This window comes from Oncorhynchus clarkii, chromosome 32 (assembly GCF_045791955.1).
Source record: "Oncorhynchus clarkii lewisi isolate Uvic-CL-2024 chromosome 32, UVic_Ocla_1.0, whole genome shotgun sequence".
Classification (NCBI taxonomy): domain Eukaryota; kingdom Metazoa; phylum Chordata; class Actinopteri; order Salmoniformes; family Salmonidae; genus Oncorhynchus; species Oncorhynchus clarkii.
The window spans coordinates 28,821,564-28,876,363 of NC_092178.1; the positions used below are offsets into that span (position 1 = coordinate 28,821,564).

Consider the following 54,800-nt stretch of genomic DNA (forward strand, 5'->3'; position numbering starts at 1 on the left):
CTGGTCCGTGAGTTTTGGTGGGCGGCCCTCTCTTGGCAGATTTGTTGTTGTGCCATATTCTTTAACATGGGATGTTCAAAGTTTCTGATATTTTTTTATAACCCAACCCTGATCTGATCTGTACTTCTCCACAACTTTGTCCCTGACCTGTTTGGAGAGCTCCTTGTTATTCATGGTGTCACTTGCTTGGTGGTGCCGCTTGCTTGGTGGTGCCGCTTGCTTGGTGGTGCCCCTTGCTTAGTGGTGTTGCAGACTCTGGGGTCTTTCAGAACAGGTGTACATATACTGAGATCATGTGACAGATCATGTGACAATTAGGTTGCACATAGGTGACTTTATTGAACTAAATATGTGACTTCTAAAGGTCATTGTTTGCACCAGATCTTATTTAGGGGCTTCATAGCAAAGAGGTGAATAAATATGCACCCACCAATTTTCCGTTTTTTTTTTTTTGAATTTTATGAAACAAATAATTTTTATTTATTTCACTCCACCAATTTGGACTCTTTTGTGTATGTCAATTACACTACATCCAAATAAAATCCATTTAAATTACAGGTTGTAATGCAAGAAAATAGAAAAAATGCCAAGGGGGATGAATACTTCTGCAAGGCACTGTATCAAGCTTTTTTTGAAATACTATTCGCGCCATTGTTAGATTGTTTTAACTATTCCTATAGAAATGGTAGTCTGTCAGGTACTCAGAAGGAAGGTCTGATGTCACTATTATTAAAACAAGACCCAGGTGGCATATATAAAGATCCAGTCTATCTAGAAAACTGGAGGCCCCTTTCACTTTAATCTGGTGATGCTAAAATACTATCGAAATGCAAAGCACTTAGAATTAAAAAGGTTTTACCAGCTATTGTTCATCCTGATCAGACAGGTTTTTTTACATGGACGATACACAGGTGCTAATATATGACAACTACTAGAAATAATAGAACATCATAAAACATCTAAGAAGCCAGGCCTGATATTTATAGCAGATTTTGAAAAGTTCTTTGATAAAGTAAGACTGGATTTTATTTATAAATGCCCAGATTTTTTTCAATTTCGGTGATTCTCTTATAAAATGGCTAAAACTAATATACAGCTACCCCAGATGTAAAATAGTAAATAGCGGCTACTTCTCAGAGAGTTTTGAATTGTCAAGAGCAGTTAAACAAGGTTGTCCGTTGTCACCATATCTATTTATTATGGCCATTGAAATGCTAGCTATTAATATCAGAACCATTAACATCAGAGGATTAGAAATCCAAGGCTTAAAAACAAAGGTGTCCATGTATGCCGATGACTCAAGTTTTAAATAAGTCCGCATGCTAGACTAAAACCAAATTATAAGTGTACAATATTGCGTATTGGATCTTTAAAAAATACAACTTTTACATTACATTACATTAGTAGACATTCTTGGTATTCATATCACAAAATATATAAATGGGCTCTCCACAATGAATTTCAATAGAAAACTAGATCCTGCAACAATGGACATGTAAAAATATATGTCTATTTATGAAAAAATTGCCCTGATTAACTCTTTGGTCATAGCTTAAATTCCTGTTAATATAACTGCACTGTCCAATTGACAGGAGCTATTTCTGCGAACAAAATGTCATGCTATTGTTTGGGGAGAGCTCCTAACAACAAAACACTTTTTTCACCGGGATAGGTTTGATAAATTCACCTCTGAAGGCAAATTGCGTACTTACGTTCGGAAATCTTGCTCTGATTTATCATCCAAAGCGTCCCAGAGATAACATGAAGCGTCGTTTTGTTAGATAAAATCCAAGAAAGGAAAGCAAAGAGATTCCTTTGCAAAGAAAGGAATCTGTGAAAATCTCACCCGTTGTTTCAAAGAGTCAAATCACATTCGTATGTATTCCTCAGAGATCCTAGAAGGTAACAAGACTTCACTATATCATTAAGGGTGTAGTATATCCTATAGGACACCATATTTGGTTTGAGAGCAACGCCTTCATGGCACGCCGATGACGTGGGCGGCCATTACTTGAACGACTGTATCTTTGTCAAACAAGCAATGAGCTGGGCTTTACGGGAGTATCCGGAAACCACGTACAGTTGAAGTCACGCTTTTTCAGTTCTGCCCACAAATGTTCAATAGGTTTGAGGTCAGGGCTTTGTGATGGCCACTCCAATACCTTGACTTTGTTGTCCTTAATCCATTTTGCCACAACTTTGGAAGTATGCTTGGGGTCATTGTTCATTTGGAAGACCCATTTGCGACCAAGGTTTAACTTCCTGAATGATGTCTGATGTTGCTTCAATATATCCACATAATTTTTTCCCCTCATGATACCATCTATTTTGTGAAGTGCACCAGTCCCTCCTGCAGCAAAGCACACCCACAACATGATGCTGCCACCCCTGTGCTTCACGGTTGGGATGCTATTCTTCGGCTTGCAAGCCTCACCCTTTTTCCTCCAAACATAACGATGGTCATTATGGCCAAACAGCTCTATTTTTGTTTCATCAGACAAGAGGACATTTCTCCAAAAAGTATGATCTTTGTCCCCATGTGCAGTTGCAAACCGTAGTCTGCCGTTTTTATGGCAGTTTTGGAGCAGTGGCATCTTCCTTGCTGAGCAGCCTTTCAGGTTATGTCGATATAGGACTCGTTTTACTGTGGATATAGATAATTTTGTACCTTCAGCATCTTCACAAGATCCTTTGCTGTTGTTCTGGGATTGATTTGCTCTTTTCGCACCAAAGTACGTTTATCTCTAGGAGACAGAATGCGTCTCCTTCCTGAGTGGTGTGACGGCTGCGTGGTCCCATGGTGTTTATACTTGCGTACTATTGTTTGTACAGATGAACATGGTACCTTCAGGCTTTTTGGAAACTGCTCCCAAGGATGAACCAGACTTCTGGGGGTCTACAATTTATTTCTGAGGTCTTGGCTGATTTCTTTAGATTTTCCTGTGATGTCAAGATAAGAGGCAATGAGTTTGAAGGTAGGCCTTGAAATCATCCACAGGTACACCTCCAATTGACTCAAATGATGTCAATTAGCCTATCAGAAGCTTCTAAAGCCAGGACATCATTTTCAGAAAATGTCCAAGCTGTTTAAAGGCACAGTCAACTTAGTGTATGTAAACTTCTGATCCACTGGAATTGTGATACGTTGAATTATAAGTGAAATAATCTGTCTGTAAACAATTGTTGGAAAACTGACTTGTGTCATGCATGTAGATGTACTAACCGACTTGCCAAAACTATAGTTTGTTAACAAGACATTTGTGGAGTGGTTGAAAAACACGTTTTAATGACTCCAACCTAAGTGTATCTAAACTTCCGACTTCAACTGTATACAATGAATATGAATTGGGTGGGTTGAGATTATTAAATATAAAAGCACTAAACCTCACCCTAAAAGCTTCACTTATTCCAAAGTTTTACTTGAACCCTAAATGGTTCTCAGGTAGATTACTAAGAAAAGCGCATTCATTGTCTAAAAATTGCCTTTTTACCTTTGTGAAGATTGCCATGTCTGATTTTCGCTGAATTGAAAATGATGCTTTTCTCAAAGTATCTCTCTTTCAAACAAGCATTGCAGAGCTGACTACAATTTAAATTTAATTTCCCTGAAAAGATATAACTATTATTACAACAAATATTATGGCTGAACTCAAATGTGCTGGTTGATAAAATACCTGTATTTATGGGAAAGATGTTTGAAAAGGGTATTTTGTTCTTAAATGATATTGTAAATTGGAATGGTAGAGTTACATATTTCATGGAGTTATCAGAATTGTATGGGAAGGTCTGCTCAATCCAAGAGTACAACCAATTGATTACACCATTACCCCAAACATGGAGGAAGCAGGAGGCAGCAGGATGAGATTGGGAACTGGTCTGTCTGTCCAATATAAAGGATCAAAACTGGCTGAGGAATAAAAATAGCATAAATAGGGAAGTATACCATTTTAATTTGAGGACCAGGATGTTGACAACTGTGCCATACAGATTGAAAAATAGTTTGGAAGAGATTTTTGATGTACCGATTCCATGGTAGGGTTTAAGAATTGATATATAAAACGACGCAGGATTCAAGAATTCGTGCTTTCAGATAAAATTATTATATAGAATTATTGAAACCAACAAAATGTTGAATATTTGGGGCATAAAATTATCGAAGCTCTGCAGATTTGGTTGTGAGGATACAGACTCAATAAACCATTTGTTTTGTTATTGCCCTCAGGTAGCCCGTTTCTGGTCTCAGGTTCAGGAATGTCTGAAAATGCATAAAATTGACCCTAGAAATAGTACTGACGGGAGATCTGGAGAGACCGGGTCAGTCAATTACTAATACACTAATACTCTTAGTAAAAGTATTTATCTTCAACTCGCAATCTGTGGATTCTATTTGATTAGATAGATTGAAACTGTGGGTTAAACATCACTGCATATTTGAATGATATACCCTACCGTTCAAAAGTTTGGGGTCACTCCAGGATGTTGGCCTTCTAGGCAGAGTTGCAAAGAAAAAGCCATATTTCTGTCCAGTGTCTGTGTTCTTTGGCCCATATTAATCTTTTCTTTTCATTGGCCAGTCTGAAATATGGCTTTTTCTTTGCAACTCTGCCTATAAGGCCAGCATGCCGGGGGTCACCTCTTCACTGTTGACATTGAGACTGGTGTTTTGCGGGTACTATTTAATGAAGCTGCCAGTTGAGGACTTGTGAGGCGTCTGTTTCTCAAACTAGACACTCTAATGTACTTGTCCTCTTGCTCAGTTGTGCACCGGGGCCTCCCACTGCGATTTCTATTCTGGTTAAAGCCAGTTTGCGCTGTTCTGTGTAGGGAGTAGTACACAGTGTTGTACGAGATCTTCAGTTTCTTGGCAATTTCTCACATGGAATAGCCTTTATTTTTCAATACAAGTATGGACTGACGAGTTTCAGGAGGCCAGTTTTATTGCTTCATTAATCAAAACAACAGTTTTCAGCTGTGCTAACATAATTGAAAAGGGTTTTCTAATAATCAATTAGCCTTTTAAAATGATAAACTTGGATTAGCTAACACAACGCGCCATTGGAACACAGGAGTGATGGTTGCTGATAATGGGCCTCTGTACGCCTATGTGCAATGATTCCTCCTTTAAAAGTTGCGAGCTTGCACCGCGGGATTTAGAGGTACCCAGCGTCACGGCTTCATTGCTCCAGACCACCACAAGGGGAAGTTAGAGCAATCATTATGCATTTGGTCCCAAGGATTTTATATGACCAATCATATCGAGTGCCAATGACGAATTTTGACGTGAGCCACTCGTGCCTGGTGGCGTTCTTCAACAAAGATGGCTGACAAGACATTACGGAGGAACCAAATGTAAGTTGTTTTAATGTCATAACGAGTCAAGCAAAAAAATTACAATTGAGAGGAATATTTTAGTTAATGTAGAGACAAATGTTTGTGCATATTTTTTTTGTCATCAAGTTAATTTACGAAAATCGCTATTTAGCTAGTTATCTGACTAGCTAACATTAGCCAGCTAGCTAGTGTTAGGAGAATGAATTTGTAATTAGTGTTGTTTAATGTTTTAGGGACTCCTGAGAAAACCAGCCAATCAGGCTGTCGTCTTGTGAAACAGTGGATGTAAAGAATCTAGCTAGCTAAAGCATTTACTGCAAATTGAATGTACAATTATGTAAGCTTGCCTTGCAATGCAGCTGAAGTAACATAGCTAACTATTTACTTGCTTATTGTGTAGTGGAGAATAAAAATAACTGTTGTGTATGGACCCTGAAACGTTTGGTATGAATATTAGTTCAGAACCTAGCTATGAACCTCAGCTATCATAGTTGTTGTATCAACTTCAAGTCTGAATGGCGTTAAATGAAGCCTATGTGTAACCGGTGTGAAATGGCTAGCTAGTTAGAGGGGTGTGAGCTAATAGCGTTTCAATTGGTGACGTCACTCGCTCTGAGACCTTGAGGTAGTTGTAACGATGCTTCGAGGGTGGCTGTTGTCGATGTGTGCAGAGGGTCCCTGGTTCGAGGCCAGGAGAGGGACGGAAGCAAAATGTTTACACAGTAGAATATAATAACTTTATTGTGTCAAGGATGCAAGTCCTATATACACATGTACTGTAGTTATTACCACGCATGAGATTCCCACATTGTAGCTTGTACATTGAATATATTCACTGATCATGTACTCTTCCTTGGCAAATAAAGGTGTGGTTCAGGTATGAATCTCTGAGACATTTTTCAGTCATATCCAATATCAGTCATATCAAACTCCATTATTTGAATGATGCTGTGTCTGCATGTATGTATTACAATTATACACTTCAACAGTGTTTACCACTACTGCTCCTGGGACATCAATAAGTACACATTGTAACTATGCAATAGACTAGAAACATGATTGATATGTAATTCATATATACAGAAAAAAAACTATATATATCTAACTCCCTTCATCTGCATTAATCTGAGGACAGAGGATAGTATTTCAATAAAATACTTAATTTCAACCAGTGGAGAATGTGAAATGCTTTAATGAAAGAAGTTCATTATCCAGGTGTTATAAATACATAAATGCATTATAATTACGATAATTGTAATATTATATTATGAATACAAGTTCAAACTGTACTTCAATGCACATATGGTGTGCATTATAAAACGAGGAAGAAAGACAAGGTGGGGAGAGAGGTGTAGAAGACAAAAAGGGAAAGAGGTAAGAACAGTGGCCGACAGCATATGATTCATGAATTACAGTGCTACCCTAATATTCTCTCAGTTCACCATAATTGCGGTGTCTCCTAACCAGCTTCGGGCCCCCAGTTGACCTGAGGGTTATCTTAAGAGCGGGTGAGGGATCGATGACGGGACTGGCTTCCTCTCTCACATGAAAACATACCTGCAGACGAGGGACAGATGAATAGAGAGAGCATGGTTAAGCATGATTATTTTTATAATTTATTATTATTTCAATGTAAAGCATCTCTTTAATAATACTTCCTGTTGACCCAACCAAGTGACATCTCACCTATGATCATGCTGTGCCCTCTGTGTCAGCCAGTTCAGATGCGGGAGGGGTTCACCAAAACAGCTGATATAACCTAGAGGATTTAGGGAGAAGGGGGAGAGGGATGAAGTGAAGAAGAGAGACTGTTATTGTGTGTGTGTGGTCTCACCTGGTGTCCGCACTTAGTGGCTACAGAGTACTTTATGCTGAAAAACAGACACATGAGGACAAACAATAGAAGATAATGTCAATAGAAGATAATGTCAATAGAAGATACTGTATGTGACACAGACTAATGGAGTGTACCTGAAACATGTAAATATAGAGGGCTATGTGTCTCACCACCACACCACCACACCACCAGGGAAATCATGACTTGGCAGCAAAAGATAGTAACATATAGTCCAGTGAAAATGGCTGTGTTAATGGGGTGAAAATGTGAAAATTAGCAGCTGACATCTTAAGTTTTTTTTAAATTAATGCATGTGAGACAGGTTCCATATACAACAAGACAGGCCGAGATGAAGAAAAATAACACAGAAAAGTTTAATTACCTCTGGTTATGGACACTTTTTCCAGCAATAAAGCTTCTACGGCCTTTTCCTCTGACAGTGAACATCTGGCAATATCTACATTTTCGACCCCTTGATCTGTTCGGTCTCTGAAAGTAAAGAAAACAGCTTATTTTTTTATAGATATGAAACAATAACTGAGATATAACCGTTCAATCTAAAGTAGCAGATGTCATTTTTAGGATACTTCAATACAGCCCAGTGCTGCTTACCTGAGATGCCATCTTCGTAGGTGTCCGCTTTGACTTTCTTTGTGTCAGAAAAAGTTTATTTCAGAACAATTATTTTTGATGAAAAATAAAAAAGGTTTTGCTCTCGACAAAAAGACACAAATGTACCTCCATAGCATATAACAATTTGCCTGTGAATAACCACACCTTCATACAAACGTGCTACTGTATGCAGAATTCGTGACGCACACCGAATATGCCGCCATATCCTGCCAGCACGTCCCCAAAGGCAAGCCACTCGGTGGAAGAGGGAAAGGAATGAGATTGGAACAACAATTTGTTGCAGGTTGGGGAGGGGGGCTAATAGCTGAACAATAGACTATTCAACCTTTACTAAAGAATAGTCTAATAGCTGAGCTAAGTGTGGGAAAAAACCCTCCTATCGTAGACCAGATTTGCCCTAACGACCAAGGGGTAGCTTCCTACTCAATGTAAGAAAGTAATGACTTTTCAAATAAGTTACCTTACAAGTTATGTTGGCTGACAATTTGTTAGCTACGCTGTCCTTACGACAATAGAACGAGTCAAAATTCACCCAAGGTTGAAAAAACGGCTTAAGAACGTTGGCTAAACTGGAACGCTAGCGCGAGCCCATGGCAAAGTAATGGAATCGAACGTTCGCAGAGCCTGTTTTGACTGGAGTTATGGTTAGAAAAAAAAATGATCCCTTTTTATTTTACCACTACAATCTGATCGTCGGACGAAACTGGAAAAAAACAACTTGTGTAGAAAGTAAACATCCGCACCTCGATGGTGTCAACTGTGCTTATGTCTGCGTGATCAAAACGTAGGGAAAAAATAAAAACTTCTGACTATTTCTGGTCTAGTGATTGATGACAAACGAGCTCCCTGCCCAGACTTATATAATTACAACGAGGAGATTCTCCTGATTAAAATGTTCTGTTGATCTGTTGATGTAACCTTGAGCAAGGCATTGACCCTTGATGCTTCTGTGTGTCGCTCTGAATGGGAGTCTGTTGGATGACTGGTATGGTGTAATTGTTGAGCGGCTTCACTGCAAGTATACTGTATGTTTTGGATATTCAATCAAATTAAATACATATACAAAAAATATTTAAAAAAAGAAATACCACAAATTAACTTTTAACAAGGCACACATGTTAATTGAAATGCATTCCAGGTGACTACCTCATGAAGCTGGTTGAGAGAATGCCAAGACTGTGCAGAAGAATCTCAAATATTAAATATATTTTGATTTGTTTAACACTTTTGTTTTTACCACATGATTCCATATGTGTTATTTCATATTTTTATGTCTTCACTATTATCTTACAATGTAGAAAATAGTACAAATAAAGAAAGACCATTGAAAGAGTAGCTTTGTCCAAACTTTAGACTGGTACTCTACTATGAGAACCTCAACCTTGTTTGTCATTTTATTTTACATTCAGCATCACTCCGTCAAGGGAAATATCATATTCTTTCTAATAAAGATATCTACATATACTGTATTTCAGGATGTTATGTATCCCTGGAAATAATCTGCATTTCTGTAAACATTTTGAAAACATAGCTTGTCCAAAAAAAGTGGTATTGAACCACGGGAGAGGGTAAGTTAAGCCGTCTGCAAATGTGTGTACTGAATGAAATATTACCACTACCCTTTTAAAACCATGTCTATTTTTATTTCCAAAACACAATTCAACACAATCACTCTTTTAACTCAGTCTTAACAACTAAAAAACACTTTGTACTTAAGAAAAATGCTTTTAACAACGGCCAGGCCCTGTTGTTACCTTATATTCCAGCTATAATGCCTTGCATTATGCCTAGGAAGTAAACACTTCAATTTCCTCAACTTGCCATTGGCTCAATCATTGGCTCAACTTACCCCAACATTTTGACTATGTTAGCACACAGATACAAGGATGCACTTTCACGCTAGGTTTAGAACCCCATATTGAAGCTTATAGAGACCACAACTGTTGTCCCAAAAAATCTTTAAATTATTTACTTTGGTTTAGAAATAAGCATCATGAAACCTCAAACACAATAAATTCATTTGACTTTGTGAAAATCTGTTTTTTTGACCTTTTTTGGACAACTTTTTCCATGTGGTTTCTTCCTTCACAGACTCCATGAAATGATGGCCTCTTCCTAAATATTTGGTGAAATTATATATATTTTTTGGTGGCTCACTCGCGGGATGGAGTTTTGGCCTGCCTGGTAACATCACCAAGTGATAAATTAGTTAATAGACCAATAAGAAATAGAGTTCCAAACCTCTCTGCTAATGTAATGTAACCTTTATTTTACAGGAAAATGCCCAACACAACTCCAGGCTGTGTAAGGGCTATTTGACCAAGAAGGAGAGTGATGGAGTGCTGCATCAGATGACCTGGCCTCCACAATCACCCGAACTCAACCCAATTGAGATGGTTTGGGATGAATTGGACCGCAGAGTGAAGGAAAATGAGCCAACAAATTCTCAGCATATGTGGGAACTCCTTCAGGACTGTCAAAGCATTCCAGGTGAAGCTGTTTGAGAGAATACCAAGAGTGTGCAAAGCTGTCATCAAGGCAAAGGGTGGCTACTTTGAAGAATCTAAAATATATGTTGATTTGTTTAACACTGTTTTGGTTACTACATGATTCCACATGTTTTATTTCATAGTTTGGATGTCTTCACTAGTATTATACAATGCAGAAAATAGTATAAAAAAAGAAAAACCCTTGAATGAGTAGGTGTTTCCAAACTTCTGACTGGTATTTTATATAAAGCTAAGTACTTCCATGTCTAAGGGCTCTTTAAGTGTCACTATGAATAGGACATTTTTACAGCTTGCTTCTCTATTACAGATATAAATCAAAGATGGATTAACAATATCTCCCCCTCAATGCTTAAAGGAGAGCAAGAGATTCCAGTTTGGGTGTTTTCTTTCCGAGGTAGGTCGTTACAGAAATGTGAAAAGGTTTGTCCTATTAAAGTGATAGCTCTACTGGATAATAAGGCCTTACATGCTTTATAAACCCGTGAGAAAGAACTTAGGTCAACATTCTCAGCGACATACTGACATTTAAAATAACATTTAATTAGATACAGTATGCACAAACTGTGTAAACAAAGATTTAATCTCGATCAAACTTTCAATCCAAGACTTTAATATATTTTTTCACACATGATAATGACATTGTCAAGTGACATTGTTGTGTTTCTCTTCAGAGCGGAATGTCTTCAGATTGTTTCCCTGTAAGGGCTACAGAGTTTTTACCTCACAGTTTTTTACATCACATGAATGCTTATGGGTTTAATCAATTTAATACATTTTCCTTATCACTTATCTATACTCATTTAACGGAGACAATATCCAAACATAGATTTATGCTCGACATTGAAGATATCGAAAGCTAGATAAAAATTCTGGAGATGGGAGGATTTATGGGGCATTCACATGCTCGTGGGAAGTGGGAAACTGGGTAGTGGGATGTTGTAAAGCCGACATGATTGTGTTCAAGTGCTTTTAAGGTTGGAACAAATCTTCAACAAATAAGATTTTAGATTGCTTGATAAGCTAACTAATAATGAAGTTAGCTAGCTTGCTTAACATTGACAACATGGTCAAACTAGCTACACTATCCATATTGATTGAAGTTAGTAATGGTCAAATATTGATTTGTTGTCATCTTTTGGTTTAAAAGGTAACAGTTCAGTGGTGAAAACGAACATTCCCGGTTTCCACTTGTAATTACAAATTGGAGTGTCGATCAAGTGAAACTTCCCAGGCGGAACTACGAACTTCCGATAATTCCAATTGCATGTGAACGCCCCAAAAGTATCGTTGCTGTCACGCCCTGACCTTAGTTTACTTTGTTTTCTTTATTATTTTGGTTAGGTCAGGATGTGACAAGGGTCATATATGTGTTTTAGTATTGTCTAGGGGTTTTTGTAAGTCTATGGTTTTACTAGTCTAGGTATTTATATGTCTATGGTTGCCTAGATTGTTTCTCAATTAAAGGCACCTGTTTATTGTTGTCTCTGATTTGGAACCATATTTAGGCAGCCATATTCCTTGGGTTATTTTGTGGGTCATTGTCTATGTGTTAGTTGCATGTGTCTGCACTTATCATATACAGTGGGGCAAAAAAAGTATTTAGTCAGGCACCAATTGTGCAAGTTCTCCCTCTTAAAAAGATGAGAGAGGCCTGTAATTTTCATCATAGGTACACTTCAACTATGACAGACAAAATTAGAAAAAACAATCCAGAAAATCACATTGTAGGATTTTTAATTAATTTATTTGCAAATTATGGTGGAAAATAAGTATTTGGTCACCTACAAACAAGCAAGATTTCTGTCTCTCACAGACCTATAACTTCTTTAAGAGGATCCTCTGTCCTCCACTCGTTACCTGTATTAATGGCACCTGTTTGAACTTGTTATCAGTATAAAAGACACCTGTCCACAACCTCAAACAGTCACACTCCAAACTCCACTATGGCCAAGACCAAAGAGCTGTCAAAGGACACCAGAACAAAATTGTAGACCTGCACCAGGCTGGGAAGACTGAATCTGCAATAGGTAAGCAGCTTGGTTTGAAGAAATCAACTGTAGGAGCAATTATTAGGAAATGGAAGACATACAAGACCACTGATAATCTCACTCGATCTGGGGCTCCACGCAAGATCTCACCCCATGGGGTCAAAATTATCACAAGAACCACACGGGGGGACCTAGTGAATGACCTGCAGAGAGCTGGGATCAAAGTAGCAAAGCCTACCATCAGTAACACACTACGCCGACAGGGACTCAAATCCTGCAGTGCCCCCTGCTTTATCCAGTACATGTCCAGGCCCGTCTGAAGTTTGCTAGAGAGCATTTGGATGATCCAGAAGAAGATTGGGAGAATGTCATATGGTCAGATGAAACCAAAATATAACTTTTTGGTAAAAACTTAACTTGTCGTGTTTGGAGGACAAAGAATGCTGAGTTGCATCCAAAGAACACACTACCTACTGTGAAGCATGGGGGTGGAAACATCATGCTTTGGGGCTGTTTTTCTGCAAAGGGACCAGGACGACTGATCCGTGTAAAGGAAAGAATGAATGGGGCCATGTATCGTGAGATTTTGAGTGAAAACCTCCTTCCATCAGCAAGGGCATTGAAGATGAAACATGGCTGGGTCTTTCAGCATGACAATGATCCCAAACACACCACCCGGGCAAGGAAGGAGTGGCTTCGTAAGAAGCATTTCAAGGTCCTGGAGTGGCCTAGCCAGTCTCCAGATCTCAACGAACGTGATAGTTGCATTCAGACCCCTTGACTTCTTTCCACATTTTGTTACGTTACAGACTTATTCTGAAATTGATTAAATCGTTTTCCCCCCCTCATCAATCTACACACAATACCCCTTAACGACAAAGCAAAAACAAGTTTTTCAAAAATGTTGCAAAAAATCCAATAAAATGTACTGAAATATCCCCTTTACATAAGTATTCAGAACCTTTACTCAGTACTTTGCTGAAGCACCTTTGGCATCGATTACAGCCTTGAGTCGTCTTGGTTATGATACTACAAGCTTGGCACACCTGTATTTGGGGAGTTTCTCCCATTCTTCTCTGCAGATCTTCTCAAGTGTACAAATATTTGGGGGTGTGGTTGGATGACAAGCCGAGCTTCACTGTTCATATGGAGAACTTGATAAGGAAGCTCAAGCTGAGAATAGGTTTTTATTACCGACATAAGGCTTATTTTTCTCTGGAGGCCAGGAAGGAGCTGGTACGATGTACATTACTGGCGGTTTTAGATTTTAGTGATGTTATGTATATGCAGGCCTCAACCACTACCCTGAGAGCACTTGATTCAGTATATCATGCGGCCCTCCGGTAATGAACCTATCAAAAACATCTAACACATCATTGTGATCTCTACAGTGCCATTGGCTTGTTGTCATTGACCTAGCGTAGGCTTAAACACTGGAATACACTGATTTACACTGTTCTTTTTTAATCTGGTCAGTGAATAAATATAAATTACGTTCTCATTCTCATTTGCTTTTAACAGTACCAAGAATTAGAACAGGTCATGGTAGGAATAGTTTTAGTTACTCAGCTCTGTGGTCCTGGAATTCTCTCCTGAACATTTAAAAATGTGATGATTTGGTCACGTTGGTGGAGTTTAAACAGCTGGTTAATGTAAATATCATGGAAGAGTGTAATTGTCTTTAGTTCAGCTGTTTTTTAGTTATGACATTCGTGTTTTCTTTAAGTAATATGTAATTGTTGTACTGTATGAGTCTATAGTTTTGTTCAATGTTGTGTCAGTGTATGTAAGTTGTTTTATCTGAAACGTTGTTCCCCCTGCTGCTGTTGGACCAGGTCTCTCTTGAAAAATAGATTTTATCTCAATGAGAAAAACCTGTATGAATAAGGAACTCTGGAGCTCTGTCAGAGTAACCATTGGGTTCTTGGTCACCTCCCTGACCAAGGCCCCTCTCTCCCGATTGCTCATTTTGGCCTGGCGGCCAGCTCAAGGAAGAGTCTTGGTGGTTCCAAACTTCTTCCATTTAAGAATGATGCAGGCCACTGTGTTCTTGGGGACATTCAAATCTGCAGACATTTTTGGTACCCTTCCCCATATCTGTGCCTCGATCTTACTTAGACAGGTGTGTGCCTTTCCAAATCATGTCCAATCAATTGAATTTACCACAGGTGGACTCATGCCAAAACATGTCAAAGATTATCAATGGAAACAGGATGCACCTGAGCTCAATTTGCACAGGCTTCCTCATTTAAACTCAGTCATTTAGGTTAGTATTGTTAGGGATTTTCTCCTATCATCACACCCATTAAACTCGGTAACTATTTTAAAATCACCATTGACCTCATGGTGAAATTCCTGAGAGATTTCCTTCTTCTCTGACAACTGAGTTAGGAATGATGCCTGTATCTTTGTGGTGCCTGTGCTCAAATTAATATATATGTTTTTACCCATTTACCAATAGGTGCCTTTCTTTGTGAGGCATTGGAAAACCCCCCTGTTTTTTGTCGTTGAATCAGTGTTTGGAATTCATTGCTCGACTGAGGAACCTTTCAGATAATTGTGTGTGGGGTACAGAGATGAGGTAGTCATTGCACACAAAGTGAGTCCATGCAACTTATTATGTGATTTGTACCCCTGAACATTTGTACCCCTGAACTTATTTTGGCTTGCCATAACGAAGGGGTTGAATACTTATTGACTCAAGAGATTTCAGCTTTTCATTTCAAATGAATTTTTAACATTTTCTAAATCATAATTCCACTTTGACATTATGGGGTGTGGTGTGTAGGCCAGTGACACAAAAAACAAATGTATACATTTTTAATCCAGGGTACAACACAACAAAATGTGGATCAAGTAAAGGGGTGTGAACTTTCTGAAGGAACTGTATGTTGTTTAATAGCCTGTTGAAATGTTCAAGTCAGTTGATATTGACAGAATAACAAATGTTTTGTCTCCATAGCTATAGAAAGTTGTAGCGCAGCTTCTGCATGTCATAGAGACAAACCAAATATGTCCCATATGCACCTGAGTCACGTCTTTTCCCAGTATTTTGCATTGTTTCTAGCATAAAGCATTGCAGACTAACACTTCATTATAGATCAGGGCAATTTAATAAAAATACAAATAAGATCTTATGCGAACAAGGGGTAGGCCTATTCTTTTAGCCATTTAGTTTAACAAAAGCCACAATGTCCTCACATACCCCTTCAATCTGAGGCCCTGAAACAGGTAGGCCTACCTCTTATTTCTAGAATAGGAAGAAATGGGCTCCAACACAAAGTCGTCTTGTTGTTAAAGGGGCCTAAGGTCAAATTAAAATGAAGACTGATTAAATGTATGAGGCCTTCTTGAATTAGCCTACTATCAGCACCCATGCACTGTCCATATCTAGGGCTGCCGTTTCATAGTAATGTAATTTATGTAAATTACTCAAAAATTGCTAATGGACTAGGAATTAAAAAAATGTAAAAAAATAAATTATGGCCCAATCACGAGAATTTCCTATACACGCCTTTCCTAAGATCTTCTCAGTATTTTGGGTATAAAAATAATCTTTATGGAACAAAAGGATTATTTGCTGTGTAACTGGAAGTCTCGTGAGTGAAAACATCCGAAGATCATCAAAGGTAAACGGTTAATTTGATTGCTTTTCTGATTTTCGTGACCAAGCTTCCTAATGCTAAGTGTACATAACGCTATGCTAGGCTATCGATAAACTTACACAAACGCTTGGATTGCTTTCACTGTAAAGCATAATTTCAAAATCTGAGATGACAGGGTGATTAACAAAAGGCTAAGCTGTGTTTCAAAGTATTGCACTTGTGATTTCATGAATATGAATATTTTCTAGTAATATTATTTGACTGTTGCGCTATGCTATTCAATGGTTGCAGACAGAAATGATCCCGCTACAGTGATTGGTAGGGTCAAGAAGTTAACCCATAAAAATATACAATCTTTTAATTTCATGCACACCGTGTGGTCTCCTGTCCTTCACCACATGAGGAGCAAAGCCCATTTTGAGCCAAAAAACTCAACCCCGTCACACTCAACCCCATCACATTTCATTGTAACGGGGTTGTAAACCTATGACAGGGTTGAGTTATTTACTTAATTTATGAATATTGAATCTAAACAAATTAATTATTCAATATATTATACATTGTATATTGTTTATATTCACTTATGAAACATGCTGTAAGTGTTCCATGTGAGCAAAACATATATTTTAAGGCAGGTAGCCTAGTGGTTCTTAACTTCAGTTGTTCCTTTAAGTCACTCTAGATCCTAAATTACTCAATAGTGTATACTTTAATATATTCTAAGAATATTTAATTTAACGTTATCCATTGAAACATCTAGGAAATGATGGCACCCACATCAGCAGCAGAAAAACAAAGACAGTGTCAAGCATGTCGAAATGCTGAACCAGAAAAAAGAGAACAATACCTTGAGAGAGAGCGTCAGAGATGAAATGTTGAGGCAGGGAAAAAGAAAAACATCAGGGATTTAAGTAAGAGAGACCAGCGTCAGAAGCGTAAACAGTGGAGAACAGTATACAAAAGAAGCAAGGAGATGAAAGGAGCACTGAGGAACTTGATCACTCCTCCACAAAGTCAAGATCAGCTCACCCTGGCTCCTGGTGAGCTGATGTCTCGTGATGTCAGCTGCCTTTGTTCAACAAAGAAGGACCTAAACTGTACATGCTTTAACACACAGCACTTCAGTTTCAGGCAGAAGGTCCTGGCTGCTACAGAACAGCCAGCCAATGAGGAAAATCCACAACCTGTGGACAGAATCCATGTTTTCTTGGGCAGTGTGTAGTGGAATACGAGGATTACCTTTATCCAAGCATCATCCTCAGCACGGATAACAATTAGTGTACAAGTGAAATGTATGCATCATGAAGGACCAAACATATTTTTCTGGCCTTCTCGAGACGACATCCACAGGTATCAGTTTGATTAAGTCCTTGAGATGATTCCACCCCCACAGCGTTTGATATCCCGCCACATAGAGTTTGAGAGAGATGTGTGGGCCAGACTCTCAGCAAGAAAACCATGAATGAACGAATATGGTGCTCCTGAGATGAAGGATAGTCATGCTGACACTAGTGCTGTTCTAGCATTCTAAATGCCCTTGGAAAATGTTCCTACAGTTTGATGACACATTGAACTTTTCTGATGAAACCTGTTTAATGTTTTTAATTCCCCTAATGCCTGATTTGTTTCCATATTTACTGCAGTTTGGTTAATAAATCTTGGATGGATTTTGATAGCAAACTAAACTAGTTTATATGTAAAGTGATGTGTCTCTTCAACCCCGTTACAGTATTCAACCCTGTCACCCTAGTCTCAACCCCGTCACATGACAATATTTTTTAAATAAAATAGCAAAGATGAAAAAATATGAATTTAATGTTTTCTGAGCTCAGTGTGAATTGTTAAGGACAATCCCAAGAAGATTATATTTGTTAAAATTCTGAATTGAAAGCATTTTTTTATTTAAATGAGCCCGCTGACACATAATGTGTCTATTTCAGGGTTTAATATAGCATTATTTTATATTTATAATAATAAAATTGGTTTGGGGGACACATGAGCATTAGGAAGCATTATCTTTTATAATCATGTTCAGAGAACTTCCATATCGCCTGTGACGGGGTTGAAGATAAATGTTGTCCATATCAGACAAAAATGGACAATAATAAAAGGGATTTGATGCCTGGAAGTGGGAAAATATGTTTTCTTGAAAGTTTAATATTTACTTAATGTTGTGGGGCACCATCTCGGCGCCACCATGGATCACGTCGTCCAGACGATGGACCGCTGGGAGAGACAGAGTCCCTCCAGCGCCCCCACCAGCACAACAGGGGTCTCCACTACTCCCTCCTTCAGCACCCAGTTCCAGTGGGATTTGTCTCGCACTTCCCAGGGAGTACGATGGGACGGCCGCACGCTGCCAGGGTTTCCTGCTGCAGCTGGATTTACTGTATACCTGGCGACCGTTCATCCGGCTCTCTCGGGCAGTGAGAGGGTGTGCGCCCTCGTCTCGTGCCTCTCGGGGAAACTCTGGAGTGGGCCAACGCTGTGTAGAGAGGAAATACGGCGCTGGACCACTTCAAGGATTTCACCCGCCGCTTCCGGGCCGTCTTCGACCATGCGACCGACGGTAGAGCGGTGAATGTCTCTTCCACCTGAGGCAGGGGACAGGGAGCACCCAGGTGTTCGCAATGGACTGTCAGACCCTGGCCGCCGGGATGGAACGACAGGTCCATCGTCTGATCGACCACTATCGCTGCAGTTTGCGCGAGGACATCCTTCAGGAGTTGGCCTTCAGGGACACCACCCTCACCTTTGACCAGCTGGTGGACCTGTCCATTCGGCTGGATAACCCGCTGGCTATCCGCGGACATCCAGATAGAGATCTGTCGGTTCCATCCCCCAGCACCACTGCTCCAATATCCATGGAGCTGGGAGGTGCTGTGCTCAGGGAGACCGGAGGAGGTTCCTTCACGTGCACCATCTGTGGCAGCAGAGGTCACACTGCCAGTCGGTGTCGGGGAGGTTCCTCTGGGGGTTGAGGCAGCAGGCAGGGCACTCTGGCATCACCCAAAGTGAGCCGGCAGCATTCTCATCCAGAGCCCTCTGTTGCACACCTGTTTTTGCATGTTACTTTTCCCAGCATAAGGCGTTTGTCGATTCAGGCGCGGCTGGGAATTTCATAGACAGATCATTCGCCCATAGTTTAGGGATCTCCATTGTTCCAGTGGCTATGCCCTTCCCAGTTTACGCCTTAGACAGTCGACCAATAGGGTCAGGGCTAATTAGGGAGGCCACCTCTCCTGGGCATGGTGAAGCAGGGGGGTCACAACGAGACATTCAGTCTCTTCCTCATTGACTCTTCTGCGTTTCCCGCAGTGCTAGGCCTACCCTGGGTAGCTTGTCATGACCCCACTGTTTCATGGCAACGGATGGCTCTCATGGGGTGGTCGCGAGAGTGCTCGGGGAGGTGCTTAGGAGTTTCCGTTGGTGCTACTATGGTGGAATGTCCAGACCAGATCTCCACCGTGCATTCCCCCCGAATATTCCGATTTGGCTCTCGCCTTCTCCAAGAGGAAGGCGACTCAATTACCACCCCATCGTTGGGGGGATTGTGCGATAAACCTCCAGGTAGATGCCGCACTTCCTAGTAGTCAAGTGTATCCGCTGTCACAGGCAAAGACGGCGGCTACGGAGACATGTCTCCGAATCTCTGCGTCAGGGGTACATTCGGTCCTTCACTTCACCCGCCTCCTCAAGTTTCTTTTTGTGGAGAAGGAGGGAGGTCAGCGCCCGTGTATTGACTATCGAGCCCTAAACCAGATCACTGTGAAGTACAGTTACCCTCTGCCTATCATAGCCACAGCGATTGAGTCAATGCACAGGGCGCGCTTCATCACAAAACTAGATCTCAGGAGCGCTTACAACCTGGTGGGTATCCGGGAGGGAGACGAGTGGAAGACAGCGTTCAGTACCACCTCAGGGCATTATGAGTACCTCGTCATGCCGTATGGGTTGATGAATGCTCCATCAGTCTTCCAAGCCCTTGTGGATGAGATTTTTCACGGGCAGGGTGTTTGTGGACCAGCATGGGCAGGGTGTAGTGGTGTATATCGATGACATTCTGATATACTCCGTCCGCTACACGCGCCGAGCATGTGTCCTTGTTGCGCAAGGTGCTTGGTCGACTGTTGGAGTATGACCTGTATGTCAAGGCTGAGAAATGCCTGTTCTTCCAGCAGTCCATCTCCTTCCTGGGATACCGCATTTCCACCTCAGGGGTGGAGATGGAGAGTAACCGCGTAATTGGCCGACTACCACCACGGTAAAGGAGCTGCAGCGGTTTCTAGGGTTTGCCAATTACTACAGTAGGTTTATCCAGGGTTTTGGTCAGATAGCGGCTCCCATTACTTCACTGCAAAGGGAGGACCGGTTTGGTTGCAGTGGTCGGCTGAGGCGGATATGGCTTTTGGTCACCTAAGGGTTCTGTTTTCCTAAGGCACCCGTGCTGGCCAATCCGGATCCCTCTTTGGGGTTCACGGGGGAGGTTGATGCGTCCAAGGCTGGGATAGGAGCCGTGCTCTCTCAGCGCTCGGGCACGCCGCCGAAGCTCCGCTCGTGTGCCTTCTTCTCAAAGAAGCTCAGCCCTGCGGCGCAAAACTATGATTTGGGGGACTGGGAGCTGTTGACTGTCGTCAAAGTGCTGAAGACGTGGAGACATTGGCTTGAGGGGGCTAAACACCCTTTTCTCTTCTGGACTGACCATTCAACCTGGAGTACATCCGGACAGCGAGGAGACTGAATCTTTGTCAGGCAAGGTGGGCCATGTTTTTCAGCCGTTTTGTTTTCACCATTTCTTACAGACCAGGTTCCCAGAATGTGAAGGCAGACGCACTGTCTCGGCTGTATGACACAGAGGAGCGTCCATGGATCCTACCTCCATACTCCCGGCCTGGTGGCGCCAGTAGTGTGGGAGCTGGACGCGGACATTGAGCAGGCGTTACGTGCAGAGCCCGCTCCCCTCCAGTGTCCCGCTAGGTATCTGTACGTTCCGTCTGCTGTCCGTGACCAGCTGATCTATTGGGCTCACACGTCACCCTCCTCTGGTCATCCAGGGATCGGTCGGACAGTGCGCTGTTTGAGTGGGAAGTACTGGTGGTCCATCTTGGCTAAGGACGTGAGGGTTTATGTTTCCTCCTGCTAGAGGTGTGCGCCCAGTGTCAGGCCCCTAGGCACCTGCCCAGAGGTAAGCTACACCCCTTACCTATTCCACAATGGCCTTGGTCGCACCTTTTTATAAATGTTCTTACCAATCTCCCCCCATCACAGGGTAACACCACGATCCTGGTCGTTGTAGACCATTTCTCTAAGTCCTGCCGTCTCCTCCCTCTGCCCGGTCTCCCTACGGCCCTACAGCCTTACTTCAGGGATTCACCCCAAGATTAATGGGCAGGCGGAGAGAGTGAACCAGGATGTGGGTAGGTATATGCAGTCTTATTGTCGGGACTGGCTCTGTCAGAGTCGGTCTCTGCTTCCCTGCCCGCAGTTTGTGGGGCCATTTAAAGTCCTAAGGAGACTGAACAAGGTTAGTTACAGGTTACAGCCTCCCCCCTAATTACCGTATTTACCCCTCGTTCCATGTGTCTCTCCTCAGGCGGGTGGTGGCTGGCCCGCTCCAGAAGTCTGAGGTGCGGGAGGTTCCTCCGCCCCCTCTGGACATCGAGGGGATGCGGGTGAGGGGCCTTCAGTACGTCGTGGAGTGGGAGGGGTATGGTCCGGAGCAGAGGTGCTGGGTGCCAGTGGAGGACGTGTTGGACCCTTCAATGCTGTGGGAGTTCCACCGTTTCCGGCCAGATCGCCCTGCGCCTCACCCCCCGGGGCGTCCCAGAGGCCGGTGTCGGCCTCGGGTACGCCCCAGCATTTTCCATTTGTTTTGTCTTGTTTTCCCGCACACCTGGCTTGCATTCCCTCATTACTCATCTTGCATATAACCCTCTGTTTTCCTGCATGTCTGTGTGTGGAATTGTTATATGTAAATGTATGTGTACTCCAGGTTGGTTTGTGCCGGGTTATTGTAACCCCTGTGTGTTTAGTTTTCTGAGTGCTGTGTCTTGTTCGCCTCAATAAAGGGCTCCGTTTGCCACTAATTTCTGCTCTCCTGTGCCTGACTTCCCTGCATCCAGTTACGCACTCCATTACACTGATTCCTTCCAAACCACTCATTGTTGAACTTGCAATTTCCAACTTGTGTTTGTGGCCAGTGAGCACCAATACGTTTTATCTATAATTTCTCTTCATTATTTTTCTTCACATGACAAGGATTAAAAAGGATTTTCCAGTAGATTGTCGACTTGATTCATGATCATGACTGTAGGTAAGATTTTGAAAGCATGATGTTGACATGATCAGTCCAATCAAAGCTACTGTACATTTAACATGATTTGATGTAATTTTTTCTGTGGCCAATGACCTTGAGCCTTCTTGGATGGGCACTTCTAAGGTAATTAACTCTATGGCAGCACCCAGGGGGATAGAATTTTCTAGCTCTACCCTTAAACTTGGTGGTGACATAGTGTCCCCATGAGTGACAGAGCACTGAACCAATCGCGGCGCATTGCTCCATATTTTCTGCTGGCTTGCCCCACCACCACAGAAAGCACTGAGCTAGTCTGAAACACCTGCATTTTGGAGCTGCCTTACTCAAGAAAACAAAAAAGAGACCATGCTTGTATGTGGCTTTATTAACTAAATGATATATATATATTTACATTGTTTGCAAACTGATATGTGCCACGTATTGATGCCAAAATAACATGCAAAACTGACAAGATTAGATTTTTTTTTTGCCCTGAATGACAGGTCGCCACAACCCCTACCTATACATTGCTTTTGGAAAGTATTCAAACCCCTTGTCCTTTTCCACATATTGTTACATATGTTACAGCTTTATTCTAAATCTGATTAAATAATGTTTTTCTTTATCAATTTACACACAATACCCCATATAATGACAAAGTGAAAACAGGTTTTTAGACATTTTTGCACATTTATTAAAAATGTATATAAGTATTCAGACCCTTTGCTATGAGACTCGAAATTGAGATCAGGTGCATCCTGTTTCCATTGATCATCGTTGAGATGTTTCTACAACTTGACTGGAGTCCACCTGTGATTATTTAAATTGATTGGGCATGATTTGGAAAGGTACACACCTGTCCATATAAGGTCCCACAGCTGACAGTGCATGTCAGAGCAAAAATCAAGCCATGAGGTTGAAGCAATTGTCTGTTGAGCTCCAAGACATGATTGTGTCTTGGCACAGATTTAGGGAAAGGTATCAAAAAATGTCTGCAGCATTGAAGGTCCCCAAGAACACAGTGGCCTCCATCATTCTTAAATGGAAGAAGTTTGGAAGCACCAATACTCTTCCTAGACCTGGCCGCCTGGCCAAACTGAGCAATTGGGGAGAAGGGCCTTGGTCAGGGAGATGGCCAAGATCCTGAAGGTCACTCTGACAGAGCTCCAGAGTTCCTCTGTGGAGATGTGAGAACCTTCCAGGAGCACAAGCATCTCTACAGCACTCCATCAATCAGCCCAACCATCAATTCCATTTATGGTAGAGTGGTCAGACGGATGCCACTCCTCAGTAAAAGGCACATGACAGCCCACTTGGAGTTTGCCAAAAGGCACTTAAAGACTCTCAGGCCATGAGAAACAAGATTATCTGGTCTGATTAAACCAAGATTGAACTCTTTGGCCTGAATGCCAAGTGTCACATCTGGAGGAAACCTGGCACCATCCCTACGGTGAAGCATGCTGGTGGCAGCATCATGCTGGTGGCAGCATCATGCTGTGGGGATGTTTTTCAGGAGCTGGGAATGGGGGACTAGTCAGGATCAAGGGAAAGAGGAATGGAGAAAAGTACAGAGGGATCATTGATGAAAACTTGCTCCAGATGTGTGCCAAGCATGTAGCTTCATACCCAAGCTGTTATCGCTGCCAAAGGTGCTTCAACAAAGTACTGAGTAAAGGGTCTGAATACTTATGTAAATGTGATATTAGTTTTTTATTTCTAATACAATACAATACATGCAAAATATTCTATACACCTGTTTTTGCTTGGGGTATTCTGTGTAGGTTGATGAGGAAAAAACGATTTAATACATTTGACGTAACAAAATGTGGAAAAAATCTAGTGGTCTGAACACTTTGAGTACAATGTACGTATTCACATCCGAGTCAATACTTTGAAGAAGCACCTTTTGCATTGATTATCGCTTTGAGTCGCCTTGGGTGTGTCTGTATCAGCTTTGCACATCTGTATTTGGGGATTTTCTCCCATTCTTCTTTGCTCTGTTGAGTTAGATGGGGAGCAGCAATCTGGTATTTGGATGTAAAAAATATCTTTATGGAACAAAAGGAACATTTGTTGTCTAACTGGGAGTCTTGTGAGTGAAAACTTCCGAAGATCATCAAAGGTAAACGATTAATTTGATTGCTTTTCTGATTTCCGTGACCAAGTTACCTGATGCTAAGTGTACTTATTGTTTTGTCGTGCGATTGATAAACTCACACAAACGCTTACATTGCTTTCGCAGTAAAGCATAATTTCAAAATCTGAGACGACAGGTTGATTACCTCTTAGAACTACCCATCCCGGATCCGGGAGAATTGTCATCAACTACACTAATTAGCATAGCGCAACGGTGAAAAAATATTACTAGAAAATATTCATATTCATGAAATCACAAGTGAAATATAGTGAAACACTGTTTAGCCTTTTGTTAATCACTCTTTCATCTCAGATTATGAAATTATGCTTTACAGCCAAAGCAAGACAAGCATTTGTGTAAGTTTATCAATAGCCTAGCATAGCATTATGTCCAGCTAGCAGCAGGAAGCTTGGTCACGAAAATCAGAAAAGCAATCAAATTAACCTTTACCTTTGATGATCTTTGGATGTTTTCACTCACAAGACTCCCAGTTAGACAGCAACTGTTCCTTTTGTTCCATAAAGATTATTTTTATACCCAAAATACCTCCTTTTGTTGGTCACATTGTGTTGAGAAATCCACCGGAAATTGCGGTCACGACAACGGCGAAAAAAAATCCAAATTATGTCCATAATATCGACAGAAACATGGCAAACGTTTTTTGTAATCAATCCTCAAGGTGTTTTTCAAATATCTATTCGATAATATATCAACCCGGGACAATTGGCTTTTCAGTAGGAGCGAGAGGAAAAATGACTGCCTCTGTCTTTTACGCAAGAATCACTCTGAGAGCCCTCAGCTGGCCACTGACGCAATGTAGTCGTTTACGATCATTCTTCAAAATAAAGGCCTGAAACTACGTCTAAAGGCTGTAGACACCTTAGCGAAGCCACAGAAAAAGGAATCTGGTTGATATCCCTTTCAATGGGCAATAGGGATGCATAGAAAGACAGGGGTTTCAAAATAAGAGTCACTTCCTGATTGGATTTTTCTCAGGATTCCACCTGCAATATCAGTTCTGTTATACCCACAGACAATATTTTTACAGTTTTGGAAACTTTAGAGTGTTTTCTATCCTAATCTGTCAATTATATGCATTTCTAGCATCTGATCCTGAGAAATAGGCGGTTTACTTTGGGACGTTATTTTTCCAAAATTAAAAATAGTGCCCCCTAATTTCAAGAGGTTAACTTCTTGACCATACTTGAGACGCAGACGTCTCAAGTATGCCCCTGGAAATGCAAATGCGCTACGCTAAATGCTAAATGTACTCGTTACAACTCAATCTTTGATCAAAATTCACAAGCAGGGTATTGAATTAAAGCTACACTCGTTGTGAACCTAGCCAGCAAGTCAGATTTTTAAAATGCTTTTCGGCGAAAGCATGAGAAGCTATTATCTGATAGCATGCACCCCCCAAAATGCCAGCACGACACGTAAACAACAGATTTTGCGGTAGCCGGCGCTACCCAAAACGCAGAAATAAAATATAAAACATTCATTACCTTTGACGAGCTTCTTTCTTGGCACTCCTATATGCCCCATAAACATCACTATTGGGTATTTTTTTCGTTTAAATCGGTCCATATATACCCAAAATAGCTTTGTATGGAAGCTGTGTCATTCAGAAAAAAACATCGTTTTTAAACGCTGCGTAATTTTTTAAAATTAAAAAAGTCGACGATAAACTTTCACAAAACACTTCGAAATCCTTTTGTAATCCAACTTTAGGTATTAGTAAACGTTTATAATCTATCAAAATGATTACAGGGCGATGTATTTTCAATAGGTCTTCGCTTGCAAATCAATGGCTGCTAATGTCTTCATCAACTACATCCGGGTGAAGACTGGGAAAATGGATGCCAGATAGATGGATTTTCCAACAATTAATTCAATTGAAAATGACGACAATGGCGACATCGTGTGGAATTTGTATGAATTGCAGGCAGGTCGATATTAAATTCTGTTCTCTTTTAACAACTCGTGGAAGTGACTTATGGAAATTATTTTTAGCTTTCAGAGAGCAGTTTTTCTTGCGTTTTTCAATGAAACACACGATCTGTTATAGTCACAGCCGTGATTTAACCAGTTTTATAAACTTCAGAGTGTTTTCTATTCACACATACTAATCATATGCATATACTATATTCCTGGCATGAGTAGCAGGACGCTGAAAAGTTGCGCGATTTTTAACAGAATTTTCGAAAAGGGAGGGGGTAGAAGTAAGAGGTTCAAAAGGCTAAACTGTGTTTTCCTAAATTGCACTTGTGATTTCATGAATATGAATATTTTCTAGTAATATTATTTGACTGTGGCACTATGCTATTCAGTGTTGCTGTTGACAATTATACCGGATCCAGGATGGGTGGTTCAGAGAGTTTAACTTCAGATCTAGACCTAGGTATGTTTAACTTCAGATCTAGACCTAGGTATGTTTAACTTCAGATCTAGACCTAGGTAGGTTTAACTTCAGATCGTGGCCTAGGTATGTTTAACTTCAGATTAATGCACGGTGTCAGTGCAAATGGAGATTTCTGGCTTTCCCTGAAGCAACCTCAGGCCATAACCACCTGCACATAGCTCATCTAATTAGTCAGGGGCTCCACAGTCTAGAAGTCAATAATCTGAAATGTTTTAGAAATCCACTTTTAATTGTGGATTAATTATGCTTCCAAGCACAACGGTGCAGGAACCCTACTGTTTTGGTATTGGTTAGTCTTATTATTCTAGTAGATTGGTAAAACATAAATGGTAGAACCCATCAAGAGTTACTGAGAATGTTCATGGGAGACAGACACAAATGTGTGTTCAGAAATAATTTGAAGTAGCTGTGTCATAAACAGGATAATCAACTCTGGCCTGTGAAATTCTACAGTAATAATCAACTGTATGGAGGTATAATGGTGTTGTGTCAGGTCGGCATCTCAGCCCTGCGTCGCTGATTATTTCCTTAGAACGCAACAGCCCAAAGTTGACTAAATTCCTTATAAACCTGTCTATCAAACCTATGTTTTCTTTCTATCCAGAGAACACCCACATCAGCTGTCAAAATGAACACACAGACTTTGAGAGCAAATTTTCATCTTGGGTATGTTCTGTTTGTTTTTACAATAAAAAGAGTAATTAAGGACTATTTTTGTAGTGTAATTGAAAACATATCATAACATTTTGGACAATGTAATAGTGAGACATTATGCAAAAACGCATTTGTGTCAAAGTAAATGGCAGGCAAATTCTTTAAACGACTCTTAAAGAATAAAGAGATCCAAACTAGGCTGATCGGGTACGGGTGTTGTTATCACATTTATACAACGGGGTACCAACATATTCAAATAAATATTGACATATTTTTATTAAAACGTTATTTTTAATTAATTTATTCATACAATTTCTTCCATCCTCAAGATATAGTCCCGACACAAATCTAGGGTTGCTAGAGATTACAACCCAGTCATTCCGTGTTTTGGGTTGCGTCCATAGATACAGAACAAAAATAATTAACAACTTTGTTCTGTATCTATGGACGTGACCCAGTTGTTCGTTCTAAATGTTCCATTGCCACACTGGCTGGCAACGTTCTTATCCCTTGCTTGCTAGCTAGCCAACTATGGCTTACCTACAGTCATGTCAAAAATAACAGCCAGAATAACAGCAAAGTAGCTGCATTTGTTATGGGTGTAAAATGGCACAGTGATGCCATCTGTTGGTAAATGTTAATTACTGCAACTCCAGTGTTTTTACCGGTGTGCTTGAGATACCTGGATGTATTGCAATGTACAGTACTGAACAAGACTGGTTTCTCGCATCAATGCCGCTGTCTCATCATTTAACATTCAAAAATGGTGTCAGAAGTGGGATAACTAACCATGATTTCCGCAAATTAAGAGTCACCTGTTCTGGTTAACAAAAAAATGCTAATTTCAGTCAAATTTAGTCGGAATTGACCTTAGCTAGAATGAGTTTGCTAGTTAGTAGTTAGCTTCAGTGTTGTTAGCACCGGTTAGACATGGCAGCGAACATTCCCCCTCCCGCCGTTATGAAACTCAGCAGAGATTGAAGCACGAACTGTGATACGTTTAGAGGTGAATGGGAGGACTATGCACTAGCCACGGAACTTCTGGAAAAGGAAATTGAGGTAGTGGCTGCCACTTTAAGGACTATAATGGGAACTGAATGCAGACACGCATACAAACACAACCTGAACCTAACAGCAGCTTAGCAAGGTAACAGAACAGCTACTCTTGTAATAGTGCCTATGTGTAGCTGGTTTTTTGATCTCACAGATTACAATGACATCTCTCCCCATAGGAATACATTGCCTGCTCCTCTAAAGTCAACCTGAAGCCTATGTGGGTTATGAGTGCCTTATGAACCTGTCTTCAATGACAGTCCATCAGGACACTATGAGGTCTACCTGTGTCGATTCTAAGCTTCCTGAAGCAACCGGAAGTGGTTAAAATCACCCTAAACATGTTTTTCCATACACAACCAGCAGTTTGTGATAAATAGTGCATTCAACCCTGTGTAAATCAGTCAGTTCTTAACGTAAAGACTTAAAACTCAGGATTCAGTAAAGGCATACCCCAATGAGGATATGTGTTTACGTATAGCTTCCTGTGCCAACCGGAAGTGCCATAATTGGTGTCACAGGGGCTGTTTCGAAGGGTTAAAAAGTCAGATCTTTCCAAAACTTCGTATGTGTGATTAGGCAACCCCCATGAACTGTAAATCAGTCATTTCTCCCATAAAATGTCAAAGAAAAACTAAATCACACACACACACAGCTTGGAAGGAGGGACACATTGGGGTGCATAGAGACATACACTGCCAGCATTAGTTAACCTTGTTCGAACTATTAAAGAACCGTCAGACCTAGAGTTCTGAAACTTTAGAAACCTGTTCTAGACCTCAGGTCGATAGTGCGTGGTGAGTTACGTGGCTCTAGAAGGTTCTCGGACCGAGAAATAGCCTCGTACATTTGCAATGACTTCAATTCATTTTTGCATCACGAAAATGACGACATTTAGAAATCTCGACCCATATAGACGGACCCCAACGTTTCTGTCCGATAGCTCATTCAAGGACCCCGTAGCAAGGCATGGAAAAAGTGGATTTTCAGCACCAATTAGGGTCTTGCTCGGGCACCAAATGACCTATCGAGCCGAAACTTGGCATTCGGGGTCGCCTCAGCTAGGCCATCACATAACATCAGGACTGGACCCACAGCTGGAACGTAACTACGTGTTTTACGTTTTTATTATGGTTTGAACAGAAGGCATTGTGAATTTTGGGCCAGCTCTGTAGTATGTGATAGTTGGCTACTAAACAAGTTGGAAAAAGTGGGTTTGGTGTCAGTTTGTATCAGTTTGGTGTCAGAATGATATCTAATTGACTGATGGACAGTGACTTGCTGGTGACTTTTGTCCATTTGCAATATGTTTAAACAGTGAGGTACCATCACCAAAGTGACATTCTGAAATCAACCCTAACGAGCGATGGAGAGGAACCAGAATTACTGCCCAGCCATCCCGAGTTCATCGGGCCAGTCAATTTTGCCAAATTTGTGATGGTAAATGCCCATTGAAACATATTGCAAATGCACTTTCATTTGCAAAATGATTCAATAGTGAAAAAACATCACCAAATGGACATGATGAAATCAACACAACGAGTGATGGAAATGAACAACTATCACTGCCCGGCCATCCTGTGTTCATCTGGTCAGTCAATTTAGTATTTCTGCAGGATTTTTGAGCATGACAAATTCGTGATGGTACATGGCAAATGGACATAACATCATGATTTGGCATTTTCAAATCTTTCATATTGCATTTGGACATTTCTTACGGCATTTGGCCAAAAAAAGTGACTTTTGACTTCCTATGAAATCATATTGCAAATGGACAAAACACATGCTTTATGCACAAGTAAAAAAAATAAAAAATAACTATGATAATAAAAGTTGACAAAAGTATATTCTACAGTTCTTACACATGATTAATTGACAAAAAAATCGAAAGAATTTCGAAAAACGGTCCACTTTTTTAAGGGGGTGATAAGTTTTTGAAAAAAAGTTTACATTTTCGACTTTTGACTTCCTATGAAATCATATTGCAAATGGAGAAAACATATGCCTTACGCACAAGTAAAAAAAAATAAAAAATGATGATAATAAAATATGACTAAAGTATGTTGATACAGTTCTTACACATGTGTAATTGACACAAAATTTGAAAGAATTTCGAAAAAACGGTCTAGAAAGCACAACTTATGCACAAGTTAAAAACAATAAAAAAATAATGATAATAAAATTGGACAAAAGTATATTCATACAGTTCTTACACATGTGTAATTGACAAAAAAAATCTAAAGAATTTCTAATAACGGTCCGGAAATGTTTCTTTTGGATGTTGACTTGTGTTACATTTGCAATATGAAAAAACACGGTGGAGCGCACTCGCCACCTGTTGGATTTTTAAGCTTAAATAATTGTTTAGTTATCATAATTGGGATTGAAAATTCTCGTGACAACTTGGTCCTTCGAGCCGGATCTCAATACCTGTTTCTGTCATCCCATGGGAGCTCCGAAAACCGTGCACGGGCGGATCGGAGATCCGTAGATTAAAGACCTGGCCCCATTCTGGCCCCATTCTGAGGGTTCTTTACAGGCCGGTGGCGAACTGGTACACGACACAAACGGTGACGAGATCCAACCAAAATTTGAATCTCAGCTGCAAGATAATGTCAGTAATCTTTATTAATTTGTTTGGGGTTAAATTCTAAACATACAAAAAATTGACTTAGAATGGACTTAATTAAATTCCTATAAAGCATTGGTCAAGATAAATGTGAGGGAGGATTTTAACTGTAAAACTAACAGTAAGTAAGTAAGTAAGATTTGTATCGGGTATACCATCCATATAATCTAATGTAGAGAAAGTTTAAGACAAAAGTATCTATGTTAGTGTTGGCGGCACTGGGTCACAGATCTCTCAGTAAGAAATGTCGAAGTAAGTAAGTTTGGGTCTGTAATGACCCAAGGTATCTGTGGCCACTACCAATGTAAACTACCTAATGTTGAGACCTAAAAGTAAAACTGGTTGATATACATTAGCCAGAAAATGGAATATAGAAGGCGAAATATAATTATATAAATATAGATAAGAAAGTAAGTTACGTTAGTCTATTACTAATGGCAGTAAGTATAGTAAAAGTGAAAACACACACATAGATAGTCAAAAGTAAGCAAGATTAAGTATAATAACAGTAAGAAAGTAAGAGCACACACATAGATAGTCAAAAGTATAGGAGGGAAACTGATAAGAGAATTATGTTCTCCAGGTACATAACCCAATTGAATTATATTACTCTCAAGTCTGCAAAACAGAATTTGTAAGATCCTGGTCGAATGAAACAGACGGAGGCCCAGCTAAAATAGTCAAAAAGGTTTATTCACGGGAATGTTCTGGCGTGCACAGTACAAGGCAATTCATTTCATACTGACTTCTCACACCCACACATACACACAACCATACGCACACACATACACACAAACAGACGCACACAATGTCCTGCTACGCACACACTGTCTGTCCCTCTACCCAGCCAACAGTGATTAGTGACCTTGTCCTTGAGACGTACTCCCCGTTCTCTCCCAAATCTCTAGTCAGGTCAGCACTGAGCTCAGACAGTCTGTGTTTTAAAATACCATAAAGACATATTGTTTTACCCTAATTCTGACTAGGACTACACATTTATTGATTATGATTTCATACATTCTAATCAATTCCATACAATTATATGTTTCAGGGCGGAATATTCTAATCATTCAATTAACAGATAATTCTCAACTAACAGAAACTTAAAATAGAGCGTGTGAGATATGAGATATTAACCGAGTCAAAAGTCATAATAAGCGTTAACTCATATGTGTGAGTAATAGTTTATTGTTTAAAAGTAGAGATAGATATATTAATCAGTCGAGTCACAAAAACGATAATTCTCTCACGTGTAATACCTAATAATCGATCAAAAATCACCTCTATAGATAAGTTTCAATAAATTAAGTCGGAGACATAATTTGTATGAATATAGATCGCCTGTCAAAATACGTTTAAGGGGGGATAGTTGACATCCACCGGAGGTGCACACATAGGTCTGACTATTCCGAGAGGGAGGAATTAATGGTTAATTATTTGAGTAGGTCAGAGAGGTAAGACCTTATATTCTATCAAAAGTCATAAAAATAATTATTCTGAATTCCTAGGAGGGTAACAACGAGAAGGGTTAACTAATAATGGGGAATAAATCCTCAAAGGAGGTTCCGGAATTAACCGTAGATGAGAGATATGTAGAAGGAACATTTATTTTGGCCCGAAATGGAGAAAGAAGTACGAATTTGATGGACGTTTAGATGTAGAAAAGAAGGCAAGAAGGCAAGTGTAGAAAAAGAGAGCGAGAAAGTTTCAAGAAGCATATCAGCAGGGGAAGAATTATGTGCGTGTGAGACCCAATAACTTATCAAAAGTCACAATAGTAATTATTTCTAAATTCTGAGAAGGACATAGAGAGAGTGACAGAAGTTAGAAAAAGAAAGAACAGAAAGGAGATCAGTATCTCATAGTAACTATTGGGGTAATTGTAGATAAGCATAAAGGAGGCTTTAAGGGGAAGAGACCAAAGAGAGAAGGGAGAAATGGACAGGATCAGACGATAGAAAGTATTTCAATTTAATTTTGCTAGATACTGGCAAGGCACCATGTTCCAGCTGTCATTAATCAGGGCACATTTCCCAAAAACTGTAAGACCAAAGGGAAAGGCAGGAGAGAAGATAAGGGAACATACAGAAAAAGAGAGACAGAGACAACGAGCGCAAGAGTAATGAGAATCATCGCCGGAGTAATGCTTGGACCTTTAAATTAGGGCTATTTTCTGGGAATTGTCTCGGTAGTACGTGCCTGATTTTATGACTACAGACAATTATAAACAGGATTATTTGCTAGGAGTCTCCCTCATTTCAATAGTGTTGGTGGTTCAGTGGTACAATTCTTGCCTAGCATGTGGGAGACTCAGGTTCGTTTCCCAGCATATGCATCAATTGCCTAAAACTTTCTGGGTGTCTGATTGTAATTCAACTATTGGTATGTTTTGCCTGGAAAGATACGGTCGTTAGTGTTTAAGATATAAACTGAACATTTTAATAGCTTGTTTAGGTTAAATTGATTTTGATGTAATACGTTGTCTGTTGCCTAAATGGTCTGCTGGAATAACATATTGAGAATTGGAGTCGTATTTAAATAACTGAATCAAAGGTGAGACAGTTACCTATATCTAATGAATTCCAATATATAATTGTGCCCACCAAAATGTTTTTATTCTAAAGGGTTGACTGATGTATGTTATAAATTTGGCAATTTACATGTTACTTTTAAGTCTTGGACATTTCATAAGTGTGAAGCCGAAAGAGAAGAGAAAGTTGAAAAATGTGCTTGTTATCTTACGATAGAGGTAAGGCAGAACGTTGTTTAAGTAGGGGAGTTTCATAGATTTGAAGTACAGTATTGTATCCAAGGGTAACACATGTTCAATTAAGTACATATAACCATTGAGGAAGTTAATTAATAACTAATGATTGGAGGGAGTACAATGGAATTATCATTATTATTAGGTTTTGTTTGTAGTCAACGTTTGGGTTTCTGAATCGGTGTAGATTAACTTAGAACTACCCATCCCGGATCCGGGAGAATTGTCATCAACTACACTAATTAGCATAACGCAACGGACAAAAAAACTTACTAGAAAATATTAATATTCATGAAATCACAAGTGAAATATAGTGAAACACAGCTTAGCCTTTTGTTAATCACCCTGTCATCTCAAGAGTTTGAAATTATGCTGTACAGCCAAAGCAAGACAAGCATTTATGTAAGTTTATCGATAGCCTAGCATAGCATTATGTCCAGCTAGCAGCAGGCAGCTTGGTCACAAAAATCAGAAAAGCAATCAAATTAAATAATTTACCTTTGATGAGCTTCGGATGTTTTCACTCACAAGACTCCCAGTTAGACAGCAAATGTTCCTTTTGTTCCATAAAGATTATTTTTATAGCCGAAATACCTCAGTTTGTTCTTCACGTTTTGTTGAGAAATCCACAGGAAATTGCGGTCACGACAACGGTGAAAAATATTCCAAATTAGATCCATAATATCGACAGAAACATGGCAAACGTTTTTTATAATCAATCCTCAAGGTGTTTTTCAAATATCTATTCGATAATATATCAACCGGGACAATTGGCTTCTTAGTAGGAGCGAGAGGAGCATTGGCCGCCTTTGTCTATTACGCACAAATCACTCTGAGAGCCACCAGCTGACCACTGACGCAATGTTGTCGTTCACGCTCATTTTTCAAAATAAAAGCCTGAAACTATGCCTTGTGACTGTAGACACATTAGGGAAGCAATAGAAAAAGGAATCTGGTTGATATCCCTTTCAATGCTCAATAGGGAGGCATAGGAACGCAGAGGTTTCAAAACAAGAGTCACTTCCTGATTTGATTTTTCTCAGGCTTTCGCCTGCAATATCAGTTCTGTTATACTCACAGACAATATTTTTACAGTTTTTGGAAACTTTAGAGTGTTTTATATCCTAAGCTGTCAATTATATGCATATTCTAGCATCTTGTCCTGAGAAATAGCTTGTTTACTTTGGGAACGTTATTTTTCCAAAAATGAAAATACTGCCCCCTAGTCTCTTAATTAACCTGTCTAGGAAAAGTGTTCCGCTAGCGGAACCCCACAACAACATTTAGCTGAAAAGGCAGTGCGCGAAATTCCAAAATATTTTTTTTAAATATGTAACTTTCACACATTAACAAGTCCAATACATTAAATGAAAGATAAACATCTTGTTAATCTATCCATGGTGTCTGACTTCAAAAATGCTTTTCAGCGAAATCACAACATATGATTATGCTAGGTCAGAGTCAAGACACAAAAACACACACAGCCATTTTCCAGCCAAAGAGAGGAGTCACAAAAAGCAGAAATATAAATAAAATGAATCACTAACCTTTGATGATCTTCATCAGATGACACTCATAGGACATCATGTTACACAATACATGTGTTTTGTTCGACAATGTGCATATTTATATCCAAAAATCTCAGTTTACATTGGCGCGTTATGTGCAGTATTGTTTTGATTCGAAAACATCCAGTGATTTTGCAGAAATACTCATAATAAACATTGATAAAAGATGCAAGTTATTCACAGAATTAAAGATAGACTTATCCTCTATGCAACCGCTGTGTCAGATTTTAATTTTTTTAATGGAAAAAGCATAATCTGAGAATGGCGCTTAGTACCCAATTCAGCCAATGAAATAGCCGCCATTTTGGCGTCAACATTAGTTAGAAAAAACACTATAAATATTCACTTACCTTTGATGATCTTCATCAGAAGGCACTCCCAGGAATCCCAGTTCGACAATAAATGACTAATTTGTTCCGTAAAGTTCCATAAAGCCCATCATTTAGCCACTTGTTGTTAGCGTGTCCAGCCCAGTAATCCATCTTCATGAGGAGCGAGCACTTCCTCCAGACAAAAACTCAAAAGGTTCCGTTACAGGTCGTAGAAACAAGTCAAATGATTTTTGCAATCAATCTTTAGGATGTTTTTAACTTGTTGGGGATAGAGGGCAGTATTTTCACTTTGGATTAATTGCGTGCCCATAGTGAACTGCATCCTACTCTGTCCTAGATTGCTAATATATGCATATTATTATTATTATTGGATAGAAAACACTCTGAAGTTTCTAAAACTGTTTGAATTATGTCTGTGAATATAACAGAACTCATAGGGCAAGCAATCTTCCAAACAGGAAGTGAAATTCTGAATACATATCTAATTTCAAGTCATCGCCTACCACTTGCAAATAAGATATGGATCTTCCTACGCCTACGCACTTCCTACGCCTTCCACTAGATGTCCTCATTCAGTAGAACGTGGAATGGAGCTTCTGGTGTGAACTTTGACCGAATGGGAGGGGAAATAGTCACGGCCTTTGCAGAATGCAATTTCCCTGTGGCGCATTTCTCTGTGGGTGTCACCGTCATTCCATTTGGCTGCAGATGAAAACGTATGATCCGGTTGGAACGTTATTGGATATATATGAAAATAACATCCTGAAGATGTATTCTCTACTCAGTTTGACCAGTTTATTCGACCTGGAATATATATTTTTGAAGTTTTCGTCCGAGTTGTCCTGGACCAGCGTCAGCTTTTGGGCACGTGAGCTGAAAGTGCTAGCAAATGCAGCTAATTGGACACTAGTATTGGACATTATTGAACAAAACAACGATTTATTGTGGAACTAGGACTCCTTGCACTGCATTCTGATGGAAGATCATCAAAGGTAAGGGAATATTTATGATGTAATTTCGTATTTCTGTTGACTCCAACTAGAAATATATATACGTCTTAGCGCAGTCTCAGATTATAGCATGGTAGGCTTTATTCGTAACGTTTTTAAAAAATCTGACACAGCGGTTGCATTAAGAACCAGTGTATCTTTAATTATATGTAGAACATGTATCTTTAGTCAAAGTTTATGATGAGTATTTCTGTATTCTGGCGTAGCTTTCTATAATTCCTCCGGATATTTTGGAGGCATTTCTGAACATGGCGTCAATGTAAACCGAGATTTGTGGATATAAATATACATATTATCAAACAAAACATAAATGTATTGTGTAACATGTCATATGAGTGTCATCTGATGAAGATTTTCAAAAGGTTAGTGATTCATATTATCTCTAATCCTGCTTTTGTGACTCTATCTTTGACTGGGAAAATGGCTGTGTTTTTTTTGTTGATTTGGTGGTGGTCTAACATAAATATATGTTGTGTTAAAATGTAAAACATTTTAAAAATTGGACATGATGGGTAGATGAACAATATGTTTATCTTTCATTTGCTGTAATGGACTTGTTAATGTGTGAAAGTTAAATATTTCTAAAGAATATTTTTGAATTCCCTGCGCCACCTTTTCAGCTGAAAGGGGGGTGGAGTTCCCCTCTTCTTAAATCGTCAATAAGGTTCCAACCGGATAATTTCATTGTCTGAAGAAAAGCATTGGAACGAGAGCATACTCTGTCGGGAGCGCGCATCATGAGACTGAGGCTCTCTGCCAGACCACTCACTAAAATAGCTCCTATGAGCCCCTCCTTTCAAGCACATCCATAACTATCAGGGATTTGAATAGGCACTGTTTTGAATATGGATTTCTCACTTCCTGTTTGGATTTCTTCTCAGGTTTTTGTCTGCCATATGAGTTTTGTTATACTCACAGACATCATTCAAACAGTTTTAGAAACTTCAGAGTGTTTTCTATCCAATGTGAATAGTAATATGCATATATTAGCATTTGAGACAGAGTAGGAGGCAGTTTAGTTTGGGCACGCTATTCATCCAAAAGTGAAAATGCTGCCCCCTGTCCCAAAGAAATTAAGCATATAAATTCCCTTATCACTAGACCATTGCATTGCTGTGTAGTGGTGTGAGAGTTGAGAGAACAAAGGACAACAGGAATGAGAGTCTTTCCAAGGTCCCTCTTATCTGGGGAGGAAAGGAACAGCGAGAAACTGCCAGGCGGGTAGAAAAGTGATAAACTGTGTGTGTATGTGTATATGTGGGGGTTATAAAGACTGCTCACATATTGGTGGACTTTAGAACGTTCTCTGAATAAACCTTACGAACCTTTTGCAGAAGCTGAGTCTTTGCCTAATTATTATTAAACCCAGGGTCTTACAATCCTTGGGGATTGGTCAAAGCTTAAATAAGTGTTTAGTTATCATCATTGTGATTGAAAATTCTCGTGACAGTGATTCTGATGGGCTGGCCCGACTGCAAGGAAGAAACTGCTTTAGCCGTCATAGAATATTGGCCAGTCAAAGAGGAGCTCAGTGTTCAAAACGGAGTAATATTCAAGGGTCAGAGTAGTTATTCCCCGGTCTTTGCGCCCTGAGATGTTGGCGCTCGTGCACTCAAGTCACATAAGAGGTGAGGCCTGTTACAGACAAGCATGTGACACACTGTATTGGCCAGGAATGCAGAGTGAAATCAAAGACTGTCAATAAATGCACAATCTGCAATGAATATGCCATTGAGCAACAGAGATAGACGATGATGTCCCATGAGCTACCGATGCGCCCCTGGCAGATAATATGTCTAGATATGTTCCAGCATAGTGGCAAAGACTTTCTGCTGGTAGTCAATCATTACTCAGACTTCTAGGAGATTGATCTCCTCCCCGACCTCTGAGCAGAGACAACGATCAAACGCTGCAAGGCTCAGTTTGCCCGCTACGGCCAGCCAGATAGGGTATTTTCAGATAATGGAACTAATTCTCCGGATTTGAGTTCTGAAAATTTGCTGCAGAACGGGAATTCTAGCACATCACCTCATCACCATGACACCCAAAAGCTAATGGGAAGGTGGAGTTGGCAGTCAAAATCGCAAAGAACCTCTGCAAAAAAGCTCTGCGAGAGGGCAAAGATGCCTGGAAAGCAATCCTGCAGTGGCGGAATACCCTGAGAGAAGGCATAGATAGCAGCCTGGCCCAGCGCCTCATGGCACAGCGCTTAAAAGCAGCTCTGCCAGAAGGCAGTACTCTCCTGGAACCATGTGTAGTGACAGACTTGCTGGTGAAGCTACGTCACAGAAGACATGTCTCCAAGTTCATCTACGACAAAACAGCAAAATAGTTACCTGAGGGTGTGTGAAACAGTGCGAAGCCACTACTAGGGGACCGGACGAGCCTCTAGAGACTCGAATCCTCCGTACAGAAAGTGGCACCACGGTCCTACTTGGTCAAAGTGAATGGATCACTGTACCGACGTAACAGGGTTGACCTTCAGATTGCTGAGCCAGCACCTACTCAGAACTCTGATGGTCATAGGGGTCGCATTGCAAAAGACGAAACCCCAGCAAGTCACATGGGGCATGAGGCAGTGGGCGAAGAGCCAGGGGATCACAGGTCGGCCGCTCCCTCGCCCATCAATACTCCCCTTAGACAGTCAGGTGACACGCCTGTGCGAGAATCCGCAGTCCTCGCAGACAAGCCCCCTGTCTTTTCATGCTGCGGGCATCTGTCCCAGCCATCAAAAATAATTAATTTGTAAGTATCCCATTAGGGATTGTTGACAGACAGTGATAAAGTGAAGAGACAACACATTTTGATAAAGTTGTTACTTGAAGAGAAGAAAAAAAATACCTAAACTGTTCATGTTGGAAATTATTACTAGGTCTGTTTTGTTAGTGAATTGACAGCTTCTGTCCAATTTTATAAAAGGGAAGATGTTATGGGTGTAAGATGGCACAGTGATTCCATCTGTTGGTAAATGTTAATTACTGCAACTCCAGTGTTTTTACCAGTGTGCTTGAGACACCCGGATGTATTGCAATGTACTGAACAAGACTGGTTACTCGCATCAGTGCCTCTGTCTCGTCATTTAATTAACATCCCGACACAAATATAGGGTTGCTAGAGACGCAACCCAGCCATTCAGTGTTTTTGTTCTGTATCTATGGACGCAACCGTTGTTCATTCTTTTTGTTCTGTATCTATGGACGCAACCGTTATTCATTCTTTTTGTACTGTATCTATGGGCTTTACCTAGTCGTTCATTCTAAATGTTCCATTGCCAAACTGTCTGGCAACGTTCTTATCCCTTGCTTGCAAACTAGCCAACTATGGCTAACCTACAGTCATGTCAAAAATAACAGCCAGAATAACAGCAAAATAGCTGCATTTGCATAAGCTCCTACTACGACAACTGCAGCCTTTACTATCACAACAATGTCTGCAGCTCCTGCAATGACAAATGCTGCTCCTACTACCAAAACAATGACAACAACTCCTACAACAACTGCAGCTGAACAAGTTCTCATTTGCAACTGTGACCTGGCCAAGATAAAGCAAAGCAGTTCGACACAATACAACAATACAGAGTTACACATGGAGTAAACAAACATACAGTCAATAATACAGTAGAAAAAAGTATATATACAGCATGTGCAAATGAGGTAGGATGAGGGAGATAAGGCAATAAATAGGCCATGGTGGCTAAGTACTTAAAGTATATGGTATATGGTGGAATGTGCAGAAGATGAATGTGCAAGTAGAGATACTGGGGTGCAAAGGAGCATGATAAATACAGTATGGGGATGGGGTAGTTAGATAGACTATTTACAGATGGGCTATGTACAGGTGCAGTGATCTGTGAGCTGCTCTGACAGCTGGTTCTTGTGAGGGAGATAAGAGTCTCCAGCTTTAGTGATTTTTTTTTTCTTTTTCCGTTCGTTCCAGTCATTGGCAGCATAGAATTGGAAGGAGAGGCGGCCAAAGGAAGAATTGGCTTTTGGGTGACCAGTGAGATATACCTGCTGGTATATCACAACTGCAGCTTCCACTACCACAACAATGACGGCAGCTCCCACCACAACAATGACTGCAGCTCCCACTACAACAACCTCTACCACAGTTTCTACTACAGAAACAACAACTACAACTCCTACAATGACAACTGCAGCTCCTACTAATGTAACTTCTACTTCCGCTCCTATAACAATAACTACAAATGCAGGTCCTCCTACTACGACAACCACACTGCATCCTTTCTACGACAACTGCTGCTCATACAACAAAAAATACAACTGCAGCTCCTACTACCACAACCACTACTGCAGATCCTACTACCACAACCACTACTGCAGCTCCTACTACCACAACCACTACTGCAGATCCTAGTACGACAACAACTGCAGTGACTACTACCACAACCACTACTGCAGATCCTAGTACGACAACAACTGCAGCTCCTACTACCACAACCACTACTGCAGATCCTAGTACGACAACAACTGCAGTGACTACTACCACTACAATGACTGCAACTCCTACATCGGCAACAACAACTGTAGCTCCTACTACCACAACAATACCTGCTGCACCTATTATGACAACCACAACTGCAGATCCTAGTACCACAACAATGATTGCAGCATCTACAAGGACAACCACAACTGTAGCTTCTACTACGCCAGCTACAACTGCAGCCTCTACTACGACAACTGCAGCTCATATTATGACGACCAGTACTTTAGCTCCTACCTCGGCAACAACTGCAAATGTAACTACAACAAACACAGCTGCAGCTCCTAAACACAGTAGTAGGTGGTGCTGTTGCTGGAGGTGCAGTTATGGCAGCTTCTGCTACAACAAGTACTGCAGCTCCTATTATGACAACAACTACGACAACTGCAGCTCCCACTATGATGACCATAACTGCAGTTTCTACCAAAATGACCACCTGTACCTCCTACTACGACAACCAAAACGACAGCTCTCATTGCGACCAAAATAGCTGCAGCTCAAAATATAACAAACACATCTGAATCTCCTAAAAACACCCCAATAGAAGGCGAAGTGTTGGTAGAGCCTGCAACATCAACACCTACTACAGCTCATACTACGACAACCACAACTGCAATTCATATTACAACAATGAATGCAACTCCTACAACTACCCCCACAATGGCCGTTCCTACAACAATCACAACAGCAGCTTCAACTACAATAACCATAACTCCACTACCTACTAGAAAAAACACAACCATAGCTCCTCATATGATAACACTAACACAGTTCCTACAACTGCTGGAGTTCCTACGACAACCAGAACTGAATCTCCTAACAAAACAATTGTAGGAGGTGTAGTGTCAGCAGCTCCTACTACAATGACCACAACTGCAGCTTTGACCATGACTGCAGTTCTTACAATGAACACCCCAACTGCAACTCTTACAACATCCCCAACAACTGCAGTTCCAACTACGACGACCACAACTGCAGCACCAACAAAAAAAAATCACAACTCCTCCTACCTGCTACTGCAAACATAATCATAGTTCCTAATAAGAAAACAACTACCACTGTTCTTACTACTACAACAACTAATGCAGTTCCTACTGCGACAACGAAAGCTGCAGCTCCTACTACCACCACAACTACTGCAGCTCCTACCATGACAACAACAAATGCAGTTCTAACTAGGACAAACAGCGAAAACTCCTAAGAATACCATATCAGGAAGTGCAGTATTGGTAGAGACTGCTACATCAACCACAATTGTGGTCTTTACTATGACAACTCCTACTATTATGGCCAGAACTGCTGCTCCTTCCACAACGAGAACCCCTGCAGCTCTTACCACAACAACCACAACACCTACTACGCCAACTACAACTGCAGCCTTCCCTACCACAACTACTGCAGCTCCTATTACGATGATCCCAACGGCAGCTCATACTACCACAACAACTACGGCATCTCCTATTACGACAACTACTGCAGAATGACAAAACGGCAGCTCAAACTACCACAACAACTACGGTATCTCCTATTACGACTACTACTGCAGAATGACAACAATTGCAGCTCCTACTACCACAACAATGACTGCAGCTTTTGCCAGGACAACCACAGCTCCTACTACGACAATCACAACTGCAGCTTCAACCACAACAACCACAAATGCATATCCAACTACAATAACCACAACTCCGGTACCTACTACAAAAACCACAACCGTAGCTCCTACTATGACAACTAACACAGTTCCAACTACTGCAGCTCCAACTACAATGACCACAACTCCAGCTCCTACCATTGACAACACCTATATCTCCGACTACAAAAACCAAAACTCCAGCTCCTATAAATGAATGGAGCTCTTACAAAGACAACTGCAACTTCAACAATAACCAGAACTACAGCTTCAACTGCAGCAACCAGAACGCAACTGCAGCTCCAACTACAATAACTCCAATACAATCGTAGCTCCTTCTCTGACAATTAACAGTTACAACTACTGCAGTTGCTACTATGACCACAACAACCTCAGCTCGTACTATGACCACAACTTTTGCAGGTCCTGCAAAGAGAACTGAAAGTCCTAACAACACCATAGTAGGAGGTGAAGTGATGGCAGGTCCTGGTACGACGACAAAAACTGCTCTAACTGCGACAAGCATAACTCTTTCTACAATAACAATGACAGCAGCTCCTATAATGGCAACAACTACTCCAGCCTCTACTATGACAACTGCAGTTCCTACTACAACAACCCCAACTGCAGCTCCTATTCAAACAACGACTTCAGCTCCTACATGGACTACCACAAGTACCCCCTCAACTGCAGCACCTACTATGGTAATTATAACTGCAGCCTCTTCTAGGACGGGGACAACTGCATCTTCTATTACGGCGACCACAACTGCAGTTCCTACTACGAAAGTCACAAGTGCAGCTCCTACAACAACAGTAATTACATCCGCCAACACGACAATAACAGCTGCAGCTCCTACAGCGACAACCACAGTTCCACAGCCACACACAATACAGCTACTATCGGCACCACAACTGAAGTGTTGACATTGACATCAAATGCTCCTCAAGTCTTCACAAAAACTGTCTCAACAACTTCCTCCAATGCAAAATCTATACTGGCAACTATAAGGCAAATTGAGAAATCTAATACTCTCTCTTACCCTCCAACAACCTTCTCTCAAACAACTACAACAAACATCTGAGAGTTTATCTAAAACTTACAACAGCGAATGACCATACCACCCCAACCTCCTCTACAGCTTCAGCAAATCCAACATTAACAGTTAGTTTCCACAACAGCTACACCGAGAGGGACAATTCCTTCCACAACTCTGAAAATGTCTGCAACATATTTTCATGCAAAAGTAACAACTAGGTCAACATCTGGAAGTACAACAGCAGAAGTAACTCAGCTCACAACAAATACTGCCTCAACTACAGTGAGCACCATAATTAATTGGACAGTGACCATGTTTTTTGTTATTTTGGTTCTGTACTCTAGCACTTTGAGTTTGAAAGAATACAATAACAATGAGGGTGAAGTGCAGCTGGGTCATGCAAGCAAGGCCATTCTCCAAAACACACAACCAAATCTACATGGAAATGGCTAAAAAGCAACAAATTTGAATATTGGAATGGCCGAGTAAAAGTCCAGACCTTATCCCAATTGAAATATTGTGCCAGTTCTTGAAATGAGCAGTTCATTCTTGAAAACCTTCAAATGTCACTGAGCTGCAGCAGCAAAATCCCTCTAAAGCGACGTGAGAGACTGATCAACAACTACAGGAAGCGTTTTGTTGGAGTCATTCCAGCTGAAGGTGGGGCACAACCAGTTATTGAGTGTAAGGGGTCAATTACATTTTTACACAGGGGCGTTGGGTGTTGTATAACTTTGTTTATGAAATAAATTAAATAAGTATGTAATTGTTGTGTTATTTTTTCCATCGGGTTCCCTTTATCTAATATTAGGTTTTGGTTGAAGATCTGATAACATTCAATATCAAAAATATGCATGGCACTGTACAGACAATACTGGACAGTGAAAGCTTTGGGATGGCGCTATCCCTTGCATTCACCTGTCTAATCACGTTAGGATCCTTGTTTATTATTACTTTTCAGAGGGAGGAAGAAAGAATGCACTCAAACCTAATATTCGAACTGGGCCCTGGGCAGCCAAATTCTGATCTTTTTTTTACTAATTGATCTTTTGACCAATCAGATCAGCTCTGAAAAATATTTTGATTTGAAAATATCTAATGTGATCAGTGGAAAAATTATCAGAATTGAGCTGCCTGTGTAAACGCAAACATAGTGGCGGGTAATAGATTATTAACTCCAGATGTTACCGTTTACCTTGTGAGAACGTATATTTTGATGGAGAGTAACGTTGTTCCAATTGGTAGAAAGGTGCAGCCAATTGCAAATACTTCCTATATATACCTAGGAGAGACATCAGCTGTCATACCGTTTTCAGCATTCGGTGAGGCATTGTATGAAACCATGACTTGGCAAAGGAGCGCACTGCTTTTTTTCCCGGTTTGGCTTTGCTTTGCATTGCTTGCAGCGGGATGGGAGCGCGTTTCCGAAGAGGCAACCTTTGCCCACCACAACCTTGACACAGAGGAGAATTATACCAAAGACAAGGCTGTAGTGCAACTTGGAGACCCCGCCAATGTCGATCTTAACGCCGACCGTGGATTCCAGGTGCAATTCGAGGAGGTATCAGATGCAAAAAAGTGGGTATCCGTTACGGAAGCTGCCCCAGTCAGTTTAGCGGTTCTGTGCGGTGAGGATGAGTTTAAAGTAACACTGCCAGCTGGTCCAATGAGTGAAGTCAAGATTTTGGGTAAGTTATTTATAGGTTAAGATCATAAAATGCAATTTGGCTACTTTGCTCATTTTTAACTTTCCCTACAGGACCCAACAGTATGCTCTCTGTTCTTGACGCACCGGAATCCTGTGGATACTCCTTAAATCGAGGACACTATCAGAACGCCTTAACTGTCCGCTTTTCAGGCTGCCTCATTAGTCGTCAGGTAGGGTTTTTGCCTTTCCAATTTTAAATTATATATTTAATGGTGTAAATGTGTCATTGGAATGATTGTACATTTATTGCCACACTGACTCTGCAGGCTGGGCGGTATACCTTGATGGTGTTGTATGTCAATGAAGCTGGCATAATGGATGTTTCTACAGTGTCCTGTGCGGCTAGCCCCAAATCCTCGTTGTCCTCGACCGTCCACCTGCCCCTCTCTAATGATCTTCGCAATGCCCATGGTGGGCCTCCTTCAAAGTGTTTTAATCCCTCCCCTCGCAATCCCAGCGCTCAAAATCCCACCAAATATCCTGGTGAGTCTCATGAAATGTTTATTCTATTTCTTTGGATGAGCATCAATATTTGCTTTTATTGTGGTCTGAGGCAGTCCCTAAAGGAGCATTTTGTGAAATTTTTAACAATGCTCCTAAGAACGTTCTAACGATTAACTTGGTCTTGATATGCTTTTTGGAGACCTGGTCATTTTGACCAGTTCAGAGGTGCTATTGAAACTGGTATTTACTCCAGTGCTCAGATGGACTTCTATCCACTGGTCATTGAGTTTGCAGCTATTAGTGAACAAACTATAAATGCACCGACTTTACTGAGTTACAGTTCATATGGAAATCAGTCAATTGAAATTAATTTAATTTAGGTCGTAGTCTATGGCTTGCACGTGACTGGGCAGGGGCACAGCCATGGGAGGGTATAGGCCCACTGGCTGGGCCTGGGTCTCCAGTGAATCTGAGGAAGGTTTTTCCCCACCAGGGCTTTCTTACAAATACTCTTTAGTTTCATCAGCTGTCTGGGTGGATGGTCTCATATGATCCCACAGGTAAAGAAGCCGGATGTGGAGGTCCTGGGCTGGCATGGTTAAACCTGGTCTGCGGTTGTGAGGCTGGTTTGCACACTGCCTAATTCTTTAAAATGGGGGTGGCTTATGGTAGAGTAATGAACATTTCTGCAGTCTGCATGCCAATTGCATGCTCCCTGAACTTGAGACATCTGTGACATTGTGTTGTGACAGAACTGCACATTTATTGTACCCAGCACAAGGTGCACCTGTGTATTGCTCATGCTATTTAATAAATCAAATGTATTTATATAGCCCTTTGTACATCAGCTGATATCTCAAAGTGCTGTTCAGAAACCCAGCCTAAAACCCCAAACAGCAAGCAATGCAGGTGTAGCAGCACAGTGGCTAGGAAACTCCCTAGAAAGGCCAAAACCTAGAGGAACCAGGCTGTGGGGTGGCCAGTCCTCTTCTGGCTGTGCCGGGTGGAGACTATAACAGAACATGGCCAAGATGGTCATAAATGACCAGCATGGTCAAATAATAATCACAGGCAGAACAGTTGCAACTGGAGCAGCAGCACGGCCAGGTGGACTGGGGACAGCAAGGAGTCATCATGTCAGGTAGTCCTGAGGCATGGTCCTAGGACTCAGGTCCTGAGAAAGAGAGCATACTTAAATTCACACAGGACACCTGATAGGACAGGAGAAGTACTCCAGATATAGCAAACTGACCCTAGCCCCCCGACACAAACTACTGCAGCATAAATACTGGAGGCTGAGACAGGAGGGGTCAGGAGACACTGTGGCCCCATCCGATGACACCCCCGGACAGGGCCAAACTGGAAGGATATAACCCTACCCACTTTGCCAAAGCACAGCACCCTCACCACTAGAGGGATATCTTCAACCACCAACTTACCATCCTGAGACAAGGCCGAGTATAGGCCACAAAGATCTCTGCCACGGCACAACCCAAGGGGGGGCGCCAACCCAATAAGCTTCTTGCTGTGCCTCAGGTGGATGAAATATCTTGGCAAAGGATAAATAATGACTAACAGGGATGTAAACACAATTGTGCACAGAATTGGCTTTCTTTACAAATGGAACAATTGTGTGTGTGTGCTTTCAGCTCATGAAACATGGGACTGACACTACATGTAACTTTTTTTTTTTTTTTTTTTTTCTTCTGAAGTATAATAAATTGGCTACTGATCCTCACTTCTACTTCCAATGTTTTTTGTATTTCAGGCTGCAGTATTCCCCAGAACCAGCACTTGGCTTGTGGTTTCACTGGAATCTCGTCCTCCCAGTGTTTGGTGATGGGTTGCTGTGTGGATTCGGCAACTTCCGCCTGCTTCTACCCAATGGATGGTAAATACTCTTTCACAGGGCAAGATGTTTGGCTTTGAATAGTGAGGACTGATGTGTACCGCTCTCCCTCCCCAGAGTGCACTGCAGACCATCAGTTTATCTTTGCCGTTCACCATAACTTCACCACTTTCCCTGTGACTCCCACCAAACTTGTGGTTGCTGGGAAGTCTAGCTGTGGCCCAGTCATTGTCACTGATAAGTTTGTGGTCTTCAAGTTCTCAGTCACTGAATGTGGAACTCGCTCATATGTAAGTGGACAAGAATATTACGCCCTCTAGAATCCTCCTGGTGCGGTTCTTGTTGATCCACACAATTACTTTATTGTTTTGATCTTAATTAGGAAATTGGCGATACCGTGATCTACACAGCAGAGGTACAGACGGCCGTCCGAACCCTCAACCTGAAGTATGGCATAATATCCAGAGACAACCCCCGCAGGTAATCCAGATGTCACATTTTGCAACAAACAAAATGGGCATTGCTTATTGGCCAGTTTCTTCAGTTTGATGTTTAATGAACATCTCAATGTCTACACCTTCTAGATTTCTGTCTTTGCTATATGCCTCTGTCCTAGTGTTCCTATATATTGAGCTGATTCACCAGTTAAGTAGCTCAAAGTATATAACTTCAACTATTGCTGTTGCAAATGCCACGAATATTTGGCACTTTCAGGATGTAATTTAATCTCACTAATTGAGGAATCATTAACTGCACCTGCTGAGATTGACTAGTAACCCCCCCCTATGTTCATCTCTAGAGTCATGGTTGAGTGCCGCTACCGTAAAGCGCTGGGTACCCTGCCAACAGTGGCGAGTGTGGGCTACATGGTGAAAAGCCCCAGTGTAACATTCCCTTCAAAGGTGACATCCAAGGGACTGTTTGGTGTCGAACTCAGGATTGCTGAAGGTATCTGGCTGACATGTAAACACGCAATGGCTAGAACATAATGGTTACTGTCCCATTGTTGCGGATACTTTGCATTGCTGACAAGCCCAATGCTTAAATTGCTCTTTTACCTCCCCCACTAGATAAAACCTATACCAAGTACCTCAAACGGCACCATCAGCCCCTGCGTCTCTTCCTGGGTAAACTTGTGTATCTAGAAGTTCGTTTGACTTCTCCAAATCCAGAGGCGACACTTTTGGTCAACTACTGTCTGGCTTACCCCCGCTCTGCCAAGAATGTTCTGGTGCTCATTCACGAAGGGTAAGCACTGCAATGACTTGGTGTGACTGATTTGCCTAACGTACTGTAGATTGCATATTGGTGGGCCACCTTGCTCTTGACCAGCCATTGGCTTTTATTAGAGTCTGGAACTCTGGTTGGGATGGACTCCGATGTTCTCTTAATTTTGGCAATGAGTCCCTTTATGTACTTACCCAGAGTCAGGTCAACTTGTGGCTCCGTTTGTCTGTATGCAGTTGAAGGAATTTTCTAACTAGCGTTGGCACAATGAAGACTATAGGTATCTGCTAGCTTTGGCTAATGACACTACCAATCACTTCCTTCATATTGGCCATAGGGGCAGACAATGGTATCTAAGTTCATCTCTATCATAAGTAGATAAAGGGCCTCATTGCCAAAATCCTGAAGGATCCCTTTATTATGTCTAAACTTTGCCCTTTCCGTAGCCAAAGCATGACAGCCATTTTGTGACAGAACTCCTTATACCAAGGGTATTCAACTCTTACCCTATGAGTTCCAGAGCCTTCTAGTTTGAGGGCCTTGCGCTGCCAAGAGGAAGTTGTCATTAAGTTCTCTATCAATTTCTCACTTCTAGGTGTGCCAACCCTCTGGACCCCAATGTCTCCATCCTTAAATTCAGCAACCTGCCCCAGAACCGCCACCAGCGTCGCTTCATGGTCCAAGCATTCCAGTTCATGGATCAACAGACCAACAAGTATCTGGATGAGGAGGTGAGGAAGCAGAATATGGACTGGGATTCACACCTTGATTGGTGTATTGTTACATGGCGAATGAGGCTTTCAAAAAGCTCATTCTATTGTGTGCAACTTTAGTTTAGTTGGTATTGAATCTCACTTCATTCCCCCTCAACAGATCTACTTCATGTGCTCTACTGAAGTGTGTATGCCCACAGAAAAAACTTGTGAAGAGCGCTGTTTTGATGGAATTAGGAGGTGAGGAAGACTGGGGACTTGCATCTTGATTCCCTGGATTGGTGTATTGTCACATGGTGACTGATGCACCAAAAAAGACAAGTGAACTGTAGTTGGCCTACATTTCTTTACATTTTGTCCCATTAATTGTTTAGTTAGTATTTAATCTCACTTCATTTCTCCCCACCAGATCTACTACATGTGCTCTAGATAAAATAACTGAGAAGAGTGCTGCTTTAAATGAAAAGTGAGTCTTACATATCTTTTGTTCCCAGATTTGAAAGTAACTTGCTTCAATAGGAGCACTTCTAGCTTTCACACCTATTTTGTTTTCCAGGTCTGACAATCTACAGGGTGACAAATCTGATGCTTGAACATGCTAAAGAAATGTGGTAATTTGACTAATGCATATTAAATAAACATTTTATCTTGCCTATTTAACTGAGTTGTATTTATTGTACTGAGACTTTGGTCTGCTTTTTAACCTCTTTTGTGAAATTGTACACTAACAGTTTCTGGTATACTGGTTTGCTCTGCAGCGTACCTGACTTGGGCGACGTAACTAATTACTGTAGCCTCTACACCCTTGTAATTGTCAGCGTTGGTAAAATTGTGCATATGGCAGGTGTCATCACAAATTGATGTCTTGTGGTGACTTGGCTGTTTGGTGACAGACTTCTGTGTGCATTTTGACGCAGCCTAGAGGGATTTGTCTGTTTCAAGGACATACCAAGGCACTGTCAACAATGCTAATCATTCCCGGTCGGGGTTTTCTGTGCTGGATATGGTTTCCCAGAAGCAGCTTAAGACTAAATTCACATTAACCATAGGATACTAATACATTTAGCCTTAAGATGTTTTGGGGAAACAAGGACCTGTGCAAGGCAGTGCCTCCCTTCAGCTCATGTTCTTTTAACTTCAGTAGCTTTTGACAGCCGTGAAAAGGTTTTGTTGCCCTTGCTGGATTGGGGTTTAGTCATTATACAAAGACCTTAGCAAACAGTTGTGAAATGTTTAGCAACAAACCATTTACTCAATGTATAACATTAGCAATTAACCATCTATTGGACATTCAAGGATGTATTCACTAGGAGGGGCTAACCTGACTTTGTCCAATCGACAATACTGATTTAAACTTTTTCAGTTTGAGTAAATACTTGTTTTGGGATGTTATTTGTCTAAAGGAAGTTACCCCTGCTGACATTGCATCACACCTGCACACAAACAATACTTCAAATGGACCAAGAAGCTCACGAATCCCAAACCAGACCCTACTAAATTGCCGTTGTCATGTGTTGCTGACAATTCTGAAGTTGCTTTTCAGTGGCGCGGTGATGAATTTGGGAATATACTGGCTTCAATGATGCAATTCATGCACCCCAATTTGTAACTTGTTTATAGCTTGGAAAACATCTCAAATTGGGAGCATTTGTTTTGTGTGAAGTCTCAGACACGCATGTGTTGTAATTATGCACACCTTTGCCAATATTCAAACAAAATAATTGAAACTCCAAACATATTGGGATGAGTATTGGGCTAGCGCTTTGCTTGAGCCTGCAGCCTTGCTTGGTCATTGTGTCTAGCCCCCTACATAAGTATTCTGCCCTTGAGTTGCGTTCCCATGCAAAACTAGACAGATAACAACTAAGTCTTCAATAAAACTCCCAAGGCGTGACTTTTCTTGAATTAAACGTTTGTTGTGAAACTGCAAAATACAGAAAATAATATACTTTAGTATCCAATTCACACCGACATACTGTAGCTGTACGTAAAACATTTGAAGTTGCATAAATACAAAGCACGCGTTATGGTACCATGCATCTGGCATGATGCCAAACCATATAGCTAATTGTTACTCATATGGTAACTGGCTCCTTTCATTACTCTAATGTACCACCATCTATGTAGAATAACAAAGCATATTACACTAGAAACAGTAACTACAGTATTATATATTTTACAATTCGTTTGCATGACGCACGAGCAAAGTAATACAGCTAACGACATTAAAGGCATTGCAATTTGTGAGTAAATGCAACCAACATTATGTAAGCAACTCTATCATCATTAGCTAAATGCTTGAATCGAAATTACAAAAAAATATTTTCCAAGGCTGAAGCGTGACAAGAAATAACTACATTGAAAGACCTGTAGCGTTGTTTGTAGCTGCTTCTATGCGTGCAGAACAATTTCTCTACTTCCTGTTTGCGTAGTCCAGAAAGCTCCACTAGGGGCAAATAACACCATTGAACACAATGAAAATCCAATTTTAACCATTGTAATAAAATAATCTGTTACCGTCTAACAGGATGGCAGCACAATAAGTAATTACTTTCACTCCCTCAGCATTGGGACATTTGTGCATATGGCAGAGGTGCTTGTGAACCTGCAAATGGGGTGATTTAGGTTACCTCAGTCAAACCCTGCCCGTTTCTTCAAGCGACTTGATTTAACCACACTGCTAGCCTTAAATGAAGACCAAAGCACATTTTTATGAAATAGCCCATTATGCCTGTCGAAATTGATTTGTTTCAGCTTCACATTTCCAAATCGTATCGACGCAAAAGATGCCAGGGTGTCGTATTTGAATCAGTTTACAATCTAGTCTTTCCTCGTAACTATAACCCCTCAACTACCAACATATTTTAAATGTATACTACCATTCTCAAGTTTGGGGTCACTTAATTCTCCACATTTTTTTTTTAAAGCAAAGCACTTGTCCATTGAAACACAGTGTAGATGTTGTAAATGACTGCTGGAAAAGGCTTAAATTTAAGGAATATCTAGAGGCCCATGGCACGTTAGCGTTGTAAAATGCTGAACTTTAATCAGCTACTTGATAATTAAACCCTTTCAGCTGTGCTAACAATTGCAAACTGTTCTGATTTTAAAGAAGCACTAAAACTGGCCTTTAGACTAGTTGAGCGTCAGCATTTGTGGGTTTGATTACAGGCTCAAAATGGCAAACAAAGACCTTCTGAAACTCGTCACTTTTCTTGTTCTGAGAAATGAAGGCTACTGCCTTAAGAGATCGTGTTTGTATGTGGCTTTAAAGTCAATGTTTTACATTTGCAAACTGATATGTGACATGAATTAATATGATATGTATTAATGCCAAAAAAAGAAGCCTCACATATCCTCAACTGACAGCTTCATTAAATTATACCTGCAAAACACCAGGCTCAAGGTCGGTGAAGCGGCGACTCCGGGATGCTGGCCTTTTAGGCAGAGTTGCAAAGAGAGCCATATCTCAAACTGGCCAATAAAAAGATTAAGATGGGCGAAAGAACACAGACACTGCACAAAAGCTCTTGAAGGCCAGCACCCCGGAGTCGCCTCACTGTGGGCGTTGAGACTTTTGCAGGTAATATTTAATGAAGCTGCCAGTTGACTTTGTCTCTTTCTCAAACTAGACACACTAATGTACTTGTTGACCGGGGCCTCCCACTCTTTCTATTCTGGTTAGACAGTTTGCTGTTCTATGAAGGGAGTAGTACACAGCGTTGTATGAGCTCTTCAGTTTCTTGGCAATTTCTCAGAACAAGAATAGACGGACGAGTTTCAGAAAAGCTCTTTGTCTCTGGACATTTTGAGCCTGTAATCGAACCCACAAATGCTGATGCTCCAGATCCTCAACTACTCTAAAGAAGGCCAGTTTTATTGTTAGAGGCAAGTTTGTTTATAATGCATGTCTACTAGGGTTGTTAGCCCACCTGTCTAATTACTTGGCTGGGTTTTTCTCCCTCTTCTCTCTCCCAAAAGCAACACGGGCCTAATAAGAGATGGTTACCTGTAAAGTAGTGAGTGACCATTTTAGAAAATCATGGGACATAGTCTTTGGTTGCATGCTATTTTATGTCAATCATATTGCTGCAAAGCCTATAACTGATGCATCGTGGTCTTATGCTGCCATCTATTGGAAATATTTAGCAATTAAGTTAGTTCACATAAAGACAGTGAAGCAGCTGAGAAACTAATTTTCTTATTAACTCCTGAGATCCGTCTCAAACCTGCCCCACCTATCCAAGCCAATTGCTGGACTTTCACATAGGTTAATTGGTCACACCCAGTTCAAACCACATTTAAAAAATGTAAATGAAGCTTGTTTATCAGGTGTTCTGCCTTGCAATAATACATAAAATAACTAAACATGTTAACCTTTGCAATAATTTTTTATTAACCCCCCATCAAAATGCTGTTGTACTATAATGGTATTTACTAACATTATTACAACAAATGTTCTAGGCTACCCTACCCAAGAATTAGGGTTAAGGCCAAAATAGGTTATACCTATTGTAGGGTTTGACCCACATCAAATTAACCAGCAGCTATTTAGAAACATCATTGTCCAAAAAAACAAACATCTCCTGGCAGTTTAAATTGGCTACATCTTGAACAAGGACAGGGACATACGTTTGTTTAGGTTTACACCTTTTCTGAAAGTAAATATGGTTAACCATGACCAGAAAATGTTTAACGTTTTAATGGCCATGAGCCAGCCATCATTAGCACTATTGGTCATAACAATGTGTACCTAGGCGAACAGTGAGCGTGCTCACCAACTAGCTGTTACTTTGTTAATAATACGTTACTTGAGTTAAGCAAAAGAGTCTAACGTGGGCATATCTTATTACCAACAATAGCGAAGTGGGCATTGTGACAGAACAGTGGGCTGGGAATAGAACGTTGTTCAGAAG

At 40.8% G+C, this 54,800-nt stretch overlaps 1 protein-coding gene across 1 annotated transcript; it reads left to right on the forward strand.

The window, feature by feature from the left end:
• Nucleotides 1–20,750: 20,750 nt before the first annotated feature.
• On the forward strand, nucleotides 20,751–50,523 carry LOC139391941 (uncharacterized). Its single transcript, XM_071139552.1, has 17 exons — nucleotides 20,751–20,881; nucleotides 21,498–21,750; nucleotides 42,566–42,962; nucleotides 43,109–43,232; nucleotides 43,457–43,608; nucleotides 45,350–45,631; nucleotides 45,703–45,821; nucleotides 45,918–46,134; nucleotides 47,864–47,986; nucleotides 48,062–48,234; nucleotides 48,327–48,424; nucleotides 48,744–48,892; nucleotides 49,015–49,192; nucleotides 49,767–49,902; nucleotides 50,045–50,124; nucleotides 50,294–50,350; nucleotides 50,441–50,523. Exons 1-17 carry the CDS (start codon nucleotides 20,751–20,753, stop codon nucleotides 50,475–50,477), a joined length of 2,706 nt encoding a protein of 901 aa, XP_070995653.1. The 3' UTR covers nucleotides 50,478–50,523.
• Nucleotides 50,524–54,800: the final 4,277 nt, after the last annotated feature.

Excerpts from the sequence above, each read along its gene's own strand:
- LOC139391941 (XM_071139552.1), top strand. The coding sequence starts at position 20,751 with ATGACACAGAGGAGCGTCCATGGATCCTACCTCCATACTCCCGGCCTG. Across the intron at positions 47,987-48,061 it reads CTGCTTCTACCCAATGGATG|AGTGCACTGCAGACCATCAG; the intron begins GTAAATACTCTT and ends CTCCCTCCCCAG. Across the intron at positions 49,903-50,044 it reads ACAAGTATCTGGATGAGGAG|ATCTACTTCATGTGCTCTAC; the intron begins GTGAGGAAGCAG and ends CCCCCTCAACAG.